The sequence below is a fragment of the Tachyglossus aculeatus genome, unplaced genomic scaffold, assembly GCF_015852505.1.
Source record: "Tachyglossus aculeatus isolate mTacAcu1 unplaced genomic scaffold, mTacAcu1.pri scaffold_67_arrow_ctg2, whole genome shotgun sequence".
Lineage (NCBI taxonomy): Eukaryota > Metazoa > Chordata > Mammalia > Monotremata > Tachyglossidae > Tachyglossus > Tachyglossus aculeatus.
Genome location: NW_024045090.1, coordinates 1,541,872 through 1,613,960, shown reverse-complemented (window position 1 = coordinate 1,613,960; position 72,089 = coordinate 1,541,872). Strand labels below are relative to the sequence as shown.

The following is a 72,089-nucleotide window of genomic DNA, read 5'->3' as shown; positions in this document are numbered from 1 at the left end:
CCGGGGGCCGACGGCGGGACAGGCGAGAACGAGAAACGGTGAGGGGATTAGCGGCAGAGGAGCGGAGGGTGCGGGGTGGGCTGTAGAGGGAGAGAAGGGAGGTGAGGTAGGAGGGGGCGAGGTGATGGAGAACCTTGAAGCCGAGGGTAAGGAGTTTCTGCCTGATGCGTAGGTTGACTGGTAGCCACTGGAGATTTTTGAGGAGGGGAGTAACATGTCCAGAGCATTTCTGGACAAAGACAATCCGGGCAGCGGCGTGAAGTATGGATTGAAGTGGGGAGAGACAAGAGGACGGGAGATCAGAGAGGAGGCTGATGCTGTAGTCCAGACGGGAAAGGATGAGAGCTTGAACGAGCAGGGTAGCGGTTTGGATGGAGAGGAAAGGGCGGATCTTGGCATTGTTGCGGAGCTGAGACTGGCAGCTTTTGGTGACGGCTTGGATGTGAGGGGTGAACGAGAGAGCGGAGTCGAGGATGACACCAAGTTTGCGGGCCTGTGAGACGGGAAGGATGATAGTGCCGTCAACAGTGTTGGGAAAGTCTGGGAGAGGGCAGAGTTTGGGAGGGAAGACAAGGAGTTCAGTCTTTGACATATTGACATATTGAGTTTTAGGTGGCGGGCAGACATCCAGATGGAGATGTCCTGAAGGCAGGAGGAGATGCGAGCCTGAAGGGACGGGGAGAGAGCAGGGGCAGAGATGTAGATTTGGGTGTCTTCAGCGTAGAGATGATAGTTGAAGCCGTGGGAGTGAGTGAGGTCACCAAGTGAGTGAGTGTAGAGCGAGAACAGAAGGGGACCAAGAACTGACCCTTGAGGAACTCCCACAGTAATGGGATGGGAGGGGGAGGAGGAGCCTGCAAAAGGGACTGAGAATGAACGACCGGAGAGATAAGAGGAGAACCAGGAGAGGATGGAGTCTGTGAAGCCAAGATTGGATAGCGTGTTGAGGAGAAGGGGGTGGTCCACAGTGTCGAAGGCAGTTGAGAGGTCGAGGAGGATTAGGATAGAGTAGGAGCCGTTGGATCTGGCAAGCAGAAGGTCATTGGTGACCTTTGAGAGGGCAGTTTCCCTGGAATGTAGGGGACAGAAGCCAGACTGGAGGGGGTCGAGGAGAGAGTTGGTGTTGAGGAATTCGAGGCAGCAGGTGTAGACGACTCGTTCAAGGAGTCCATCTTTTCCAGGAATTTTCCACTCTTGCTCCATGGAATCAAGTGCTCCTAGAATATAATTATAATTGTAGTATTTGTTTAACATTGTACTAAACACTGGGTTAAATGCAAGATAATCAGGTCCCATATGGGGCTCACATTCTAAGTAGGAAGGAGAGCAGATTTTGACTCTCCATTTTGCAGATTCCCATTTTGTAGATGAAGTGACTGAGGAACAGAGAATTGAAGTGACCTGCCCAAGGTCACTCAGTAGGCAAGAGCTGGAGGTGGGATTAGAACCCACGTTCCCTAACTCCCAAACCTGTGCTCTTCCCACTAAGATGTTCTAGGTCATGTGGATTTAATCTTGTGGTCGGTCCCTACGTCACTATTACATAGGCTACCTTCATTATGTATGTAACTGAACATATGTCTGTTGGCAACATCACCTTTAAGTTAACTGGACAATATTGAAGTGCAAGACTTTCATTTAAGTACAAGTCTTGCAATGAAGAAGTAATGAAGGAGGCATATGCAATGGTGACATAGGGACTCATTTAAGTGCGCTGGTGACTTAAAAAAACAATTCAAAACTTCACTAAAACTAAGTAACAACAAAACAACAATAAAAAGATGCAGTTGTACTCCAACATATATACCTATATACCTATACCATATATACCTAAAACTCAACTGGAAATTTTAAAGTAATTACCCCTGAGCAAGAAGGCTTTATGACCTTCCATATAAATTTAACAACAAAGAATTTTTAATTGTCTATTTGAGAAACAATTGAGAATTAGATTGCTAACATGTGATTTCTGCCTTGTGTCTCAAATAAGCATTGATTGGAAATGTCAAATAATCAAAATCTTGTAAAAATGAATTTGTTCAGTATTGACCAGGCTCTCTGTTTAGCTGGCAAAATTGATACACCATGGGAGAGTTTAAAGAGGAGAAAGCGACCATGTTCTATGGCCTGTGATTAAGCAGGGAGATTACCATATTACCTTTGAAAGAACCAGTTTTTTGCTGCCTCAGCTCATCTGACTGACATATGATCATTTTATTACTGAAAATGCTACTATCCAGACATCATTTTCTACTACTTTATTACTTTATTCCCCCTTCTAGACTGTAAGCCCAATGTTGGGTAGGGACTTTCTCTATATGTTGCCGACTTGTACTTCCCAAGCGCTTAGTACAGGGCTCTGCACACAGTAAACAATAAATACGACTGAAGGAATTACCTGGAACATGATTTATGTCTCATATCAACCAGAACGATTGCAGATAGAGAGTGGGGCGTTGTGGGAGGGTCCATGGTGTCACTATGGGTCAAAAACAACTCTACGGAATGAGACAAGACAAAATATGTCTGAGAATTACTATGACCTAGTAGAAAGAGCCCAGGAACTGGGAGTCAGTCGATCTGATTTCTAATCCCAGCTCTGCCACTTGTCTGGAGTGCCACTTTGGCAAATTCTTTAATTTATCTGAACTTCCGTATCACGCTTTTGAAAACCTACAACACATAGGTGTGATGTATTCACTGCTCATAAGGAGCTTACAATTTAACTGGGGGAACAAATAGAGAAATATCAACCATCAATGCAAATACACACACACACACAATCATGCTTAGAAGAATAATGATTGTATCTACCCCAGCGCTTAGAACAGTGTTCGACACATAGTAAGTGCTTAACAAATGCTATTATTATTATTATTATTATTATTGCTATTATTATTGTTATTATTATTATTCATCCAGTACAGTCTTAAGTGCTGGGGTGGATACAAATTAATTGGGTTGGACACAGTCCCCGTCCCAAGTGGGGCTGATAGTGGGCTCCAACATACACATTTTCTCTGCTCTACCCCCACCTACGTCCACACATAGGTGTGATGTATTCACTGCTCATAAGGAGCTTACAATTTAACTGGGGGAACAAATAGAGAAATATCAACCATCAATGCAAATACACACACACACACAATCATGCTTAGAAGAATAATGATTGGTGTCTTTGCTAAGTGCTTACTCTGTGCCGAGTACCAAGCTAAGCACTGAGGGCAAGCAGAACACTGAAATAAGTATATGGGAGAGTCTGATAATAGACACAATCCCTACCCTCAAGGAACCAACAGCCTACTGTATGCAGAGCACTATACTAAGCACTTAGGAGAGTCTAACAGAGCTAGTAGGCATAATCCCCTCCCTCTTCCCCTATATGGATGGGCAGATATGCACCCCTGGAGTTTGATTGGCATTTTTGTCATTACTTTTATGCATATATTAAGCACTCACTATGCATCGGGCACAGTCGCAAATGCAGCAGCATGGCTTAGTGGATAAGAGCATGAGCCTGGGAGTCAGAAGGAGCTGGGTTCTAAACATGGCTCTGCCACATATCTGCTGTGTGACCTTGGGTAAGTCACTTCAATTCTCTGTGCCTCAGTTAACTCATCTGTAAAATGGGGATTAAGAATGTGAGCCCCTTGTGGGATAGGGACTGTGTCAAACCTGATTAACTTGTATCTACCCCAGTGCTTAGAACAATGCTTGGCAAATAGTGAGCACTTACCAAGTACCCCAATTACAATTATTGTTATTATTAGATTGAGATTTACCCCTGGAGTTTGATTGGTACTAATATCATTATTTCAATGGTATTGGTTAAGTGCTCACTATCAGCTGTGTGACTTAGGACAAGTCAATTCACTTCTCTGTGCCTCAGTTACCTCATCTGTAAAATGGGGATTAACCAAGTGGGACAACCTAATAGCCTTGTATCTACCCCAGCGCTTAGAACAGTGTTCGACACATAGTAAGTGCTTAACAAATGCTATTATTATTATTATTATTATTATTGCTATTATTATTGTTATTATTATTATTCATCCAGTACAGTCTTAAGTGCTGGGGTGGATACAAATTAATTGGGTTGGACACAGTCCCCGTCCCAAGTGGGGCTGATAGTGGGCTCCAACATACACATTTTCTCTGCTCTACCCCCACCTACGTCCAGGACTTAAACCCAGGAGCCTCCAGAGAAGGGAAAACTTACTGTTGGTTGCCGGTTCCCTAGCTCTCCGGATGATGCGAGGGTGATGGTCACCCCTAACAGCAGTACCTGGGCTCCTCTGACCAGCCCTGGCTCAAGAGAGTCTTCTTCGTTGTCATCCTGGTGGCTTATGTCCTGACCCTGATGGGCAATACGGCCATTATCCTGGTGTCCTGGATGGATCTCCTGCTCAACCCCACCATGGACTTCTTCCTGACCAACCTTTCCTTCCTGGACCTCTGCTTCACCACCAGTTCCACTCCTCAGCTGCTCTTCAACCTGCGGGATCCAGACAAGACCATCAGCTACTCGGGCTGTGCCCTACAGGTCTTCCTTGTCCTGATTAATGGCGGGGTGGACTGATTCCTCTTGGCCATCATAGCATACGATTGCTTTGCCACAGTGTGCCACCTCTTGTACTACCCGACCATCATGTACCCGTGCCTTTGCCTGGGCCTAGTGTCCATGGCGTGGGTGGGTGGATTGACCAACTCCTAGCGGGTGCCACAAGGTTTGGGAGCCACGAAGTGGACCACTTCCTATGTGAGCTGTCCCCGCTGAATCGTCTGGCCTTCATGGACACCTCCACTGTTGAGGGGATCATCTTCCTCCTAGCCGTAGGCAAGGTGCTCACTCTCTTTGTCTTCATCCTCAACTCCTATAGCACAATCGCCCACCACTGTGTGGGCATCTGATCGATCACCGAGCAGTGAAGGGAAGCCCACACCTGTGAGTCCCACCTGATAATGGTGTCCCTCTTTTATGGAAAGTCATCTACATCCACATGCAGCCCAGCCGTGGCGGGTTTCAGGAGCAGAACAAGTTCCTGACGGTCTTGTACAACATCGTGACTCTTCTTCTCAACTCCCTCATCTGCACCCTGAAATACAAAGAGGAACCACCTCAGCTTGGAATGAGGCTCGAGCAAGAACTGATCCCAGCTTGGGAACGCTCTAGATATTAATGAATAATAATGATCGTATTTGTTAAGCACTTACTATGTGCCAGGCACTGTTCTATGCGCTGGGGTAGATACAAGGTGGTTGGATTGGACACAGACCCTGTCCCACATAGGGCTCACAGTTTTAATCCCATTTTCCAGATGAGGGTACTAAAGTAAAGAGAAGTGAAGTGACTTGGTCAATGTCACCCAGAAGATAAGTGGTGGAGTCAGGATTAGAACCCAGGTCCTTCTGACTCCCAGGCCCAGGCTCTGTCCACTAGGCCACTCTGTTTCTGGAACGTGAACTCCTTGTGGGCAGCAAAGGTGTCAGCCCTCTCTGGTGTGTTGGTTCTCCTAAGCACTTAGTACAGTGCTCTGCATGCAGGCTCTAGTGTTCTGACAGTCTAGACTGTCTATACTGCACACAATACCTAGACTGTAAGCTTGGTGTGAACAGGGAATGTCTGTTTAATGTTATATGTACTCTCTCTAGCACTTAGTACAGTGCTTTGTAAACAGTAAATGCTCAATAAATATGATTGAATGAACTACGATTGAACAAATGACTAGCACTCAATTCAGACCATGGATTGATTAATTCCTCTAGACTGTAAGTTCTCTATGGGCAGGGAATGTGTCTACCAATTTTATTGCTTCATTCATTCAATCATACTTGGGAAAGTAAAAAAACAGACCCAGCTTTATTGTACTGTTCTCTCCCAAGCACTTAATAAAGTGCTCTGTACACAGTAAGCACTCAATAAATGCCAGCACTCAATAAATGCCACTGATTCATTGTTTAATTGTTAGCAGAGTAGCCTCAATTGCCTGAGTGCTGAGAAACCTCTGAGGAGAAGACACCCATTTCACGAATTCATTAATTCATTCAATCATATTTAATAAGTGCTTACTGTGTGCAGAGCACTGTACTAAGCACTTGAAAATTACAATTCAGCAACAAAGAGAGACAATCCCTGCCCACAATGGGCTCACAGTCTAGAAGGAGGGAGACAGCAACTTCATCTCTATCTTGGTACCCCCAATACCAACATCTCTCTTAAATGATAATCATGGTACTTGTTAAATACTATGTGCCAAGAACTGTTCTAGGCACTTGGGTAGATACAAGGTAATCAAGTAAGACAAGGTCCCTGTCCTACATGGTGTTCACAGTCTTAATCCCCATTTTACAGATGAGGTCACTGAGGCACAGAGAAGTGAAGGGACTTGCCCAAGGTCACAAAGCAGACCTGTGGCAGAGATGGGATTGGAATGGGCAGTTTTTAATGATGTTGTGAAGGTGTGACTGACAGGACTTAGTGATGGATTGAATATGTGGGTCGAATGAGTGAGTCAAGGATATTGCCAAGGTTATGGACTCGTGAGACAGGAAGGATGGTGGTGCCATCTACAGTGATGGGAAAATAATGGAGAGGACAGGATTTGGGTGGGAAGATAAGTTCTGTTTTGGACACTATAAGTTTAAGGTGATGGGAGGACAACCAAGTAGAGATGTTTTGAAGGCAAGAGGAAATACGAGGCTGCAAAGAGGGAGGGAGATCAGGCCTAAAGATGTAGATTTGAGTATCATCTATATTAGAGGGGATAGTTGAAGCCATGGGAGTGAATGAGTTCTCCAAGGGGAGTGGCAGTAGATGGAGAACAGAGGGGACCCAGAACTGAACCTCGAGGCACCCCCACTATTAGGGGGTGGGAGGCAGAGGAGGAGGCTGCAGAGGAGACTGAGAATGAACGGCCAGAGGGATGAGGAGAACCAGAAGAGGACAGTGTCAGTGAAGCAGGTTTCGATGACGTTTCCAGGAGAAGGGGGTTGTCCTCAGTGTCAAGACAGTTGAGAGGTCGAGGAGGATTAGGATAGAGTAGAGGCCATTATATTTGGCAAGAAGGAGATCATCAGTGACCTATGAGAGGGCGGGTTCTGTGGAGTTAAGGGGACGGAAGCCAGATTTGAGGGGGTAAAGGAGAGAGCTGGAGAAGTGGGTGTAGACAATTGGCTCAAGGAGTGTTGGAAGGAATGGTAGAAGGAATTTGGGGTGACATCATCAGTGACATCATCAGTCAACCAATGGTATTTATTGATCACCTTGGATGTTCATCTAATCCAGGTGGTTTCTTCCAGGTAGTGTCCACAATCCATCTAGTAATACCCCCAACCCCACAGCACTTATGCACATAGATTTAAATTTTATTTCATAAATTACTTATTTATTCCTATCAATGTCGATTTCCCCCTCTTGTGTAGGGCAGGGAATGTTTCTGCTAATTTTGTTGTATTGTGCTCTCTTAAACACGTAGTACAGTGCTCTGCACATAGTAAGCATCCAATAAATTTGATGGATTGACTGATCGTATGAGGCCACCGATGGATAGACCACATTTCCTATCAGCAAATTCTAAGCTTAAGTTTTCACTTTTCAATCATTTCCTCATTACTGAGAGGCAGCAGTGCTGATCATCCTCAATCACCCCCTTCTTATCCAAGACTTTTAATTTACACGGGAAGCAGAAGAATACTAATAATAATGACATTTGGTAATGCTCACTCTGTGCCAAGCACTGTATTAGGAACTGGAGTAGATACAAAATTATCAGGTCTCACAGGGAGTTCACATTCTAAGTATGCGGGAGAACAGGTATTGCATCCCATATTTCAGATAAGGGAACTGGGTCACAGAGAAGTGACGTGACTTGCATAAGATTACTCAGCAGACAAGTGGTAGAGCCAGGAATGGAACCAAGGTCCTCTGACTCCCAGGTCCATTCTCTTTCCACTAGGCCACACCGGTTCTGCTGATCGCAATTGAAATTCGCTCTGGAGATTGATAGTTTTTGGGTCAGCTGGATTCATTCATTCATTCAGTCGCATTTATTAAGCACTTACTTTGTACAGAGGTACTGTACAAAGCACTTGGGAGAGTACAATATAACAATAAACAGACACATTGCCTGGGTGTGAAGAGTTTATAGAGACAGGTCTGAGGATGGACATGGAGGTTGAGAAGAAGACCGGAGAAATAAAAGAGCACAAATCAGTACGTTTTCAGCGTTTGTTAGAGCAATCTTGTTTGTACAGCCTGTTTTCAATGGAAGAGATCTGGAAAACTAGATAGATAAGTTTCAGTCTAAATCCATCCCTAAACTGTTAGGTATTGTCCATATTCTCCAACCTATTAAGCAACTGTGTGACCCTCCATTAAACCACATAATAATAACACTCCCCTCCTCCCCCTGCTCCCAACCACCATGGGCACACTCCTGGCTGGGATCTCTCTCCCGCCAGGAAGAGCACGCAACACAGCTCAAGTCTGTGGCTCCCTTCATCCTCGAGATCACGCAGGCAGGAACAATGTGCTGGGGTAACACTATGGACCAAATGGGTTTTGTTGTTGTTGTTGTTTGAGTTTTTTTCTTTGTTGTTTTAAAGAAAAATGATCCACACAGCCAAGTGGAGTAAGGGTCGGAGTTGGGAGAGACAGGAAGCAGGGAAGTCAGCGAGAAGGCCGAGGCAATAGTCAAGGCGATATAGGATGAGCGCTTGGATCAACAGAATGACAGTTTGGATGGAGAGGAGGGGGCAGATTGGAGCGATGTTGTGAAGGTACAACTGACAGGATTTTATGACAGATCGACTGTGTGGGATGAATGAGAAAGCTGAGCCGAGGATAATGCCAGTTCATTTCCAAGATCACTGTGGTGTGTGTACAGTTGCCCCATGCAGCCCATTTATGTGTTTTACTGTGCCTCTCGGCCAAGCCCAATTGCAGTGTGGTGGGCAAATTGGGCTTGCGCCCAGCCCCATTCCATCCCCGGACTAAGTGAAGCCCAGATATAATAATAATGGCATTTATTAAGCGCTTAATATGTGCAAAGCACTTTCTAAGCACTGGGGAGGTTACAGGGTGATCAGGTTGTCCCACGTGGGGCTCACAGTCTTAATCCCCATTTTACAGATGAGGTAACTGAGGCACAGAGAAGTTAAGTGACTAGCCCAAAGTCACACAGCTGACAAGTGGCGGCCCACTGTTGGGTAGAGACCGTCTCTATATGTTGCCAACTTGTACTTCCCAAGCGCTTAGTACAGTGCTCTGCCCACAGTAAGCGCTCAATAAATACGATTGAATGAATGAATGAACAATAGCTGTGGTCGTCATTAAGTGCCTACTATGAGCCTAGCACTGTATCAATTGCTGGGGTAGATACAGGATAATCAGGCCAATCAATCAATGGTATCCATTGAGCACTTATTATGTGTATAGGGCTGTACTAAGTTCTTGTCAGACCCATTCCAGGATTCTAGATGGTCTCAGGATGGAGGGAGAGAGAGGGTAAATCTTGATTTAAATGTGTTTGACTCCATATAAGGCTGCATGTAAGACTCCCTCTAGACTGTAAACTCATTATGGGCAGGGAATGTGTCTTCTAATGTGTCCCCATTCCCTCTCATCTTATGAAATCTCTCGCTCCATCCCTTCTCCCCTCCTTAACTTCCATTTTCAACCACTCACTCTCCACTGGTTCCTTCCCCTCTGCCTTCAAACATGCCCACGTCTCTCCCATCCTAAAAAAAAACCCTCTCTTGACCCCACCTCACCTTCTAGTTACTGTCCCATATCCCTCCTACCATTCCTTTCCAAACTCCTTGAATGAGTTGTCTACACGCGCTGCCTAGAATTCCTCAACAACAACTCTCTCCTCGACCCCCTCCAGTCTGGCTTCCGTCCCCTTCATTCCACGGAAACTGCCCTCTCAAAGGTCACCAATGACCTCCTGCTTGCCAAATCCAACGGCTCCTACTCTGTCCTAATCCTCCTCGACCTCTCGGCTGCCTTTGACACTGTGGACCACCCCCTTCTCCTCAACACGCTATCTGACCTTGGCTTCACAGACTCCGTCCTCTCCTGGTTCTCCTCTTATCTCTCCGGTCGTTCTTTCTCAGTCTCTTTTGCAGGCTCCTCCTCCCCCTCCCATCCTCTTACTGTGGGGGTTCCCCAAGGTTCAGTGCTTGGTCCCCTTCTGTTCTCAATCTACACGCACTCCCTTGGTGACCTCATTCGCTCCCACGGCTTCAACTATCATCTCTACACTGATGACACCCAGATCTACATCTCTGCCCCTGCTCTCTCCCCCTTCCTCCAGGCTCGCATCTCCTCCTGCCTTCAGGACATCTCCATCTGGATGTCCGCCCGCCACCTAAAGCTCAACATGTCGAAGACTGAGCTCCTTGTCTTCCCTCCCAAACCTTGTCCTCTCCCTGACTTTCCCATCTCTGTTGACGGCACTACCATCCTTCCCGTCTCACAAGCCCGCAACCTTGGTGTCATCCTCGACTCCGCTCTCTCATTCACCCCTCACATCCAAGCCGTCACCAAAACCTGCCGGTCTCAGCTCCGCAACATTGCCAAGATCCGCCCTTTCCTCTCCATCCAAACTGCTACCCTGCTCATTCAAGCTCTCATCCTATTCCGTCTGGACTACTGCACCAGCCTTCTCTCTGATCTCCCATCCTCGTGTCTCTCTGCACTTCAATCCATACTTCATGCTGCTGCCCGGATTATCTTTGTCCAGAAACGCTCAGGGCATATTACTCCCCTCCTCAAAAATCTCCAGTGGCTTCCAATCAATCTGCGCATCAGGCAGAAACTCCTCACCCTGGGCTTCAAGGCTCTCCATCACCTCGCCCCCTCCTACCTCACCTCCCTTTTCTCCTTCTACTGCCCAGCCCGCAACCTCCGCTCCTCCACCGCTAATCTCCTCACTGTACCTCGTTCTTGCCTGTCCCGCCGTCGACCCCTGGCCCACGTCATCCCCCGGGCCTGGAATGCCCTCCCTCTGCCCCTCCGCCAAGCTAGCTCTCTTCCTCCCTTCAAGGCCCTGCTGAGAGCTCCCCTCCTCCAGGAGGCCTTCCCAGACTGAGCCCCTTCCTTCCTCTCCCCCTCGTCCCCCTCTCCATCCCCCCACCTTACCTCCTTCCCTTCCCCACAGCACCTGTATATATGTATATATGGTTGTACATATTTATTACTCTATTTATTTATTTATTTATTTTACTTGTACATTTCTATCCTATTTATTTTATTTTGTTGGTATGTTTGGTTCTGTTCTCTGTCTCCCCCTTTTAGACTGTGAGCCCACTGTTGGGTAGGGACTGTCTCTATGTGTTGCCAATTTGTACTTCCCAAGCGCTTAGTACAGTGCTCTGCACATAGTAAGCGCTCAATAAATACGATTGATTGATTGATTGATTCTAATTCTGTTCTAGTGTAGTTTCCCAAGCGCTTAGTACAGTGCTCTGAACACAGTCAGTGCTCAATAAATGTCATTGATTGATTGATTGATCTGGACTAATAATAATGTAAAATTCCTTTACTTGCTATAGATTGCAAACAACAACACTGTAACCTATCGTTAGAGTATCGCATGGCAGGGAATGTGTCTGTTATATTGTTATATTGCACTCTCCCATGTGCTTTTTGCAGTGCTCTGCCCACAGTAAGCACTCAATAAATACGATTGACAGACTGACTGCTCATTCCACTAGGACACACTGCCTGCTAGCTTTGTTGCTATAATATTGTGTGAATTTGCACCAGTGCCTCAGTCTCAGTTTTCCTCTCTCTCCTGTTGGTAAAACGGGGATCATATTGATTCATCCATCTAAAGAGTGAGCATAGGCTACGATAAATGTGCTCAATTATCTCCTATTTGGGGGCATGAATACTTTCCATTTTCTAGGGTGATATGCTCCCAAACTCCATGCTACCCATTCCATGGGGAGCCCTTTTTGATACATTGCCGGGCTCCTGATGCAGGTTAATAATTCCCAAGTAAAGCATTTTTTGTAGTATTTGTTCAGCACTTACTTGGTGCCAGTCACTATACTAAGTGCTGGGGTAGGTATAAGATAATCAGGTTGGACACAGACTGTGTCCCACATCGGGCTCACAGTCTTAATCCCCATTGTACAAATGAGGAAACTGAGGTCCAGAGAAGTGAAGTAACTTGCCCAGGGTCACACAGCAGACAAATGATAGAGCCGGGATTAGAACCCAGTTCCTCTGACTCCCTGGCCTGGGCTTTGTCCACTAGGCAGGGCTGAATCCCATGGCATTATCACATTAATGATTCCTTGGGTGAGAAGCAAGGAACCATTGCTTCTGAGTCCATTCCATTGCTTCTATCCACTCTGGTAAGGCTCTGTCCTATACATACAGAGCTCTGAGATTCCACAGCCCAGATGAATTCTTCCAAATCTCCAGTCATGAGAATACTTTGGATCTTATCCAAATGCAAAATTCTGTATGATGTTTCCATGGTGGAGATACAGAATAGTGTACATTCTATGGTTATTGCAGTGCTTAACACTTTGATTGCCCATTAATGTCTTCACCTCTAATTTGTAAAGCTCACCGTGGGCAGGGAATGCATCTAGCAACTCTACTGAATTGTACTCTCCTAATGCTCAGTGCAGTGCTCTGCACATAGAAAATGCTCAATAAATACTATTGATTGATTGATGATATTGCCCTGAAAGCACTCAATTAGCTCTCTTCCCCTATTTATCCTCGATATTATCCCACTACACCCCAGCTCACATGCATCAGTCCTCTACCACGTTCTCTTCTCTATTATCACTGACCTCTTGCTCGCATCCACTGCCCTGCCTGGAATTCCCACCCGCTTCACAACTGGATGGCTACTGTTGTCCCACTTCAAAACCCCGCTAAAGTCATATCTCTTCCAGGAAGCCTTTCCTGATTAATGTATACCTCCTCACCCTGTTTTCTCCCTACTGCCACTTTAACCATTCTGTGTCACCTAAGCGCCGTTGATTATATTCATTCCCTTCCACCCAGGATCTCTTTATATATTTATATAAGAGAGGCAGCATGGCTCAGTGGAAAGAGCACGGGCTTTGGAGTCCGTGGTCGGGGTTCAAATCCCGGCTCTGCCAATTGCCAGCTGTGTGACTTTGGGCAAGTCACTTCACTTCTCTGGGCCTCAGTTCCCTCACCTGTAAAATGGGGATGAAGACTGTGAGCCCCCGTGGGACAACCTGATCACCTTGTAACGTCCCCAGCGCTTAGAACAGTGCTTTGCACACGGTAAGCGCTTAATAAATGCTATTATTATTATTTATAGATATATACTCTATTGCGTCTCCCTCCCTGCAATCCATTTTCACGTCTCCCTCCAATCAGTCAGTCAGTGGTATTTACTGAAGGCTTACTGTGTGCAGAGCAGTGTACGAAGTTCTTGGGAGATTAAAATATAACAGAGTTGGTAGATATTTTCCTGGCCCATAATGAGTCCAGAGGCTCACTAGGTTGTAAACTTTTGGCGGGAAGGTATCATACCTGCCAATATTACTAGACTCTCCCAAGCTCTAAGTAACGTGTTCTGCCAAGAATAAACAATAAATTGTATGGATTGATTGATTACACGATCGTTGCCTTCCAATCTCCAGCCTGTCCTGTTACAATAATAACACATTATTTTTATTCTGTCATTATGCAATAAGTTGAGGAATGCACTTCGAGGTCTGACCCATCTAATTCCTACTGCATTTTAAGTCCTTTCTTTAACATTCCACCCTTCCATCCAAAGCCTCTACCTGTTTTCGAGGTCCTACCTCCTTATTCCCCCTTACCGGTAGGTGGTAACCTTAAAGTATAGATGCCAGAAGATTCGGTAAGAAGCATTCTAGTTGGGCCCCACAGTTTCACTTCTCCAGAAATATGAGGCTCCATGCTGAAATGGAAGTCAGTATTCCCCAAAACAAGCTTGGTTCAAGGGTGACAAAGCACATACCTTGGACAGCAATTAAACTGGACTTGGATCTGGACAGAGACAGACTCTGCTTGGGGATTGGAAATGTTCCACTGAAGGGCTATAAATTCTCTCTGTTCCACTCTTCTGGGACTCCAGCCACTGAATAGCAATTAAAGCAAAGAGGAGATTATGACAATGTTCTTCACACAATCAATTTCTCCCTTATTCACCTGAATGGCTGAGTTTGTTCTTAGCACTATATGGTCTACTGGGGAGAGTTTAGATAATTAGCCCAAAATAGTAAAGCGACTTAAAGTCTTGTTTGGACGTTAAAGATGATCATGGATAAATTCCCCACTTCCGTTATTCTATTTTTTCCTCCCCTTCAGGGAACTATGATATTCACTGTTTCCTGAAGACAGAATTCTCCCCAAGAGAAGCAAGCGGTACTTTCACACAACGGCTCTAAATTTCACATTCCCAATGAGTCAGATAGACACATCTCATAAATTCAGAGGGTTTTGTACTCATAAATTTTTTTTGAGGAGTGCTTTAATTTTTTTCTTGCTTTTTAAGTACTCCCATAGTCTGGACCCTGCCTAGAATCTACTAATCTTCTTTTGATTCCTCATCTACATATCAATTGTACTGATTGAGCACTTACTGTGTGCAGAGCACTCTACACAGCCTTTGGGAGAGTACATGTAACAGAGTTGGTAGACACAATCGCTGCCCACAGGGTTATAGTCCATCAATCAGTAGTTTTGGAGAGGATTTACTCTGTGCAGTGCAAAGTATGAAGCACCTAAGAAAGCACGATCATGTTAGTTAACCAAGTACCTGACTTAAAAGAGTTTATAATCTAGTAAGTAAAACAGAAACAGCAGAGTTGCCTGTGGATCCCTTTTGGTACACAGCCTGGTTCAACAGTTCCATTTATTGTTTTCACACCAGCACTTTTTACAAGATTCTGCACAAAGTAAGTGCTCAATAAATGCCCTAACAGACAGACTTCAACTTGAGGTTTTGTTTTAGTTTGTTTGCTTGTTTTATTTGTATTTGCTAAGCACTTACTATGTGCCAGGAACTGTACTAAGTGTTGGCATAAATACGGAACAATCACGTCAGACCCATTTTTCTACAAAAATGGTCACTTTTTGTACACCCCTCTACTGGAGAACCTCTAGTGCTTGCCCAAAATAGGGAACCTTACCTTGATTCAGGAACCAGTTCCCCTTCCATAACATTGGTCCTATGGCTGCTCCCGGAAGGATCCTCTCCTCAGAGCGCCGCCATAGACGCCCGGGACTCCGTTCCCGAGAGACCCACCCACCATCACACCGCGCAGCCTTGCTGCTCCCGGAAGGATCCTCTCCTCAGAGCGCCGCCATAGACGCCCGGGTCTCCGTTGCCGAGAGGCCCGCCCGCCCACCCGCCATCACGCCGCGCGGCCTTGCTGTTCCCAGAAGGATCCTCTCCTCAGAGCGCCGCCATAGACGCCCGGGACTCCGTTCCCCAGAGGCCCGCCCGCCCGCCATCACGCCGCGCGGCCACCGCTGCTCCCGGAAGGCTCCCCTCCTCAGAGCGCCCCCATAGACGCCCCCTGCTTCCACCCCCCCCCCGCCCCAATTAAGCGACCTTCCTTACAGTGCCCCCCATCCCCCACCTTCCCGGTCCGGTCCTGACTGAATCTCTCCCCCCCGCCCCCCACCCTGGGAAAAAGGCCCTTGTTAGCACCATGTTACATTAACGACAACCTCATTCGCACCTACTCAGCCCTCCCATGCTAGTTGACTGTTCGCTCCTCTCCACAGGTATCTCTGCTCCCTGACCCCCCTTAACAGGCCCACCATACTCCAGCACTTAATAGTTTGTATCTGCTCTCTGTGACATCATTATCTGCCAATTTTATTATGGCCATAGCATATTGATTGTTTAACTGCACCCTGTGATGCCATCGCCTACTTATATCATTGCTACTGTTTTATTGCTTCTGCATCTCAATTGTTAACCTCCCGCTGTACAGTCACTCGCCCTGCTGACCTCACCATGAACTTTCAATTCCCTTGCTCCCAACTGCCATTCCCAGTCCTCACCTTCCCCTTCCCCTCTCCCACCCAGCTTTTTCCCTCCCTTTCCCCCACCAAGACCACTCCCCCTCACCCCCTACCAAGGATCCCTCTGTACCAGCGCCAGTCCTCCATTCCTTCCTCCCCTTCTCCCCGCCCCCACCCCATCCCAGTTCTCCTTTCCCATCGCCACCCCTCTTCCCACTCTCCCCGCCCAGGCCCCCGCCAACTCATCCCAATCCAAACCTTCCCCACTCCTCGCACCCTTCCCCCTCCCTCCCATCCCTCGACAGCTGCTGCCAAGTGTGGCCTCTGGAACCCCCGCTCCGTTTTAAGTAAGATCCCTTTCATCCTGGACCTGTTCCTTTCCAGCTCTCTACTCCTCCTTGCCCTAACTGAAAAATGGCTGTATCCAGACGACACGGTCTCTTCTTCTGCTCTCTCCAGTGCAGGCCTCTTCTTCTCCCACTCCCCCAGACTCACCGGAAAAGGAGGAGGTGTCGGTTTCCTTCTCGCCCCCCCAATGTCTCTTCCGCACTATCCCTCCTCCCCCTTCCCTTTCCTTCTCTTCCTTTGAAGCCCACATTATTCGCCTCTACCACCCCCTCCAGATTCTTGTAGCCGTCTTCTACCACCCTCCCGGCCCCACTTCCCACTTCTTTAAAGACTTTGACCCCTTCCTCACCTTCCTTCTCTCCTTCTCCATGCCCACTCTGATCCTCGGAGACTTCAATATCCACATGGATATCCCTAACGACTCCTCTGCCTCCCGTCTTCTATCTCTCCTTGACGCTGCCAACCTCTTCCTCCACCCCACCTCACCCACTCACCAACTTGTTCACACCCTCGACCTCATCATCTCCTATCGCTGCACTGTGTCCACCCTCACCAACTCTGAAATCCCTCTCTCTTATCATAATCTTCTCACCTGCCTCCTCACTCACACTCCTTTCCCCTGTAAATCCGTATTACTCCCTCCCAGAGATCTCCGCTCTCTGGACCCTACCCATCTTTCGGAGCGCCTCACACCCCACCTCGCCGCCCTCTCCTCTCTACCCTGTCTTGATGATCAGAATACTGCTTTCAACTCTACCCTTTCTACTCAGCTAGACTCACTCCCTTCTCTTTCCCTTCGCCGCTCTCGTACCACTAACCCACAGCCCTGTATCACTGCCACTGTCCGCCTCCTTCGCTCTTATGCTCGAGCTGCCGAACGCTGCTGGCGAAAGTCTAAACACCATGCCACCCTCATTCACTTCAAGTTTATCCTTTCCTGCCTTAACTCAGCCCTCTCCTCTGCAGGACAAAACTATTTCTCCTCCCTTATTGGTACCCATGCCCATCATCCCCGTCAGCTCTTCCGTACATTCAACTCCCTTCTCAGGCCCCCGGTTCCTCCCCCCGCCTTCCCTCACCCCCAACGATCTGGCCTCCTACTTCATTAACAAAATTAAATCCATCGGGTCTGACCTCTCCAAAGTCACTCCCCCTATTCTCCAACCCCCGGGCTCTCAACACTCTCCGTTACTCTCCCATCCTTCCCAGCAGTATCCTCAGAGGAGCTCTCCTCCCTCCTCTGAAGTGCTACTCCGGCCACCTGTGCTTCCGACCCCATTCCCTCTCATCTCATGAAATCTCTTTCTCCATCCCTTCTCTCCTCCTTAACTTCCATCTTCAACCGCTCACTCTCCACTGGTTCCTTCCCCTGTGCCTTCAAACATGCCCATGTCTCTCCCATCCTAAAAAAAATCCTCTCTTGACCCCACCTCACCTTCTAGTTATCGCCCCATAGCCCTCCTACCATTCCTTTCCAAACTCCTTGAACGAGTTGTCTACACGCGCTGCCTAGAATTCCTCAACAACAACGCTCTCCTCGACCCCCTCCAGTCTGACATCCGTCCCCTACATTCCACGGAAACTGCCCTCTCAAAAGTCACCAATGACCTCCTGCTTGCCAAATCCAACGGCTCATACTCTGTCCTAATCCTCCTCGACCTCTCAGCTGCCTTCGACACTGTGGACCACCCCCTTCTCCTCAACACGCTATCCGAACTTGGCTTCACAGACTCCGTCCTCTCCTGGTTCTCCTCTTGTCTCTCCGGTCGTTCATTCTCAGTCTCTTTTGCAGGCTCTTCCTTCCCCTCCCATCCTCTTACTGTGGGGGTTCCCCAAGGTTCAGTGCTTGGTCTACTTCTGTTCTCGATCTACACGCACTCCCTTGGTGACCTCATTCGCTCCCACGGCTCCAACTATCATCTCTACGCTGATGACACCCAGATCTACATCTCTGTCCCTGCTCTCTCCCCCTCTCTCCAGGCTCGCATCTCCTCCTGCCTTCAGGACAACTCCATCTGGATGTCTGCCCGCCACCTAAAACTCAGCATGTCGAAGACTGAACTCCTTGTCTTCCCTCCCAAGCCCTGCCCTCTCCCTGACTTTCCCATCTCTGTTGATGGCACTACCATCCTTCCCGTCTCACAAGCCCGCAACCTTGGTGTCATCCTCGACTCCGCTCTCTCATTCACCCCTCACATCCAAGCTGTCACCAAAACCTGCCGGTCTCAGCTCCACAGCATTGCCAAGATCCGCCCTTTCCTCTCCATCCATACCGCTACCCTGCTCGTTCAAGCTGTCATCCCATCCCGTCTGGACTACTACTACTACTCCTCACCCTGGGCTTCAAGGCTCTCCATCACCTCGCCCCCTCCTACCTCACCTCCCTTCTCTCCTTCTACAGCCCAGTCCGCACCCTCCGCTCCTCCACCGCTGATCTCCTCACCGTACCTCGCTCTCGCCTGTCCCGCCATCGACCCCCGGCACACGTCATCCCCCGGGCCTGGAATGCCCTCCCTCTGCCCATCCGCCAAGCTAGCTCTCTTCCTCCCTTCAAGGCCCTGCTGAGAGCTCACCTCCTTCGGGAGGCCTTCCCAGACTGAGCCCCTTCCTTCCTCTCCCCCTCGTTCCCCTCTCCATCCCCCCACATACCCCCTTCCCTTCCCCACAGCACCTGTATATATGTATATATGTTTGTACATATTTTTTACTCTATTTATTTATTTATTTTATTTGTACATATCTATTCTATTTATTTTATTTTGTTAGTATGTTTGGTTATGTTCTCTGTCTCCCCCTTTTAGACTGTGAGCCCACTGTTGGGTAGGGACTGTCTCTATATGTTGCCAATTTGTACTTCCCAAGCGCTTAGTACAGTGCTCTGCACATAGTAAGCGCTCAATAAATACGATTGATGATGATGATAAGCCTTCTCTCTCATCTCCCATCCTCGTGTCTCTCCCCACTTCAATCCATACTTCATGTTGCTGCCCGGATTGTCTTTGTCCAGAAATGCTCTGGGCATGTTACTCCCCTTCTCAAAAATCTCCAGTGGCTACCAGTCAATCTACGCATCAGGCAGAAAGTCCTCACCCTCGGCTTCAAGGCTCTCCATCACCTCGCCCCCTCCTACCTCACCTCCCTTCTCTCCTTCTACAGCCCACCCCGCACCCTCCACTCCTCTGCCGCTAATCCCCTCACCGTACCTCGTTCTCGCCTGTCCCGCCATCGACCCCCGGCCCACGTCATCTCCTGGTCCTGGAATGCCCTCCCTCTGCCCATCCGCCAAGCTAGCTCTCTTCCTCCCTTCAAGGCCCTACTGAGAGCTCATCTCCTCCAGGAGGCCTTCCCAGACTGAGCCCCTTCCTTCCTCTCCCCATCGTCCCCCTCTCCATCTCCCCATTTTATCTCCTTCCCTTACCCACAGCACCTGTATATATGTATATATGTTTGTACATATTTATTACTCTATTAATTTACTTATTCATTTATTTATTTTACTTGTACGTATCTATTCTATTTATTTTAGTTTATTTGTATGTTTGGTTTTGTTCTCTGTCTCCCCCTTTTAGACTGTGAGCCCACTGTTGGGTAGGGACTGTCTCTATATGTTGCCAACCTGTACTTCCCAAGTGCTTAGTACAGTGCTCTGCACACAGTAAGCGCTCAATAAATATGATTGATTGATCTGCCACCCTTTGCGCTACAAAGTCGTTATCAACAAAGAGGCTTATGGGAAGATGGCGACCCCCTCCTGGCTCAGCGGGGGCCTCTCCGCCCTCATGCACATGGCCGACACCTTCTCTGAGTCCTTCTGTGGATCCAACGTGATCCAACATTTCTTCTAGAATGCTCCCCACCTCCTGGCCCTCACTGATTCCACTGTGATCCTTAGAGAAGCCAAAGTCACAACCTTTACCACAGGCCTCCCCCTGCTCTGCTTCGTTTCCATCATTGTCTCTTACATCCGTATCTTCTGCGTCGTGCTGAAGATACCGACTGTGGAGGGCAGGTCCAAAGCCTTCTCCACCTGCCTGCCCCACCTGGTCGTCGTCACTCTTTTCCTCCCCGCGGGGGCCTTTGCCTTTCTAAATCCGAAGTCAAATGGTCCTTCAGGGATGGATCTGTTTTTCCACGTTCTATTCCATAGTGCCTCCAGCCACCAACTCCATCATCTACGGCCTCAGTAACAGAGAGTTGAAGGCCAGTTTGGGAAGGACGTTAGGTGGGACAGGGTCCAACAAGAAGGAAATGTTTGCTGGTCCATTAGTCCTTTAGACTGTAAACTCATTGTGGGCAGGGAACGTGTCTAACAACTCTGTTGTATTGGACTGTTCCAAGAAGCACCATTGCCTTGTGGAAAGAACATGGGCCAGCGAATCAGAGGATGTGTGGTCTAATCCTGGCTCTGCCTCCTTTTTCTATGTAAATGTGGGCAAGTCACTTAACTTCTCTGTGCCTCAGTTACCTCATCTGTAAAATGGGGATTGAGACTGTGAGCCTCATGTGGGATAGGGACTGTGTCCGACCCGATTAGCTTGTATCTACTCCAGTGCTTAGAACAGTACATGGCGCATAGTAAACACTTAAGAAATATCATAATTATGATTATAATTGCTTTTGGATTGTCTTTTGCTATTACAAGTATTTGTGGTATTTTTTAAGTGTTTCTTATGAGTGGAGCTCTGTACTAAATGCTGTAATAGATGCAAGATTAACAGGTCCCACATGGGGCTCACAGTCTAAGTAGGAGGGAGAACAGGAATTGAAACTCCATTTTGCAGATGAGAGAACTGAGGCACAGAGAAGTGAAGTGACTTGCCCAAGATCACACAGCAGACAAGTGGGGTGTCAGGCTTAGACTTCAGATCTTCTGACTCCCAGGACCAGGTTATTTACACTAAAACATGCTGCTTCTCTAAGAAGAGGCAACTGAGAACTTGAAAGTGGTCGGACACAAGAAAGCTCTCTGTGTCTCTCAACAGCTACCTGGGAGATATTTTTTCCCCTTTTAAGCCTTGTCTTTCAGCCCAGCCTCCCATTCTCTAACCAAGACGAATCATAAATCTCCATGAAGCAAGGCCCTCACTGAAGCCTTAATCACTTTCAAGATCCACTAGAAGTTGGCCAGTGCATAACAATTAGTCCACCTGACTGACCCCTCAGTCAGTAAACTGATCCATCGTTGTGGAATCAGTCATATTCCATTATTGTTCTGCACGCCCCCAATATTCTTCCCCAGACCTTTGACACTGTTGAGGGAAATCTCTCTTTCCTTCTTCTGACTGGCTCTGATTGGATCATGGCACAGATGGGTGTTTTGGCCCTCATTCCATGTCTTACCCTCGTCTGTTTGGTTTCCATGATCGACTTTTACATCTGCATCTTCTCAGATGTGCTGAGGATGTGGTCATTAGAGAGCCAGTCTAAAGCCTTCTCCACTTTTCTGCCCCACCTCATCGTCATGACCTTCTTCCTCACACTGGCTCCTTTGATTATCTGGAACCACCTTCCGACTATCCCTCGTTTCAAGACAGCTGGCATCCATGTTCTACACAGCAGTGCCCCCCACACTGCCCCCCTAATCTACAGCCTGAGGAACAGTGACATGAAGGCTGCCCTGGAGAAGATACTGGGAAGGGAAATGCTCACCTAGAATGGAATGTGGTTTTGCTTTCAATAGCTGTTTTCTGATTTATTAGAGGGTTTCTCATTGCTCTGCAAATGCGGATGAGAGGAGAATGTAGGAATATAATCAAAGTAAAACTATAATGGCCTTACATATATATATATATATATATATATATATATATATATATCTAGATAGATAGATAGATAGATAGATAGATAGATAGATATAGAAAAGCAGAAGCAGAAATGGTGTGGCCTATTGGATAGAACACAGGGCTGGGAGTCAGAGGACCTGAGTTCTAGTCCTGGCTCTGCCACGTGTATGCTGTGTGACCTTAGGCATGTCACTGAACATCTGTGGTACTCAGTTACTTCATCTGGAAAATGAAGATTAAGACATGAGCCCCATGTGGGACATGGAATGTGCCCAACCTGATTATTTTGTATCTACCCAAAAATTTAGTACGGTTCTCTGTACACAGTAAGCAACACTAAATACAATTGAATGACTAATTGATTGATTGATTAGTACATGTATGTGCTATGGGCCTGGTATTGGGTGAATAACAAGTTGTTAAAGTTTCAGATGCAAGCACATTCGGCTTGGGTCTTTTGACCATCTATCCTATCCTTGTGATTTTCTGCAGGTTGCAAGGAAGGATTGTCAATGACATTTATACATTCAAAAGTATTTACTGAGCGCTTACTTTGTGCCGGAAGGATCCTCTCCTCAGAGCGAGCCGCCATAGACGCCCGGGACTCCGTTCCTGAGAGGCCCGCCATCACACCGCGTGGCCCCCGCTGCTCCAGAAATGATCCTCTCCTCAGAGCGCCGCCACAGACGCCCGGGACTCCGTTCCCGAGAGGCCCGACAGCCCGCCATCACACCGCATGGACCCCGCTGCTCCCGGAAGGATCCTCTCCTCAGAGAGCCAGAGAGGCCCGCCATAGACACCCGGGACTCCGTTCCCGAGAGGCCCGCCTGCCATCACACCGCGTGGCCCCCGCTTCTCCGGGAAGGCTTCTCTCCTCCGAGCGCCGCCATAGACTCCCCCTGCTTCCACCCCCACCCACTTAAGCGACCTTCCTTATAGTGCCCCCCAACCCCCCTTCCCGGTCCGGTCCTGATTGACTCCCCCCCCGCCCCCGCACCCCGGGAAAAAGGCCCTTGTTATCACCAAGTTACATTAACGACAACCTCATTCGCACCTACTCAGCCCTCCTGTCCCGTCATCGACCCCCGGCCCACGTCCTCCCCCGGGCCTGGAATGCCCTCCCTCTCAACATCCGCCAAGCTAGCTCTCTTCCTCCCTTCAAGGCCCTACTGAGAGCTCATCTCTTCCAGGAGGCCTTCCCAGACTGAGCCCCTTCCTTCCTCTCACCCTCGTCCCCCTCTCCATCCCCCCATCTTACCTCCTTCCCTTCCCCACAGCACCTGTATATCTGTATATATGTTTGTACATATTTATTACTCTATTTATTTATTTATTTATTTATTTTACTTGTAGCTATCTATTCTATTTATTTTATTTTGTTAGTATGTTTGGTTTTGTTCTCTGTCTCCCCCTTCTAGACTGTGAGCCCACTGTTGGGTAGGGACTGTCTCTATATGTTGCCAGCTTGTACTTCCCAAGCGCTTAGTACAGTGATCTGCACACAGTAAGCGCTCAATAAATACGATTGATTGATTGATTGATTGTGCAGAGTACTGTACTAAGACCCTACAGTCTATCTTTCCCATCTCTGTTTCCTCATCTCTTTGTCTTCCCATCCTCTGCCTCATGTTTGTCTCCCCTGCCTCCCCCTCCTTCCCCTATCTTTCACTCTATTTCCTCCTGCCTCCCACATCCTTCTACCATTTTCTTTTTCTGTCTGTGCCTTTTCCTGTCTCTCCCTCACATGAAGGCTGCATTGGGGAAGATTTTCTCTGGCAACTTTATTGTCGGGATGAATCAACACTTTCTCTTGCCGGGGTAGTGGAATATGGAGGGATCCACTTGAGGGAATTAGTATGGCCTGGTGAAGAGCCTGAGCCTGAGAGGTAGAGGACCTGAAGTCTAATTCTGCCTCTGCTACTTGTCTGCTGTGTGTCCTTGGGCAACTCAGCTCCCTCATCTGCAAAATGGGGATGCAATACCTGTCCTCCCTCCTACTTAGACTGTGAGCCCAGTGTCAGACAGGGACTGTGTTCACTCTGATGATCTTATATCTACTCCGTGCTTCGTAAAGAGCTTGGCACATAGTAATGTCTTAGGTAATACTACTATTTTTACAGTCACACTGGTCTGCAGATCAGAGCTTTCTTATGGGCCTTCCTCCCTCAACCCTATCCAACCCTTCATTCCCTCTCACTATTTTTTTAATGGTATTTCTTGAACACTTCCTATGTACCGGGCACTGTAATAAGTGCTGGGGTAGACACGAGCTAATCGGGTTGGACACAATCCATGTACCACATGGCTTCACAGTCAAAATCTCCTTTTCACAGATGAGATAACTGAGGTCCAGAGAAGTAAAGTGACTTGCCCAAGGTCACACAGAAGATAGGTGGAAGAACCCAGGACCTCTGACTCCCAGGCCCGTGCTCTTTCCACAAAGTCGTGCTGCGTCTCAATAATGGTACTCATAATGTGAGCTAGTTTAACAAAGATTAAACAATAGTTTAATTACATGTCTTACCCTCGTCTGTTTGGTTTCCGTGATCGGCTTTTACATCTGCATCTTCTCAGATGTGCTGAGGATGCGGTCATTAGAGAGCCAGTCTAAAGCCTTCTCCACCTTTCTGCCCCACCTCATCGTCATGACCTTCTTCCTCACACCGGCTCCTTTGATTATCTGAAACAACCTTCCGACTCTCCCTCGTTTCAAGACAGCTGGCATCCATGTTCTACACAGCAGTGCCCCTCGCACTGCCCCCCTAATCTACAATAGTTTAGTGTCATTCATTATTAGAGAACATAGCACAGAATGGAATTTCATATTCTTTCTCCATGTGTTCTGGAACAAATGCTAATTTATAACGTGGAAATATAAGAGGAAAGCTACTCATTTTAATAGTCATACCAGCCCCACAACAATTATGTACATATTCCAATTTCTGTCTCCCGCTGAATGCTGTAAACTCCCTGTGAGCAGATATTGCATCTACCAACTGCGTTATACTGTACTTTTCTAACCACTTAGTACAGTGGTCTGCACATAATAAGCATTCAATAAATACCAGTGAATGATTGTTCTAATAATTTAATTTGGCACATTCCTTTGGTGAGAGAGACAAAGATGTGTCATGAAACAGGAAACGTAATGTTTACAAGCAGCTAGAGAAGCAGCGTGGCTCAGTGCCAAGAGGCTGGGCTTGGGGGTCAGAGGTCGTGGGTTCTAATCCTGGCTCCGCCAATTATCAGCTGTGTGATTTTGGGCAAGTTACTTAACTTCTCTGTGTCTCAGTTCCCTCATCTGTAAAATGGGGTTGAAGACTGTGAGCCCCAGGTGGAATAACCTATTCACCTTGTATCCCCCCCCCCCAGCGCATAGAAGAGTGTTTTACACTTAGTAAGCACTTAACACTACTATTATTATTATTATTGTTACAACTAATGGCTAATGGAAGGCCCAATGAACTAACACAAGACAGTGAGAGTGGAATTTCATAGCTGCAATTTATTGGTTTAAATTAATGTCTGTCTCCCCGTCTAGTCTAAACTCGTTGCTGGAAAGGAATGTGCCTGCTATAATGCTATATCATACTCTCCCAGGTCCTTGGTACAGTGCTGTACACACCATAAGTTCTCAATAAATACTATTGATTGACTGATTGATTAGATGAGGGAGGTGGAAAGTGGGCAGAGGTGTAAGTGACAGGATCAGAGGCCAGAGTGGGGACTGACTCAGGATTGATATTCCCCCTCCCACCCAGCTAGGGCTCTGCCAGAGATCCAGGGCAGACCTTTAGGGATAGGCCTCTTTCTCCCTCCACCTGCGGGAGGCACTGACCTTGTCCTCCTCCTGGGGAAGGAGATTGGTGCTTCTCTCAAATGAGCTCAGGCCCTCAGGATTGACCACAGAAAGGAGGTTGGAGGACGAGGGAACGGAAGGAACATGGACGATTTGGGAGCTGATGCGAGAAATCACCTCATACAAAACTGCCTTCTGGGGGATGCACCTGGCGTCGTGTGTTGGTGCAGAGGGGCTACACCCAAACTGTCGCCCTAGCATGGCAAAAACCCCGAGTTTGGCTCCAGGGACATTGCCTAATGGTGCCCCATTTAAGGTTTCTTCTGCCAACCCAGAACCTGCCCTCTCGTGTTCCTGTCCGTTCTCAGCAGGATCATGTAGACCTTGGGCCCGAAGATGCATCCGAGGAGCCCAGTACCGGAGGCCAGGATGGAGAAGACCTCTACAGCCACAGCCACCATGGTCTTGCCCCTGGAGCTCAGAAAGGTGGGTAGGATGGTGGCCTAGACGCTGCAGAACATACGCATGCTGAATGTGATGAAATTGGCCTCGTTGATGCTGTCCGGCAGCTTCCTGGCAAGGAAAGCCACCGTGAGGCTGACCAGGTCCAGGAGCCCCAGGTAACACAGGATGCGGCAGAAGGTGGTTGCACTGGACGAAGATGACCCTGGCCTCGGATACCATGTCTAAGTCAGGATTCGAGGGGAGGTCCACAGCCAGACCATGTGGATGCCCATTTGAATGAGGAAGCAGGCCCAGACGATGGAGAAAGGCGCCCTGGGCTCCAGCCACGTCCTCATTCTGCTCACCAGCCCGGTGTCCCTGAAGGCCAGGATCATGGTAACCGTCTTGGCCAACATGACTGAAATTGCCACGGAGAAGGTGATTTCAAAGGCCATCCATTGCAAGAGGCAGATGGCCGGGCCATGGTAGCTGATGAAGGTCAAGGAGGACAGGCAGCAGAGCTGAAGGGCCATGAGGAGAGTGCAACTGAGACCACAGTTGTTAGCTTTCACGATGGGGGTGTCTCAGTGGTGGACAAAGACCCCCAAAACCAGGGCGGTGAGGACAGAGAAACAGAGGACTAAAAACACCAGAACCATTCCTAAAGGCTCCTTGTAGGAAAGGAAAACCACCACTTTCAGCACACGCTGATCTCTTTGGCGATTTGGAAATTGATTCTTTGGGCACCTGATGAATTGATCCAAATCTGAAAGGAATAAATGGGATTCCCCACCCCACCTGGGACAAGGCATGAAGTTCCGGTCCCTGAGGAGACAATAGGGCAATGAGGAGGCTGGGGTCCATCCTACCTCCAGCCTGGCCTAGCGGATGCATCCGCGACATGGGAGTCAGAAGGACGTGGGTTCTAATATCAGCTCCACCACTTGTCTTCTGGATAAATTTGGGCAAGTCACTTCACTTCTCTTTGTCTCCGTTACCTCATCTGTAAAGTGGAGATGAAGCCTTTGAGCCTCATTTGGGGATAGAGCTCGGGCCTGGGAGTCCGAAGGCCATGACTTCTAATCCTGGCTCCACCACATGTCTGCTATATAACCTTGGGCAATTCCCTTCAATTTTATGTGACTCAGGTACCTCAACTGAAAATGGGGATGGAGACTGTGAGCCCCAAGTGGGACAGGGACTATGTCCATCCAATTTTCTTGTAACCACACCAGAGCTTAGAACAGTGCCTGGCACAGAGTAAACGATTAACATATACCACATTTATTATTATTATTATATGGACTATGTCCAAACTAATTAGCTTGTATATACCTTGGCGCTTAGCACAGTGCCTCACATATAGTAACCACTCAACAGAAACCATAAAAAAGCCTTCCAAGCATCTTGGCACCTCTGCCAGAGAATGAGTCTCAGATAATAATTGTGGTATTTGTTAAGCACATACTATGTGCCAAGCACTGCACTAAGCGCTGGAGTAGATACAAGTTCATCAAGTCCCAAATGAGGCTCACAGCCTAAGCAGGAAGGAGAACAGGTATTGAACCCCCATTTTGCAGATGAAGGAACTGAAACACAGAGAACTGAAGTGACTTGTCCAAGTTCACACAGTGGACAAGAAGTGGGTCTGGGATTTGAACCCAAGGCCTTCTGGTGCCCAGGCCAGGGCTCTATCCACCAGGTTATGTTGATTCTCTAGACACCTAGGAAACGCTTAACAAACATAATAGTCATTGTTGTTATTACCATTATTATTTCTCGCTCTCAGAAAGCCCTCCCAGAATGCCTTGCCCAGCCCACCGCTGTGTGACCGGGAAGCATGATTCTCAGCAGCCACCTAACGATCTGATTGTTGAACTCTCCCTTGGCACAGGGCAAGCAGTTGTAGCAACAGGAGGCTTTCCCTTCCCGAGTTTTTTCCTGAATCCTGGCCGGCAGCTCTTGCTGCCATGGAGTGGGGGGGTCTGTGCAAATAGGGAAAGAGGAAAATGGGCAGGACATTGAAGCTTTCCTCCCTGGGACTCAGGATCATGAGGGAGGATAGAAAAAGATATAGAAATCCCAAGCCAGTGGTCTTCTGCAGAGAGGCAGAAGATCGTGAGTTCAATCAGAGCTCAGAACAGTCTTCATCGTTAACGGGATCTATTGAGTGGTTAACGTGTGCAGAGTACTGCATTGAGCACTTGAGAGAAAAATCAATCAAAGATTCAATCCACCAGTGGCATGTAATAATAATTATGGTATTTGTTAACTGATTACTATGTTCCAAGCAGTATATTCAGCATTTGCTGTGTAATGAGCACACCCTGCTCATTCAAGCTCTCATCCTATCCCGTCTGGACTACTGCATCAGCCTTCTCTCTGATCTCCCATCCTCGTGTCTCTCCCCACTTCAATCCATACTTCATGCTGCTGCCCGGATTATCTTTGTCCAGAGACGCTCTGTTGGTGTTACTCCCCTCCTCAAAAATCTCCAGTGGCTACCAATCAATCTGCACATCAGGCAGAAACTCCTCACCCTGGGCTTCAAGGCTCTCCGTCACCTCGCCCCCTCCTACCTCACCTCCCTTCTCTCCTTCTACAGCCCACCCCGCACCCTCCGCTCCTCTGCCGCTAATCTCCTCACCGTACCTCCTTCTCGCCTGTCCCGCCATCGACCCCCGGCCCACGTCATCCCCCGGGCCTGGAATGCCCTCCCTCTGCCCATCCGCCAAGCTAGCTCTCTTCCTCCCTTCAAGGCCCTACTGAGAGCTCACCTCCTTCAGGAGGTCTTCCCAGACTGAGCCCCTTCCTTTCTCTCCCCCTCGTCCCCCTCTCCATCCCCCCATCGTACCTCCTTCCCTTCCCCACAGCACCTGTATATATGTATATATGTTTGTACATATCTATTACTCTATTCATTTATTTATTTATTTTCCTTGTACATATCTATTCTATTTATTTTATTTTGTTAGTATGTTTGGTTTTGTTCTCTGACTCCCCCTTTTAGACTGTGAGCCCACTGTTGGGTAGGGACTGTCTCTATATGTTGCAAACTTGTACTTCCCAAGCGCTTAGTACAGTGCTCTGCACACAGTAAGCGCTCAATAAATACTATTGATGATGATGATGATATGGCAAAAATCGGTTTCAACTTATGTTTCAAATTAAGGTGCAGTTTTCAGTGATATTATAATTCCAAGAACTGCCTCTACTACTATTGCTACTACTAATGATGGTATTTGTCAAATGTTTACTGTGCACCAAACACTGTTCTAAGAGCTGGAGTAGATAAAAACTAATCAGGTGGTCCCTCATGGGCCTCACAGTCTTAATCCCCATTTTACAGATGAAGCAACTGAGGCACAGAAAATTTAAGTGACTTGCTCAAAGTCACACAGCTGATAAGTAGTGGAGCTGGTATTAGAACTACTACTACTACTTTTACTACTATTATGACTATTTTGGCTATTATGACTGCCAGTACTATTACTGATATTACTACCACTAGTATTATACCTTCTCAGGGTCGCACCTGGGGAGTTTCCAGTACTCTACCAATCTAGGCTAAAGGAGGGAGAGTCATGAAGAGGCCTACCCATTCCATTCCTAGCTTGGGCAGTGGCTAGAGAGTTGTAGGTTTGGGCAGGGGCTAGCGAGTGGAAGGCAATCTGCTACAAGTCAAAACTCACCTGTGCTGGGCAGCAGTGGCATGGGAGAGAGTTGAGGGTGGAGACTCAGGTTTACTTCGTGGAAGGAGGCAATGGTAAGCCACGTCTGTATTTTTACCAAGAAAACTATGTGGATACATTACCAGAACGATTGTAGATGGAAGCAGGGCATTCTGGTAGAGATGTGTCCATGGTGCTGCAATGGGTAGGACACAACTTGACAGCATAAAACAACAACAACAACAACTATTACTATGGCCACTACTCTTACTGCCTCTACTACTTCTATTACTACCACTATTATCATTACATTGGCCACTCTACTACTACAACTACTACTATTTGTTAAGCGCTTACTATGTGAAAAGCAATGTTCCATTATTTCTATTATCACTATGGTCATTACTACTAGCTCTACTACTACTGCTATCATTATGGACACTAATCATTCAATCAATCAATGGTATTTATTGATAGCTTACTATGTGCAGAGCACTGTACTAAGCACTTGGGAGGTACAACATAACAGAGTTAGCAGACACATTTCCTCACCACAATGAGCTTTAAGTCCAGAGGGGAAGACAGACATTAATTGAAATATATAATTTACAATGTATAACTTAAAATATGTACATAAATGCTGTGGGGTTGAGGGCTGGATGAATATCAAAGGCCCTAAGTAATAATGATAATGGCATCTGTTAATCACTTACTATGTGCCAAACATTGTACTAAGCACTGGGATAGAAACAAGATAATCAGGTTTCACATGGGGCTTACATTCTTCATACAAGGTAGAATGGGTACTGAATCCCCATTTTGCCAATGAGGGAACTGAGACACAGAGAGGTAAAGTTAACTGCGTATGCTTACTCAACATGTAAGTGGCAGAGTCAGAATTAAAACACAGGCCCTCTGACACCCAAGTCTGTGCATACTTTTATTTAGTGGTATATTTGTTTTGATCATTCTATATGTAGGGAAGCGGAGTGGCCTAGTAGAAAGACAACAGTCCTGGGAGTCAGAGGACCTAGAGTCTAATCCTGGCTATGCCACTTGTCTGCTGTGTGACCTTGGGCACATACTAAGCAATTAACAGACACCATGAAAAAACAAAGCAACTATTTTTATGCCTGTATTCCCCATTAAAGTGTAAGCTCCTTTGGGGCAGGGGACATGCATCTACTTTTCTGTGTACATCCCACGTGCTTGGTACTTTGCATTGCACTCAGTGGGTGATTAGTAAGTGCTCTTTCGACTACTAAATCACGAACGTTCCTCTGGCATTCTTCCTTTCAGGACTAATTTACTGAAACATCTCTTATAGATCTTGTGCGAAATCCCGCAGTTTTTCAGGAGCCCAGAAAGTCATATACCTAAAGTGAAGAGTCAGATTTGGAGAGTGATATGGGATCTCAATATGATCGAAAATCATTTAACTCTGAAGTTCTTCCTCATGTCTCATCTAAAGCCTTCTTGCTACAACCAAGGAGGGTGGTCTAGTTGATAGAGTATAGGCCTGGGAGTCCGAAAGACTTGGGTTCTAATTCCAGCTCTGCCACTTTTCTGCTGTGTGACCATGGGCAAGTCACTTAACTTCTATGAGCCTCAGTTACTGTATATGTAAAATGGGTATTAAGACTGTGAGCCCCAGGTGGGGCATGGGCTGTGTACAACTCAATTATCTTATATCTACCCCAGTGCTTAGTAAAGTGCCTGTCACATAGTAAGAACTTAACAAACAGCATTAAAATAAAATGGAGTCTCAAACAACCAAAAAATCCATCTGTATTTGTCTTTGCCTCCATGAACTAAGAGATCCCCATTGGAAATCCTCATCTCCCCAGAACTTTCTTGAGGACTCTGACAACCTCTCAGTTTCAGAGGCTGAAGATCCGGGGGTTGAGCTTGAGAGAGGGTTTGGTTTAGAGCATGACATTACCTGGCCCTGAGACGGAATGTGGTAGGATTTTGGAAGACGGTAGCAGCTCCATAGAAGAGATAGGCCACTATTACGCATGAGGAGCAGGTAGTCAGGGCTTTTTGTGATATTGGCTTGACCCCTTCCCCAGGATGGCTTGAAGAATCTGCCTATAGGGGGCCATTATGATGGAGATTGCGGGGAGGAGGAACAGAACACCACTAAGAAAGAGACCGTTCTCATAGATGGCGGTGTCATGACAAACTAGGTCCAGGAGGCAGGAATCTCAGAGAAGAAGTGGTGAATTTCCCAGGAGGCAAAGAAGAGGAGATTCAGAGTGCAGACACAGTGAATCAAGACATTCAGCAGGGCTGTCAGCCAGGACCCGGCTACCATCAGCCCACAGACCTTAGGACGCATGAGGACTGGATACTGCTGAGGGTGACAGGTGGTCAGGAGGAGAAACGCAACGACCACCAGCATCATGAAGAGAAAGAGCTGGATTCCACAGCCAACGAAGGAAATGGAGTTGTCCCCTGACAGGAAGTTAGCTGCCATCTTGCAAACAAAGATGGAAGGTACAGCAGGTCCATGAGGAAGAGCTGGCTGAGGAGGAAGTACATGAGGGTGTGGCGTCTGGGGTCCAGCCCGATGAGAAGGATCACAGTGGCATTGCCAAGTAGAGCCAACAGGAACGCCAGCATGATGATGGTGAAGAGGAGTCCAGGGACAGATGTGTGGTGGAAGAGTCCTGCCAGATCCAGTCATTTCCTGACATCTTGTTATCCTTTCTGCCTGTTGCTCTTTGCATCTCCTCCTCAATCTTGCAAATAGTTTTCCAAGAGTTTTATTCCTGAAAACACAATGTCTTGCTGGCCCCATTTGGTTGGGCCTTGCATGCTTTGCCTCAGAAGGTCCACTTCTGCTGCCACCCCGCCACCCACCCACCTTCCAACGTTATGCTTCTTGGCCTCAACACCAATGAGCTTCCTGTTACTGAATGGTCCTCTTCTCCCATGGCATCTCAGCTCCTGCACTGTGCTCTTGTCCAATAATCTTATTATAATGAGTGTAGCTTTTGTGAGGCACTTACTATGTGCTAACCGCTGAGGTAGATTCAAGATAATCAGATCAGCCACGATCTCTGCCACACATGGGACTCACAACCAGAACAGTAGGGGAAAATAGATAATTAATCCTCATTTGTCAGGTGGGAAATGTGAAACAGAGAAAATAATAATAATAATAATGAAAATTGTGGCATTCATTAGCACTTACTATGGTCAAGTACTGTACTAAGCACTGGGGAAGACACAACATAATCTGGTCCCACATGGGGCTCACAGTCTAAGTAGGCGAGAGAACAGTTATTGAATCCCCAGTTTGCAGATAAGAAAAATGAAGTGACTTGCCCAAGATCATAAAGCAGGAAAGTGGTGGAACAGAGATTAAGATCCAGGTTTTCTGTTTCTCAGTCTTCTGCTTCTCCCACTCAGCCGAACTAACTGTTTTACCCTCTCTTACCCCTCTTTCTTCTTCTAGCTATTAACATTTTCATCTCTTTAGCAAACCACAGCCTTGAAGTACAAACCTCTATGTTCTCCCATTCCCCTACTGGTAATTTATCTTAATGTCTATCTCTCCTGTAGACTGAGAGCTCCTTAATGGCAGCGAAAGTGTTTTCCTCCTCTCTTGTATTGTTCCTTCCCGAACTCGTAGTTCAGTGCTTAGCACACAGTAAGTATTTAATACCATTGATCGATAGTTTGCTTGACTGAGGGTGAGCCCTTAAAATTAAACACTGGACGTAAGGATGGCTGGGCCACCTCTGTGCCGAACAGTGGACAAATACCATCTATATGAGAAGCAGCAACGACCTAGAGGAAAGAACACTGGCTTGGGAGTCAGAGACCCTGGGTTCTAATCCTGACTCTGTCAATTGCTTGCTGTGTAACCTTGGACAAGTCACTTAATTTTTCTGGGTCTCAGTTTCCTCAACTATAAAATGGGGATTAAATAACTGTTCTCTCACCTACCTATGTGAGCCACAAGTGGGACAGGAACTGTGTCCAACCTGATTATCTTCTATCAACTCCAACACTTAGAATGATGTTTGACACAGTGTAAGCACTTAACAAAAACCAGTCAATCAATCAAGAGTGTTTATTGAGCCCTTACTGTGCATTTACCGTGAGATTACTGTTCATTGACAGCTTGAGAGAATACAATATAACAGAATTGGTAGACACATTCCTTGCTCACAACGAGTTTACATTCTAGAGGGGAAACAGACTTATTATAAATAAATAAATAAATTATGGTTAGGGACATAAGTGCAGTGGGGTTCAGTGAAAGTTAAATAAAGGGTCCAAATCCTAATGCAAGGGCAATGAAGAAGGGAATGGGAGAGGAGAAAATGAGGGCTTAATCAAAGAAGGCCTCTTGTAAGAGATATAATATATCACTGTCCACTCAAAGTTTGCTCTCCCCTGGTGTTTTCCGTCACCTCCACACCTCTCAATCGGGATCAACTTCAAGAAGGTCCTCTTTATAAAGCAAAGCCATTTCAAAACGCCATCTACCTGAGAACATTTATCCAAGGTAACCAACTGGGGTAAATACATTCAGATCAACCGCTGTCCTTACCCCACAATCTAAGACAGAGGAAGAGCACATATCTAAATCCCATTTTAGAAATAAGGAAACTGAGGCACCGAACAGTTAAGTGATTACCCCTTCTATTCTCCAACTCTGCCAACTCTCTTGAAGACCTCATTTACTCCCATGGCTTCAACTTTCATCTCTATTCAGAGGATTCCCAAATACTTCTCCAACTCTGACCTCACTCCTTTTCATTCTTGTGTTTCTTTCTGCCTTCATGACATTTCTGCTTATAAGCCCCACCAACAACTCAAACTTATCCCCAACGGAACTTCTAATTTTCCCATGCAAACTCTGTCCTCTCCCTGAATTTCCAATCCCTGTAGACAATGCCAACGACCTCCCTGTCTCACGAACCCATAGCTTTCGTTCAATCGTATTTATTAAGCACTTATCTTAGCATTATCCTCTACTCACTTCTCTCATTCAGCCCACACATTCACTCTGTCACCAATCTGTTCTTTCCTCTCCACCCAAAACTGTTACCATCCTGATCCAAGCACTTATCATTTCTGACCTTGACCACTGCATCAGTCTCCTTGCTGATGTGCCTGCCTCCTTTCTCTTCCCTCTCCAGTCCACACTTTGCTCTGCTGCCTGGATCATTTTTCCGAAAAGTCTATTCAATCCATATCCCCCAACTCTTCAAAAAATCACCAGTGGACGTCCATCCACCTCCGCATCACATGAAAACTCCTCAACATTGGCTTTCAGGCACTCAATCAGCTCTCTTCCTTCTAATAACAATAATGATGGCATTTGTTAAGTTCTTGCATGCGCCAAGCACTGTTCTAAGCGCTGGGGGGATACAAGATAATCAAGTTGCCCCACATTGGGCTCACAATCTTCATCCCCATTTTACAGATGAGGTAACTGAGGCACATAGAAGTTAAATGACGTGCCCAAAGTCACACAGCAGACTAGTGGCAGAGCCGGAATTGGAACCCATGACCTCTGACTCCCAAGTCCGTGCTCTTTCCACTGAGCCACGCTGCTTCTGCTTCTACCTATTCTTTCTGATCTCCTACTACAACCCAGCCGGCATACTTTGCTCCTCTAATGCCAACCTAATTCCTGTACTTTGAGCTCACCTCTCTTGCTTTCAAACCCCTTGCCCACATCCTCCCTCTGCCCTGGAATTCACTCCCCTGTCAAATCCAACAGCCAAAAGACAGACCTACCTTCAAAGCCCTACTAAAATTGCATTTCTTTCAAGAAGTCTTCCATGATTAATGTCGCATTTCCCCACCTTGTTCGCCCTCCCTTTTGTGTCACTTATGAACTTAGTCTGTACCCCTTAAATATTTTGTTACTCACCCCATCCCGAGTCCCATAAACACTTATCTAAGTATTTTCACACTCTGATGTTTCCCCTATCGCTTATGTATTTCAATGTTTGCCTCCCCCTCTAGATTGTAAGCTCCTTAAGGGCAGAGATTGCATCTGAAAACTATTTTATTGTACTGTCCCAAGTGTTTAGTAGCTAGGGTGCTATTGGAGTAGCAACAGACCTGGGAGTTGGAAGGACCTGAGTTCTAATTCCAGCTCTGCCACTTGTCTGCTCTGTGACCTTGGTCAAGTCACTTCACTTCTCAGTGTTTTAGTCACCTCATCTGTAAAATGGGCATTATGACTGTGAGCCCCATCTGGAACAGGGAGTGTGTCCAACCTGATTAGCTTGTATCTATCCCAGCACTTAGAACAGTGACCAGCACATAGTATGTGCTTATCAAATACAAAAAAATGAAACACAACAACAAAAAACCAACCAGCCGAACACAGAACAGTAAGCAGTCAATACGTTCCAATGATTTATTTCATTATTTATTCTGATATTTTATCCTGCGATGTTTCTCTACTACCTTTTCCTGCGGTTCCTACTATTAGAAAATAACCCTGCATGTCTGCCTCCCCAAGGAGAGTGTGAGTTCTGTTTGGGCACGTTTTGCATTTTTTTTCTTTTGTACATTCCCAAGCACTTAGTACAGTGCTTTGCACTCAATAGGTGCTCAATATCTACCACTGCTATTCCTCCTGCTATTGCCAGGTAATTCCCTCATTGACCTGTTCTAATGCCGAACAACCTGTAACTTCAGGGCCTCCTTCCTGGACTCTTTCCCAAATCCTGCCTGCTGCTTTTAAACACATTTCCTCCCGTTCTGTGTGCACTGGAGATGGAGAGAATAGCTGGTGAGTTCCTCAGAGGAATAGCTCTTCAAAGATCCAAATGCCACTTCTAAATCAATCTCTTCTCCAGGCTTCTTGAAAAATCCAGTTCCCAAAATTCACCCAAACCAGATACTTTTCTCTTTCTTGTATCCTGAGACCCAACACTGAACAAATAAGAGGAAAACCTCAGCTGAGATCTGAGCTGACTGACTTGGCATCTAGTTCCTTCACAGAGTCTTCAGGGATAAATGTCCCCAGTGTATAATTAACTCTCTCTCTCTTAAGTTTAGTTGAGCTCTGCTCTCTTCCCCATCTCCCACATAATAATAACTGCGGTTTTTGTTAAGCGTTTACTCTATGCCAAGCACTATACTAAGCACTGGGGTAGATACAGGATAATGAAGTCCCACATGGAGCTCGTAGTCTAAGTAGGAGGGAAGACAGGTATTCAATCCCCATTTTTCAGATGAGGTAAATGAGGCACAGAGATGTTAAGTGACTTGCCCAAGGTCAGCTAACAGACATGTGGTGGAAGGGGAATTAGAATCCAAGTGATGATGATGTTGATCATGGTGATGACGATAAAGGGGACATTTGTTATTTTTTATATTTACTGAGCATTTAAGTGTGTGCAGAGTACTCTACTAAGTGCTAAGTACACTATTACATTATAACGGACACATTCCCTGTCCGCAACAAGCTTACAATCTTTGTGATTCACTTACTAGGCTGTAAGCTCGACGTAGGCGGGGAACGTGCCTGCTACTTCTTTTGTTTTGTACTCTCCAAGAGTTTAGTACAGTGTTCCGCACATAGTCAGTGCTCAATAAATGCAATTGATTGATTAATGAGGCGCCCAGCACTGTACTAAGAGCTGGGTTAGATACAAGATAATCAGGTCAAGGTTGAACATTGACCCTGTCCCTCTTCAGGCTCTCAGTTGAAGTAGGAAGAAAGATAGGTATTTAATCCCCATTTTACAGAAGAGGAAACTGATGAACCCTGGTCCCATCATTAAGATTTCAGGACCAGAAACCTGCATAAAATCTCCAGTGGCTACCAATCAATCTGCGCATCAGGCAGAAACTCCTCACCCTGGGCTTCAAGGCTCTCCATCACCTCGCCCCCTCCTACCTCACCTCCCTTCTCTCCTTCTACAGCCCAGCCCGCACCCTCCGCTCTTCTGCCGCTAATCTCCTCACCGTACCTCGGTCTCGCCTGTCCCGCCATCGACCCCCGGCCCACGTCATCCCCCGGGCCTGGAATGCCCTCCCTCTGCCCATCCGCCAAGCTAGCTCTCTTCCTCCCTTCAAGGCCCTACTGAGAGCTCACCTCCTCCAGGAGGCCTTCTCAGACTGAGCCCCTTCCTTCCTCTCCCCGTCGTCCCCCTCTCCATCTCCCCATCTTACCTCCTTCCCTTCCCCACAACACCTGTATATATGTATATATGTTTGTACATATTTGTTACTCTATATATTTATTTATTTTCCTTGTACATATCTATTCTATTTATTTTATTTTGTTAGTATGTTTGGTTTTGTTCTCTGTCTCCCCCCTTTAGACTGTGAGCCCACTGTTGGGTAGGGACTGTCTCTATATGTTGCCAACTTGTACTTCCCAAGCCCTTAGTACAGTGCTCTGCACACAGTAAGCGCTCAATAAATACGATTGATGATGATGATGATGCACAACAGTGGAAAAAGAGAAGCACAATGAGACACTGGACCATCAGCATCTAAGCGTATAAATCCCCTTAGGCTTTCTCCAAGGGTGAGACTTATCAAGAAATCAATATGCTACCAGTCGTCTTTCAACTAGGCTACAAACAGTAATAATAATATAATTATAATATTGGTTAATACTTGCTATGGGTCAGGCATTTCAGAGTTGGGGGTAGATACAAGATATTCAGGTGGAATACAGTCCCTCTCCCGCACGGGGCTCTCAGGCTCAGTCTAAAGGAGAACAAGGATTGAATCCCCATTTTGCAGATGAAGAAATTAAGGTGCAGAGAATTTAAGTGATTTTTCCCAAGGTCACCCCGCAGGCAGAACTGGAATTAGCACACAGGTCTTCTGACTCCAAGACCTGGGCTCTTTCCAATAGGCCAAACTGCTTCTAATATAACCAACACAAGAGGAAGAGGAAGAGGCAGAAGTTTTTATTAGTGATCCATTAATTCGGGGTGATCTGATAAGGGAAACATCATTGTAGGCTTGTCCAGACCACGATTAAAGTTTGCCAAGAGATTCTTCAATCAATAGATTTATTGAGAGGTCACTAGGTGCAGCACACTGTACTAAGCACTTGGGAAAATACAATACCACAGAGTTGGGAGACATGTTACTTACGCGGCTCAGTGGAAAGAGCATGGGCTTTGGAGTCAGAGGTCATGGGTTCAAATCCCGGCTCCGCCACTTGTCAGCTGTGTGACTTCGGACAAGTCACTTAACTTCTCTGGGCCTCAGTTACCGCATCTGGAAAATGGGGATTAAGACTGTGAGCCCCCCGTGGGACAACCTGATCACCTTGTAACCTCCCCAGTGCTTAGAACAGTGCTTTGCACATAGTAAGCGCTTAATAAATGTCATTACTATTATTATTATTACCCACAGTGAGATGGAATTACAGTATTGTAAATTACCTTGAAGTAAATTGTTTTATCCACAGTTGGTGAGCACAGGGGTGGCCATTCAGTCACTTAAATCATAGTCATTTAATCTTGAGAGACAGCATCATCTCTTCTTCAGCTTAATATGGTACTTGTTAAGCTCTTACTCTGTGCCAGGCACTGTACTAAGCGCTGGAGCAGCTACAAGATAATTGGGTTGGACTCAGTCCCTGCCCCACATGGGGCTCACAATCTAAATTGGAATGAGGAGGATTAAATCTCCATTTTACAGATGAGGTAACTGAGGCAAAGAGAAGAAAAGTGACTTGCCCAAAGTACACAGCAGACATGTGGTGGAGCCAGAATTTGAATCCAGAACCTCTGACTCCCAGGCCTCTACTCTTCCACTAGGCTATACTGCTTCCTAATCACAATGCCTGGTATCTGCCTAACTTTAGCTTTGACCCCCACCATAATACTAATGGTCGTAGTTATTAAGAACTTACTATTTTCCAAGCACTGTTCTAAGCACTGGAGTAGAAAGAAAAAGATCAGATCAAACTCTATCTCACATGGGGCTCAGATTCTAAGAGGGAGGGTGAACAGGTATATAATGCCCATTTTCATCATCATCAAATGCCTTTAAGTCGTTTCTGATCCAAAGTGACTCTATGCACATATCTTCTCCAGAATATCCTATCTTTGGCCAAATCTGTAGACATCTTGGTATATATATCTATATCTATATATCTATATATCTATATATCTATCTATATATATATATATAGATAGATATATATATAGTTTTCTTTGTAAAAATAATACGGAAGTGGTTTACCATTCCCTGCTTCCATGCAGTAAAACTTTAGTCTCTGCCATTGTTTTGATCAACATTTCAATTACTTGATCACCTGCCTTTGACTGTTTCCCATGCCGATGCTGAACAACACATCTGAATCGACTTTGTCTGAAACCTCGGCATAGACCTTACCATTATGGGTAACCCTGATGAGAAAATCCTCTCAGGATTGCACCCGGAGAGTTTCTACTACTCTGCCAGTCTTGACTACAGGAGGAAGAGTCAAGCAGAAGCATACCCATTCCATTCCTAACTTCAGCAGTGGCTAGCGACTGGAAGGCAATCGGCTACAAGTCACAACTCACCTGTGCTGGGCAGCAGCGGCATGGGAAAGAGTTGAGCGTGGAGACTCAAGTTTGCGGCGTGGAAGAAGGCAATGCAAACCACTTCCATATCTTTACCAAGAAAACTCTATGGATACCCTAACAGAATGATTGCAGGTAGAGGTGGGGCAGCGTGGCTCAATGGAAAGAGCCAGGGCTTTGGAGTCAGAGGTCATGGGTTCGAATCCCGCCTCCACCACATGTCTGCTGTGTGATCTTGGGCAAGTCACTTAACTTTTCTGGGCCTCAGTTACCTCATCTGTAAAATGGGGATTAAGACTGTGAACCCCACGTGGGACAACCTAATAACCCTGTATCCTCCCCAGCACTTAGAACAGTGCTTTGCACATAGTAAGCAATTAACAAATGCCAATTATTATTATTATTATTATTATCATTATTATTATTATTCTGGGAGAGACGTGTCCCTTCAAGGCCCTACTGCGAGCTCACCTCCTCCAGGAGGCCTTCCCAGACTGAGCCCCCTCCTTCCTGTCCCCCTCCTCCCCCTCTCCATCCCCCCGCGTTACCTCCTTCCCTTCCCCACGGCATCTGCATATATGTATATATGTTTGTACGTATTTATTTATTTGTTTTACTTGTACATATTTATTCTATTGATTTTATTCTTTTAATATGTTTTGTTTTGTTCTCTATCTCCCCCTTCTAGACTGTGAGCCCACTGTTGGGTAGGGACCGTCTCTATATGTTGCCAACTTGTACTTCCCAAGCGCTTAGTACAGTGTTCTGCACACAGTAAGCGCTCAATAAATACGATTGAATGAATGAAAGAATGAAAGTGTCCATGGGTCCATGTCCATCCTTGTGAATGAGATGGAGAAAAGTCTCTAGACTGTAAGCTCCTTGTGGTCAAGGAACAAATCTACCAAATCTATTATATTGTACACTCCGAAGTGCTTAGTACAGTTCTGTGCACACAGTAAGTGTTCAATAAGTACAGTTGACTGATTCATTCATTCAATCGTATTTTTTGAGTGCTTTCTGTATGCAGAGCACTGTACTAAGCGATTGGGAAGTACAAGTTGGCAACGTATAGAGACGGTCCCGATCCAACAACGGGTTCACAGTCTAGAAGGGGGAAACAGACAACAGTACAAAACACTTAGACATGTGTCAAAATCGTCAGAGCAAATAGAATTATAGCTATAATGCATATCATTAACAAAATAAATAGAATAGTAAATATGTACAAGCAAAATCTGTACAAATGTATATAGGTTTTGTGGGGAGGGGAAGGAGGTAGGGCAGGGGGGTGATGTGGAGGAGAGGAAAAAGGGGGCTCAGTTTCCGAAGTCCTCCTGGAGGAGGTGAGCTCTCAGTAGGGCTTTGAAGGGAGGAAGAGAGCTAGCTTGGCAGATATGTGGAGGGAGGACATTCCAGGCCAGGCCAGAGGGCGATGGCGGGACAGGCGAGACCGAGACAGTGAGGCGGTTAGCGACAGAGGAGCGGAGGGTGCGGGCTGGGATGTAGAACGAGAGAAGGGAGGTGAGGTAGGAGGGGGAAAGGTGATGGAGAGCATTAAAGTCAAGAGTGAGGAGTTTTTGCTTGGTCTGTAGGTTGACAGGCAGCCACTGGAGATTTTTGAGGAGGGGAGTAACATGCCCAGAGCGTTTCTGTACAAAGATAATTCGGGCAGCAAAGTATAGACTGAAACGGGGAGAGACAGGAGGATGTGAGATCAGAGGGGAGGCTGATGCAGTAATCCAGTCGGGATAGGATGAGAGATTGAACCAGCAAGATAGCGGTTTAGATGGAGAGGAAAGGGCGGATCTTGGCGATGCTGTGGAGGTGAGACCGACAGCATTTGGTGACGGATTGGATTTGTGGGGTGAACGAGAGAGCGTAGTCGAGGATGACACCAAGGTTGTGGGCTTGTGAAACGGGAAGTGACGGGAAAGTCAGGGAGAGGACAGGGTTTGGAAGGGAAGATAAGGAGTTCAGTCTCGGACACACTGATGTCTAGCAGACATCCAGATGGAGATAACCTGAAGACAGGAGGAGATACGAGCCTGGAGGGAGGGAGAGAGAGCAGGGGCAGAGATATAGATTCGGGTGTCATCAGCGTAGAGATGATACTTGAAGCCATGGGAGCGATTGAGTTCGCTAAAGGAGTGAGTGTAGATAGAGAACAGATGGGGACCAAGGACTGACCCTTGAGGAACCCCTTACAGTAAGGGGATGGGAAGGGGAGGAGGAGCCCGCAAGGGAGGCTGAGAATGAATGGTCGGAGAGATAAGAGGAGAACCATGAGAGGACAGAGTCTGTGAAGCCAGGTTTGGCTAGCGTGTTGAGGAGAAGGGGGTGATCCACAGTGTCTAAGGCAGCTGAGAGGTCGAGGAGGATTAGGATAGAGTAGGAGGCATTAGATTTGGCAAGATGGAGGTCATTGATGATCTTTGACAGGACTGTTTCAGTGGAGCTTAGGGGACAGAAGCCGGATTGGAGGGGGTCAAGGAGAGAGTTGGCATTGGGGAATTCGAGGCAGCAAGTGTAGATGACTCGTTCTTGGAGTTTGGAAAGGAAGGATAGGAGTGGGATAGGGTGACAACTAGAAGGGGAGGTAGGGTCAAGAGAGGGTTTTTTTAGGATGGGGAGACGTGAACATGTTTAAAGACAGAGGGGAAGGAACCAGTGGTGAGTGAGCGGTTGAAGATGGACGTTAGAGTAGGGGGAGAGAAGGAATATTGCTTAAGGGTGAATATCACTTCTTGTGAGCCTATTTCCAGTCCGGTCAAGCAGTATTCATTATCAGGGTATTTGTTAAGCACTTACTACGTGTCAAACACTGTTCTAAGCACTGGGGTAGATACAAGATAAACAATCTTAGTCATTTGTATTTATTGAGCATTTATTGAGTGCAGAGCACTATAATAAATGCTGGGGAGAGTACAATATAACAGACACATTCCCTGCCCACAACGAGCTTACAGCCTAGAGAGGCACTTACAATCTAGAGCTCTCCCATTTAGTCCCAGGGAGCAGTGCTGTCTAGTGGAAGGATCCCCTGCTCTACCACTTGTCTTGACCTTGGGCATGCCACTTAACATCTGTGTGCCTCAGTTTGCTCATCTATAAAATAGGGATGCAATGCATGTTCTCCCTCCTACTTAGATTGTGAGTCTGATGATTGTGAATCCACCCTAGTGCTTAGTGTGATATTTGGCACATAGATTAAAAATATTATGTTGATGATGATGATAATGATTATCAAGAGCAAAGAAGGGATTCAGAGTATCACTGAAGACATGCACTTTGACACTCAACCCATTCCCACAGCACATATAGCCATATCCTTAAAATCTACTGTTTCCCCTTTCAGTAAATGATTTTAATTCCTGTCTCCCCCGTAGACTGAAAATAATAATAATAATAATAATAATAATGATATTTGTTAGGCGCTATGTGCCAGGCACTGTATTGAGTGCTGGGGTGGACACGAGCAAATTGTGTTGGACACAGTCCCTGTCCCATATGGGTCTCACAGTCTCAATCCCCATTTTACAGATGAGGTAATTGAGGCACAGAGAAGTGAAGTAACTTGCCCAAGGTCGCACAGCAGATCAGTGGCAGATCAGGGATTAGAACTCATGGCCTTCTGACTCCCAGGCCCATGTTCTATCTAATACTTCATGCTGCTTCCTGTAATGGTCTTTGTCAAGTGCTTACTATATGTCAGACACTGAACTAAGCACTGGGGCAGATGCAAGCATATTGGGTTGGACACAGTCACTGTCCCACATGGGGCTCACACTCTTAATCCCCATTTTACAAGTGAGGTAACTGAGGCACAGAGAAGTTAAGTAACTTGCCCAAGCCCACAGAGCAGACAAGTTGCAGAGCCAGGATTAGCAGCCATGATGTTCTGATTTCCAACTCTGTGCTCTAGCCACTTTGCCATACTGCTTATATGATTGAATAATTGAATAAAGAACTGGAGGCGGGGAGAAGTGATCTGTCTGAAATGATTTGATTTCAGCCAGCCCTGGTGGAAGGAAATTGGGAAAGAAGACCTCTAGAGGATTTTAAGAATTCTGAGGTGCTGTGATTCTTGGAGCTTCTCTCTCTGGAGGCTCCATTTGCCATAAGGCCACTCCCCTTCTACCAGAATTAGCTGTTCAGATGACATAGGGTCAGATGTATAAGAAGCGTCCTGCTCACTGAGCCCATGGCACAGTGGATGTGGATGATCGTGTGCAGGTAAGGTTGGAGAGGGCTTGGGGCTATCACTTCTTCCTGACTTTGTTTCCCACTCCCAAATAATATTGGTCAGATTCCAGCAGAGACAGAGTTGGACAAACAGAGTTGGGACTAGCAGTTGCTGGGGAAAGAACCAGGGAAAGAGAAAATTAAATGGTGAAGGCTAACTAGAGGAGATGGGAATTCAGAAAAAACTTTTGAAATGGGAAGAGGTGCATTCCGGTGGATTTGAAGAGGCCAGGACTGTCTCTGATCTGATTGTATTGTATCTACCCCATCTATCTATGAACTTGTCCGACAGCAAAGCTAACAAATGTCCTAGTTATACATATTATTGAGAGAGCACTACGGATGATGAATGACGTAGACAAGAGAGAGGAGGCAGGGGTGTCGAGCTCAAGACACTGTGATAAATAATCAAGCCATTCTCATTTCAGTCTTGGGTGAATTGGAAACTTTTTCTAAAACTTTTAATGCTTGGGGCATTGCTCTCAGTAGCAGGTTGTTTTCTTTTAAGAAGGATGCCGTAATTCTATCAAGAATGTCAAGAGGATCAGCCAAAATCAGTAGACAGATGGAAGATGGAGAGGATCTGTGAAGAAAGTTTCAGAATCTGGGATTAGGTAGCGACATGACTGCTGACTGATGTCATATCTGTCTTTTCCCCCCATGCAAAGTGTATTGCTTCACACATATTTGGTGCTTAATAAGTGCTATTCCTCCTCCTCTTATTACACTGAAAAAGAACCATCAAGAAGACAGCCTGGACTATCCAAAATAAAAACAAAACAAAATAGAATGTCTCCTCTGTTGTATCTAGAAGAATTTGGGGGTGATACTAGAAAGAACTTCCTGACTGTGGCTCCAGGTTAGGAGGGGGTTTTATATAGTCCCTGACCTAGATTACATTTAAAAACAGGATTAGGTTCTGCCTGGTTTAGAAGACTGAACCACCTGAGTCCCTAGAGCCCTTACCACCTCTCAGAATTAATGGATCGATCAATTAATCAATCGATGGTGCTTACTGAACACTTAGGGTGTGTACAGCACTTGGAAGCATGCAATACAGCAGAGTTAGAAGACATATTCCATGCCCATAACGAGCTTGCATTCTAGAGCGGGAGACAGACATTAATATAAATAAATAATTTATGATATATATTTTAAAGATATTTACAAAATTGTTGTGGGGTAGACGATGGGTGAATATCAGATGCTCAAAGGTCACAATGCATAAGAGATGCTACAGGGAGAGCAAGCTGAGGAAAAGAGGGATTAATCTGTGAAGGCCTCTTGAAGGAGATGTGATCTAATTGTGTTATCAAGTGCTTACTATGTGCCAAGCACTATGTTAACTTCTGGGATAGACAGACTTGTCAGCTCAGACACATTTTCTATTTCACATAGCCCACAGTCTAAATGGGAGGGAGTACTTAGACATTGAGCTCTGTAAGGAACAGGAACTTTCCAATTTGGTTGTCCCCGTGCTTAGTACAGGGCCTGGCACATTCTAAGCCCTGAATAAATTGCATTAATAAAACAACAATAAAAAAATCAGGCATTTAATCTCCGTTTTACAAAGGACGAAACTGAGGCACAGAGAAGTGAAGTGATTTGACCAAGGTCACACAGCAGGGAAGTGGCAGAACCAGGATTAGAACCCAGGTTTTCTAACACCCATTCCTGTGTGCTTTCCACTAGGCCACACCGTTTCTATGAATTAGAACCACGGAGGGAAAGAGGTGGTATTGAGGTGGCATAGTGAATTGGCAGTGAGATATAAAGTTCCATCCCTAAATGCCTGTCTCCCTGCCTAGTGTTTATGAGAGAACAATGAAACAGGAAGTGGACCTGGGTTTTAATTCTGGCTCCACAACTTGTCTGTGGGTGTACCTGGGCAAGTAATTTAACTTCTCTCTCCCTGGAGTCTAATTCCGGTTCCAACGCTTGCTTCTGTGTGACCTTAGGCTAGTCACTTAATTTCTCTGTGTCTGTTACCTCATCTGTAAAATAGGGATTGAGACAGTGAGTCCCATGTGAGACAGAGACTTTTTTCAACCACATTAGTTTGCATCTACCCATTGCTTAGTACAGTGTCTGACACATAATAAGCACTTAACAAATACGATTAAAGGAAGTGAAGCAAACCATTGAGCAGGCTCAATGATTTGTTGGAAATTAAGTTGGTCTATTTCTCTCTGTGCAAAGAGATAGAAACTGTGCAGTCATGTCCCTGGGGGGAAGTAACTGGGTGGGTAACCTGGCCTAGTGAAAAGAGCAGAGCACTGGGAGTCAGGATTCCTGGGTTTTCATTCTAACACTGTCTCCAACACTTTGCCTGCTGTGTATTCTTGGGCAACTTCTTTAGCTCCTCTATGCCTCAGTTTCATCATCTATAAAACTAAGAATAAGATACGTGTTCTCAATGGATCAGTCAATGATATTTATTGAGTACTTACTGTGTACAGAGAACTGTACTAATCCCTTTGAAGAGTACAATATAACAGGGTTGGTAGATATGTTCCCTGCCCACAACGAGTTTACAGTCTAGAGGCAAACATTAATATAAATAAATTATGGAAATGCACATAAGTGCTGTGGGGCTTATGGAGGGGTGAATAAAGTGTGTAAATCCAAGTGCAGAGCTGATGCAGAAGAGAGTGGGAGAAGAGGAGATGAGGGCTTAGTCAGGGAAGGCCTCTTGGAGGAGCTGTAATCTTAATAAGGCTTTGAAGGTGGGGAAATTGATTGTCTGTCAGATATGAAATGGGAGGGTGTTCCAGGTCGAAGGCAGGATGTGGGTGAGAAGTTGGAAGTGAGATAGATGAGATCGAGGTGCAGTGAGTAGGTTGGAATTAGAAGAGTGAAATGTGTGGGAAAGTAGTGAGGTAAGGGAGGAGGGGCCAGGATGATTGAAAGATTTAAATTCAATGGTGAGGAGTTTCTCTTTGATGCAGAGGTGGATGGGCAATCAATGGAGGTTCTTGAGGACTGAGGAAACATTGACTGAACGTTTTTGTAGAAATGTTATCTGGGCAGCAGAGCAAAGTTTGGACTGGAGTGGGGAGAGACAGGAGGCAGGGAAGTCAGCAAGAAAACCCTTTAGATTGTAAGGTCCTTGTGGGCAAGGAATGTATCTACCATCTAGGCACTTAGTACAATGCTCTGCACACAGTAAGCTCTCAAGGAATACCACTGATTGACTGACTGATTGATTATGAAGTACTTAGACTGTGATCCTCATGTGTAACTTGATTATCTTATATCCACTCGGATGCTTTGTACTGTGCTTGGCATATAGAGAAGCAGCCTGGCCTAGTGGATAGAGCATGGGCCTGGGAGTCAGAAGGACCTGGGTTCTAATCCCAGTTTTGCCACTTTTTTAATGGTATTTGTTAAACATTTATTCTGTGCCAGGCACTGTACTAAGCAGTAGGATAGATACAAACTAACTAGGTTGGACACAGTCCATGTCTCATATGGAGCTCCCAATCAATCCCCATTTTCTAGATGAGGTAACCGAGGCACAGAAGAGTTTAGTGACTTGCCCAAGATCGCATAGCAGACAGGTGATGTAGCCTGGATTAGAACCCAGGTTTTTCTGACTCCCAGGCCTGTGCTTTAACCATTAGATCACACCTGTTCTCTCTCCAACTTTGTCTCTGAGCCAGCCCCATCTGGGACAGAGAATGTATCTGAAGTGATTAACCTTAGTACAGCGCTTGGAGCATAATAGGATAGGCAAATGCCACATATCATTCTTCATCTTATTATACCATTTTCTTGTGTACCTTAGCAAGCGATTACTACAGTGCAGTGTGCAGAGTAAGCATTCAATCAGTACCACTGATTAATTGGTTGATTCCCATTAGATTTTGAGCCCAGGTTGAAATATAGACTACTCTCGCACTACTAAAATCATCTAATAATTATTACTTTAAAAATTATAATAGTGATATTAGTGGGGTCTCTCCTCCATTAAGCATTCCGTGACTGATTTCTCATTCATTCATTCATTCATTCAATCGTATTTATTGAGCGCTTACTGTGTGCAGAGCACTGTACTAAGCGCTTGGGAAGTCCAAGTTGGCAACATCTAAAGACGGTCCCTACCCAACAGTTTGCTCACAGTCTAGAAGGGGGAGACAGACAACAAAACAACTCATATTAACAGAATAAATGGAATATGTAAATATGTTCAAGTAAAATAAATAGGGTAATAAATCTGTACCAATGTCTATACAGGCGCTGTGGGGAGGGGAAGGAGGGAGGGCAGGGGGTAGGGGGAGAGGAAGGAGGGGGCTGAGTGTGGGAAGGCCTCCTAGAGGAGGTGAGCTCTCAGTAGGGCTTTGAAGGGAGGGAGAGATGGCGGCTGTGGGGAGGGAGGGCATTCCGGGGCAGGCGAGAAATGGCATGATTATAAGGGAGGGGAAGCGGTACTTCGCATCCTATTCTCCCTCCCTTCTGCATTTCATCCCACCCCAAAGCCCTTATGTACATATCTATATTCCATGTACTATATTATTTTTATGGTATTTGTTAATCAATCAATCAATGGTATTTTTGAGTGCTAACCATTTGCAGAGCACTGTACTAAGCAAGTGCCTAGTCTCAACAATACTAATCAGGTTGGATACAGTCCATGTCCCATGTGAGGCACACAGTCTTGATTCCCATTTCACAGATGTGGTAATTGAAGCCCAGAGAAGACAAGTGACTTGCCCAAAGTCACATAGACAAGAGGCAGAGCTGGGATTAGAACCCAGGTCCCTCTGACTCCCAGGCCTGTGATCTATCCATTAGGCCACACTGCTTCTCATCCTTATCCTCTGTAATTTCCTTTACTGCTTGTCTCCCCTACTCGATTGTAAGCTCCATGAAGGCCGGGATTATGTCTACTAACTCTATTGCAATTTCTCGAGCACTTAGTAGAGTGCTCTGCCCATAATAAGCGCTCACTGAATACCATTGATTGACTGACCGATTTAGGAATTATGCCCATTTTGAGAATCGTAAAGTTACCATGCTTTGCACATAGTAAGTGCTTAATAAATGCCATTATTATTATTGTTGTTGTTATTATTATTACTATAGCATTTAGCCCAGTGCCTGACCCATAAAGAACTCTTTAATAAATACGATGATAATGATCATAACTAACTGTGATAATGATCATCCTGACCATATTACTGCCATGAGGGTCAATGGCATCTCTCTCATTCTTACTGTTATTGCCCATTGGAGTATCCTGAGTAAACTCTGTGACTCAGTGGCCAGACCACAAGCCTGGGAATCAGGGGACCTGTGTTCTAACCCAGGCTCTGCCACTTGTCTACTGTTTGAACCCGGACAAGTCACTTAAATTCCCTGTGATGATGATGCTTGAGGTATGTATTAGGTGCTTACTATGTGTCAGGCACTGTACTAAATGTTGGAGTAGAAACAAGAAAATTGGTTTGGACGCTGTCCATGTCCTATGTGGGGCTCATGGTTTTAATCCCCATTTTTCATATGAGGGAACTGAGGTACAGAGATGTTAAGTGACTTGCCCAAGGTCACACAGCAGACAAATGACAGAGACAGGATTAGAGCCCAGGTCCTACTGACTCCCAGGCCTGTGCTCTATTCACTAGGCCACACAGCTTCTCAGTCTCCTACGATCGGTTTGTGGCCATTTGCTGCCCTTTACGCTATCCCGTTCTCATGAGCCCCAGGCTTTGTCTCCTCCTGGTGGTGGTCTCCTGGTTGCTCGGAGCGACAGATGGCTTGGTGCAGGCGGGGGTCACCATGAGCTATCGCTTCTGCCGTTCCCGAGAAGTCAACCATTTTTTCTGTGAAGCCCCTGCTCTGGTGCGCTTGGCCTGCGATGACACTACGGTCTTTGAGTCTGTCATGTACGTCTGCTGCATCGTGATGCTGCTGATCCCTTTCTCTGTCCTCATGGGCTCTTACGGCCTCATTCTGGGGACGATACTCCGTATGAGGTCGATAGAAGCCAAGAAGAAGACCTTCACCACCTGCTCCTCTCATCTCAGCGTTGTCGGCCTCTTCTACGGGACCACCATCTATATCTACATGAGGCCCAGTTCTTATGACTCAACTGACTATGACAAGGTGGTTTCAGCTTTCTACACTATTCTCACCCCTGTGCTGAACGCCCTCATCTACAGCCTGAAGAACAGGGAGGTACTGCGGGCCTTAAAGAGGGGCCTCATTGATTGCAGGTTCAGAAATTAACACTGAGTGTCGAAAGGGAATCAGCGTGGCCTAGGGGATAGGGGCTGGGCCTGGGAGTCAGGGAGATGTGGGTTCTAATCCCTACTCCCGAACACTCTGCTGTGTGACTTGATCAAGTCACTTAACTTCTCTGTATCTCAGTTCCCTCAACTGCAAAACGGAGATCAAGACTGTGAGCCCCATAAGGGACAGGGACTGTGTCCAAACTGATTACCTCCTATCTACCCCAACTTTTAATACAGGGATTGGCACATAGTAAGAGCTTAACAAATTCCACTATTATTATTATTGTTATTATTATTACTGGGGTCCTATGGAGCTTCCTGCTTTTGCTCCTTGGGAATCAATAGAAGGATCATGGCCTTGGGAGTCAGAAGACGTGGGTTTTAATTCTGGCTCTGCTACTTATCTGCTAAGTGGCCTTGGGCACGTCACTTCACTTTTCTGTGCCTCTGTTACATCATCTGTAAAATGGCGATTCAACACCTGTTTTCCTTCCTACTTAGACTGTGAATCCTGTGTGGGACAGCGATCTGATTATCTTGTATCTTCTCCGATGCTTAGAACAGTGCTTGACATGTAGTAAGCACTTTACAAATATTATTATTATTCTTATTATTATCATTGACCTTAATTGATATTTCAATGGTAAATAAACAGTTTCCTTTTTATAGCATGTTATGGAGTCTGTTTTTTAAAAATAGTATTTGTTGAACATTTACAATGTGCCAGGCCCTCTACTAAGTGTTGGGGTTAATAATAATGATGATGATGATGATGATGATGATGATGATAACAATAGTATTTCTTAAGCACTTACTATGTGCTAGGTACTTAATAAGCTAGGTACTTAATAAAGTGCTGGGGTGGATACAACCAAATCAGGTAGGATATAGTACCTGACTCGTATTTATTTATTCATTCACTCAATTGAACTTATTCCATGCTTACTGCATATAATGAACTGTACTAAGCACTTGGGAGAGTAAAATACAACAAATAGACAGATTCCCTGCCCACAGCGAGATTATATGGGTCTCACACTCTTAGCCCCTATTTTACAGATGAGGTAACTGAGGTACAGAGAAGTGAAATGACTCGTCCATGGTCTCACAGCAGACAAGTGGGATAGTGTTTAAGCAGAATGGAAATGCACACGGGAATCTCCCTCTCCCTTTCGTTCCCCCTCTCTCCCTTTCTCTCTCTCTCTCGCTCACTCTCTCTTTCTCTCTCTCATTCTCCCTATGGATAACTCTGTTATATTGTACTCCCCCAAGTGTTTAGTTCAGTGTTTTGCACACAGTAAGAGCTCAATAAATATCACGGATGATGGTGATGACTAATGTTAGAGATATCACTGTGGCATAACAGGACTTTAGCAAATTCAGTAGACACTATGTACAGTGCAGGGATTTCTATTTTTTATAGTATTTGTTAAGCGCTTACTATATGTCAAACACTCTTCTAAGCGTTGGTGCAGGTACAAGTTAATTAAGTAAGTCATACAAAGTCGCTTTCTCACACGGGAATCCCAATCTAATTCAGGAGAGAGAACAGGCTTTTAATCCCCGTTTTGCAGGTGAGATTATGGAGGCACAGAGAAGTTAAATGACTTGCCCAAGGTCACATAGCAAGCAGTCGGCAGAGCCAGATTATTAAAACCTAGGTCCTTCGACTCCAGGCCCATGCTCTTTCCACTAGTCTGCTTCTCCTAGGCCACGCTGCTTATCTTGATGAATGAGTAATAATGAAGATAGATGGAAGAGTAACCATGCCGTAGAACTTCCTATTAATAACACGAAAATATCTTGTTAGGGATGTTACAATGAAAGGAAATCACTAAATCCAGTTTCATTCATTTATTCATCCATTTATGTAATCATTTGATCATCTGAATCAGTGTAGGTCCTGGGCAGCTTATAAAATCAGTCAGTTTTCTTTTGGGCTTTTGGCTACACTGTTCTGGGGTAAGTGAAGAGAATAGACAGGAAGCCCACTGATGGGTACTTTATTTAAAAATTTTTGATTCCTCTTTCAGGTAGAAGTTCATGAAAGCTACATGGAGAACTGGAATCAAACATGGACCACTGATTTTTTTTTCTTATGACTCTTTTCTTCAAAACAAAGTGGTCTGTTCCTCTTCTCCCTCATCTTCTTCATCTTCAAAATAAGCCTCGTTCACCTTGACCCCGCCTTCACAATCCCATGTACGTTTGACTCAACAAGATCTCCCACATGTTTCTGACATACATCCCCACAGTCGTGCCAATGAAAGCTGCCAATTTCCTCTGTAACAGGAAGTTCAAGTCCTTCTTTGGCTGTGGGGTCCAGAGCCTCTTTTTCTTGACCACTGCAGGGGCTGAAGGGCTTCTCCTGGCCTCCATGAGGTACGACCCCTACGTGGCTATCAGTAGCCCCCTGACCTACCCAGCTTTCATGAGACGGAGGAGGCATGGGCTGATGGCTGTAGAATCACCAACTCCGAAATCCCTCTCTCTGATCATAATTTTCTCACCTGCCTCCTCGCTCACACTCCTTTCCCCTGTAAATCCAGATTACTCCCTCACAGAGATCTCCACTCTCTTGACCCCATCCATCTATCTAAGCGCCTCACACCCCACCTCGCCTCCCTCTCCTCTCTACCCAGTCTTGATCAGATTACTGCTTTCAACTACCCTTTCTACTCAGCTAGACTCACCCGCTCCCCTTTCCCTTTGCTGCTCTCGTACCACTAACCCACAGCCCTGTATCACTGCCACTGTCCGCCTCCTTCGCTCTTATGCTCGAGCTGCCGAACGCTGCTGGCGAAAGTCTAAACACCATGCCAACCTCGTTCACTTCAAGTTTATCCTTTCCTGCCTTAACTCAGCCCTCTCCTCTGCCGAACAAAACAATTTCTCCTCCCTTATTAGTACCCATGCCCATCATCCCCGTCAGCTCTTCCGTACATTCAACTCCCTTCTCAGGCCCCCGGTTCCTCCCCACTCCTTCCCTCACCCCCAACGATCTGGCCTCCTACTTCATTAATAAAATTAAATCCATCGGGTCTGATCTCTCCAAAGTCACTCCCCCTATTCTCCAAACCCCCGGCTCTCAACACTCTCCGTTACTCTCCCATCCTTCCCAGCAGTATCCTCAGAGGAGCTCTCCTCCCTCCTCTGAAGTGCTACTCCGGCCACCTGTGCTTCCGACCCCATTCCCTCTCATCGCATGAAATCTCACGCTCTGTCCCTTCTCTCCTCCTTAACTTCCATCTTCAACCGCTCACTCTCCACTGGATCCTTCCCCTCTGCCTTCAAACATGTCCATGTCTCTCCCATCCTAAAAAACCCTCTCTTGACCCCACCTCACCTTCTACTTATCGCCCCATCTCCCTCCTACCATTCCTTTCCAAACTCCTTGAACGAGTTGTCTACACGCGCTGCCTCGAATTCCTCAACACCAACTCTCTCCTCGACCCCCTCCAGTCTGACATCCGTCCCCTACATCCCCCTACAAATAAATAGAATAGATACGTACAAGTAAAATAAATAAATAAATAAGTAAATTAATGGAGTAATAAATATGTACAAACATATATACATATATACAGGTGCTGTGGGGAAGGGAAGGAGGTAAGACGGGGAGATGGAGAGGGGGACGAGGGGGAGAGGAAGGAGGGGGCTCAGTCTGAGAAGGTCTCCTGGAGGAGGTGAACTGTCAGTAGGGCCTTGAAGGGAGGAAGAGAGCTAGCTTGGCGGATGGGCAGAGGGAGGGCATTCCAGGCCAGGGGGATGACGTGGGCAGGGGTTGACGGCGGGACAGGCAAGAACGAGGCACGGTGAGGAGATTAGCGTCAGAGGAGTGGAGGGTGCGGGCTGGGCAGTAGAAGGAGAGAAGGCAGGTGTGGTAGGAGGGGGCTAGCTGATGGAGAGCCTTGAAGCCGAGGGTGAGGACTTTCTGCCTGATGCGCAGATTGATTGGTAGCCACTGGATATTTTTGAGGAGGGGAGTAATATGCCCAGAGCGTTTCCGCACAAAGACGATCCGGGCAGCGGCGTGAAGTATGGATTGAAGTGGGGAGAGACACTAGGACGGGAGATCGGAAAGGAGGCTGATACAGTAGTCCAGACGGGATAGGATGAGAGCTTGAATGAGCAGGGTAGCGGTTTGGATGGAAAGGAAAGGGTGGATCTTCGCAATGTTGCGGAACTGAGACCGGCAGGTTTTGGTGACGCCTTGGATGTGAGGGGTGAACGAGAGAGCGAAGTCGAGGATGACACCAAGGTTGCGGGACTGTGAGACGGGAAGGATGGTAGTCCCTTCAACAGTGATGGAAAAGTCAGGGAGAGGGCAGGGTTTAGGAGGGAAGACAAGGAGTTCAGTCTTGGACATGTTGAGTTTTAGGTGGCGGGCAGACATCCAGATGGAGATGTTCTGAAGGCAGGAGGAGATGCGAGCCTGGAGGAAGGGGGAGAGAGCAGGGGCAGAGATGTAGATTTGGGTGTCATCAGCGTAGAGATGATAGTTGATGCCGTGGGAGCGAATGAGTTTACCAAGCGTGTGATTGTAGATCGAGAACAGAAGGGGACCGAGAACTGAACCTTGGGGAGCCCCCACAGTAAGGGGATCGGAGGGGGAGGAGAAGCCTGCAAAAGAGACTGAGAATGAACGACCGGAGAGATAAGAGGAGAACCAGGAGAGGACGGAATATGTGAAGCCAAGGTTGGATAGCATGTTGAGGAGAAGGGAGTGGTCCACAGTGTCGAAGGCAGCTGAGAGGTCGAGGAGGATTAGGATAGAGTATGAGCCGTCGAATTTGGCAAGCAGGACGTGATTGGTGACCTTTGACAGGGCAGTTTCCGTGGAATGTAGGGTATGGAAGCCAGACTGGAGGGGGTCGAGGAAAGAGTTGGTGTTGAGGAATTCGAGGCAGCGCGTGTAGACGACTCGTTCAAGGAGTTTGGAAAGGAATGATAGGAGGGAAATGGGGCTATAACTAGAAGGTGAGGTGGGGTTAAGAGAGCGTTTTTTTTAGGATGGGAGAGACATGGGCATGTTTGAAGGCAGAGGGGAAAGAACCAGTGCAGAGTGAGCGATTGAAGATGGAAGTTAACGAGAGGAGGGGGGGATTAAGTGCTTGGAAGAGTAAAATGCAACAGTGGAAACGTTCCCTGTGTACAACGAGCTTACAACCTAGAGGGGGAGACAGGTATTAATATAAAAAAATTTGGTGTATAAAGCATAGATATGTACACAGGTGCTGTAAGACGAATATCAAATGTCCAAAGGGCACACATTCATTGCATAGATGACACAGAAGGAAGACAGTGCTGGGGAGAAGAGAGCCTAATCAGGGAAGGCTTTAAATGTAGGGAGAGTGGTGGTCTTGTATATACATATATATGATGATAATAATTATGGTATTTGTTAAGCACTTACTATGTACCAAGCACTTTTCTAAGATCTGGGGTAGATATAAGATAAACAGATTGTCCCACGTGTGGCTCACAGTCTTAATCTCCATTTAACAGGTGAGGTAATTGAGGCTCAGAGCAGTTAAGTGATATGCTCAAGGTCATACAACAGACAAGTGGCAGAGCCGGGATTAGAATCCACATCCTCTGGCTACCAAGCCCGTGCTCTTTCCACTAAGCCACGCTGCTTCTCTGGAATGGAATACGGAATGGGAGGGAGTTCCAGGCTAGAGGGAGGTCATGGGGTAGGGATAGTCTGTGAGATTGGCGAGGCCGAGGTACAGTGCATAAACTGATGTTAGAGCAGCAGAGTGTGCAGGTTGGACTGGAGGAGGAGATCAGTCAGATGAGGTAGGAGGGGGCGAGCTGATTGAGACCTTTAAAGCCAAAGGGGAAGAATCTCATAATTTCATTTCATCCATTTCTGCAGCCCGACCAGGTTCTGATCCAAGATGACAATCTAGGATCTCATCCATTGACACCTTTTCAATCAACCAGTCAATCAGTGGCGTTTACTGAGTGCTTATTGTGTACAAAGCACTGTGCTAAATGCTTTGGCAGAGTGCAATAAAACAGAGTTGGAAGACCCATCCCTGTCCACAAGGAGCTTCCAGGCCAGAGGAGGAGACAAACATTAAAATAAATTATGGATATTGACGTTGTGGGCCAGTAATGCGCCTGTCATACTGTTATATTGTACTCTCTCAAACGTTTAGTACAGTGCTCTGTACACAGTAAGTACTCAGTAAATATGATTGACTGACTGACAGAAGGGCTGAAGGATTAAGGGTGGAGTGGACACCAGCACAAACTGGCCTCGTTGAGGTTGTCTGGTGGCTTTCTGGACTGGAGGCCACCTTGAGGCTGACCTAGGCCAGGAGCCCCATGTAGCCCAAAATGTAATAGAAGGCAATGGCAAAGCTCTCGTTGCACTGGACGACAACGGCCCAGACCTCTGATGCCACATTCATTCATTCATTCAGTCGCATTTATTGAGTGCTTACTGTGTGCAGAGCACTGTACTAAGCGCTTGGGAAGTACAAATCGGCAACATATAGAGATGGTCCCTACCCAACAACTGTACTGTGCTTGGGAAGTACAAGTTGGTAAAATATAGAGAAGGGTCCTTACCTGACAACGGGCTCACAGTCTAGAAGGGGGAGGCAGACAACAAAACAAAATCTGTAGACAGGTGTCAAAATAGTCAGAACAAATAGAATTATAGGTATATGCATATCATTAAAAAATTAATAGAATAGTAAATATGCACAAATAAAATAAATAGAGTAACAAATCTGTACAAATATATACAAGTGCTGTGGGGAGGGGAAGGAGGTAGTGCTGGGGGGGATGGGGAGGAGGAGAGGAGAAAGGGGGCTCAGTCTCGGAAGGCCTCCACATCCACATCAGGGAACAGGGGTATGAGGGGAAATCCCCAGCCAGACCGTGCATATGCCCACTTGGACGAGGGAGCAGACACAGGCGTTGGAGGAAGGTGTCTGGGTCACAACCATGGCCTCATTCCGCCCCCCAACTCGGTGGCCCTGAAGACCAGGACCACAATGCTGTCCCAGCCAATATGGCAGAAATGGCCACAGAAAAGACGAATCCAAAGACCATTTGTCAGAAGATGCAGGTCATCTCCCCCTCCTCCTCCCCCCCACTTCCACTTCCTGCTCCTGGAACCCCACTTTCTTTACCTGAGAAAATGGCCCATCCTACATTCTCCCCTCCTCACTGATTATGAAATATTGGTCAGCTGGGGCTTGGGGCATGAACTCTACCACTTTGACCCAGACTTTGCTGTCATTCTGTTAAATCTAATAGGTCAGCATGTCCTATTAGATAGGTCAGGGAAGGAGGTAAGATGGGGGGATGGAGAGGGGGACGAGGGGGAGAGGAAGGAAGGGGCTCAGTCTGGGAAGGCCTCCTGGAGGAGGTGAGCTCTCAGTAGGGCTTTGAAGGGAGGAAGAGAGCGCACCTCCTCCAGGAGGTGACAAGAAGCCTAGGGAAAAGGTGCTATTTCTGAAAATGGTATTGGTTATCAAATCCCAATCGGATGTGGTGACCTAGACTTTGCCGAGAACGGGGCTTTTGTCCACACAATATACAATTGTCAGTAAATAGAATGCATCCCCAAAGACAGGGACCACATTCGACGATGATGTATTAATTTGACTGTGGTCACGCAGTCTGGAGTGTACTTTCAGTAAATAATTCGTCGACTCTTTTAACTTGAGCCACACAGATGTCATTCTTGGTCATCTCCTCTGTTAGGACCATAGCGAACGTCTTCCCTTGAATGTCATTGGCGACCAGTAGACTGATCCAGACACAGTGAAAATGTTTTATAAGATGGATAATCTCCATGGGCAGATCGGAGGAACACGCAGAGATCGGATAAAGAGATGAGAACCAGGCATTTTCTCTGAGAGCTGGGTCCTTTGGGCCATAAGAAATCTACAGGAGAGACAGAGCCAGAGAGGGGGGACTCTGGGGTGAAGATATGCACAGGCAGACAACACCATTCCTTGTTCCCGAATCGATCAATCAATCCATGGTATTTAATGAGCGCTCACTAGGTGTAGAGCCCTATACAACCCTCTTGGGGGGTACAAGAGAGCTGGGAGACAGGTTCCCGCTCATAAGGGGCTTACAGTCTACAGGGGGTCTGCCTACACCATTCTGAGCAAAGACACCAATCCATTTCATTGATTTTGACTCCTTAAGGGAATTTTATGGCCTCGGAATGTCCATGAGATAGAGCTTAGTGAAGTGGTTGGCACGTGGTAAGTGTTTAAGAAATAAACTAAAGCAACAACAGTGAGAATAACAGCAGACGAATGCTTGTCTTCCCCTTGTGGTCGGGATTCCTCACCTGGGGGAGCTTATAGAGTCCCAGAAACGAAGAACACTGTCGTGGACACTGTTGATGACAGCCCTCCCATGACAGCCTGCTCCTGCCCACAGCTGTAGTTGGAAACCATCCCGGATCTCCTCGAGAGCAGAGCCATAGAGCTTTAGGCTTTCATAGGCCACAGGAAGTTGAAATTGGAGAGATGGAAGCCTAGAGATGTATTGGGTAACAGGCTGGGGTCCTTGTTGATCTCCTCCACAGCAAACACCAGGGCCATGAGATGCTGGTAGTGTTTTGTGAAGTATCTGTAAATGGGAAGGACGAGAGACGGCAGTGAAGTGTCGGGGTATAGTGGAAAGAGCTCAGGCTTCGTGGGTGAGGAACTCCGGGCCTCAGTTATTCCATCTGTGAAATGGGGATGGAGGCTGTGAGCCTCATGTGGGACAGGGATTATGTCCAACCAGATAAGCTCCTATGTACCCCTGGGCTTTCTACAGTGCCTGACACCTAGGAAGTGCTTAACAAATACCATTGGGATAAAAAAAATAACACGGGTGTTGAACTGTCGAGCAGCAGTGGGACAGGGATGGGAAGGGAAAAGCCCCCTGACGCTACAGACGATGTGGGAAGTGAGTTCAAACCTTCCCTGTATCTCTCTCAGGGAAGGCCACAAGGAGACCTGCTAGTTGAGTGAGTCAATCAATCAATCAGAAATTTTGATTTAGCACTTTCTGTGTGCAGAGCACTGTACTAAGCACTTGGGAGAAGGCAATATATACCAATCCAAATGTAACAGGTTGTGGGTGTGGACTCGTGTCTGCTTGATGCAAAAATTGACCTTGGGAGGAAATACAGTCAGGGAAAGCAGCAGGAGGAAGATCGACATAACATCACAACATCTCCAAGATCCGCCCTTTCCTCTCCATCCAAACCACTACCTTGCTGGTTCAATCTCTCAGCCTATCCTGACTGGATTACTGCATCAGCCTCCTTTCTGATCTCCCATCCTCCTGTCTCTCCCCGCTTCAGCCTACACTTCACTCTGCTGCCAGGATTATTTTGTAAAGAAACGCTCTGCGCATGTCACTCCCCTCCTCAAAAATATTCCAGTGGTTGCCTGTCAACCTACGAATGAAGCAAAAGCTCCTCATTCTCGGCTTCAAGGGTCACCTCGTCCCCTCCTACCTCACCTCCCTTCTCTCCTTCTACAGCCCAGCCCACACCTTCTGCTCTTCTGCCACTAACCTCCTCACTGTGCCTCGTTCTCATCTGTCCCGCCATCTTCCCCTGGCCCACGTCCTTCCCCTGGCCTGGAATGCCCTCCCTCCACACATTCGGCAAACTAGCTCTCCTCCTCCTTTCAAAGCCCTACTGAGAGCTCACCTCCTCCAGGAGACCTTCGCAGACTGAGCCCCCTTTTTCCACTCCTTCTCCCCTCCCCATCACTCCCCACCCTACCTCCTTCCCCTCCCCACAGTACTTGTACATATTTACTACTCTATTTTATTAATGATGTCAAATGATGCTTCGTTGTCTGTCTCCCCTTTCTAGACTGTGAGCCCGTTGTTGGGTAGGGACCATCTCTTTATGGTCCGACTTGTACTTCTCAGGGCTTAGCACAGTGCTCTGCACACAGTAAGTTGTTCAATAAATACGATTGAATGAACGAATGATTGAATGGATGAAAGCAAAGGTGGGAATTCCTAGTTCTGAAATCGTACTGACTCCAGCAAATTCTCTGGACTCGTTAAGTCCTCTGGGCTATGAGCTCCTTGTGAGCACAGAATGTTTTTCCAAACTCTGATATATTGTATTCTCCCATCACGTACACGTGGCAATCAATAAATCGATCAATCAGTGGTATTTATTGAGGGCTTACTGTGTGCAGATCACTAAACTAAGCACTTAGTACTAAGTACGTAGGGTAGGGAAAGTATCCACCACTTTGATTATTATTTGATTATCATTTCAGTGCCCTGCCACACAGTAAGTCCTCAATAAACACCACTGACTGACTGGAGTTCTCTGAATAGCTATATCTGGGATCTGCCCCTTGGCCCTTGCCTATAGACGTTAATGCCATCCGTGCTCCAGAACTCATGCTCACTGCCCTTCCTTTCTCCCCCATCCAGTGGTGCCACCTCCCCCTCTGCTCCTTTCCATCCTACATCCTGGGTAACACAAACACTTACTCTGTGGACTCGAGAAAGAACAGTAGCCATTCTATGAAGTTCTCAAAGGAACCAAAGTGACTCATAATCACATCCAGAGAGAGGAGTCCTCCAATCACCACATCTTCATCCTGGTAGAAGCCGCTAAAATGATTTCTCTCCAAGGTACAGGAAGGGTTGACCATCCCACATGGGACACCACTGAGCTGAGAGAATAGGATAGTCCACAGAAGACTAACCCTCTTGGCCACAGCCCTAAAACACACAAAAAAAACTTCTCACTGGAGGGACAGGTTGATCCAGAGGCTGACAGGTTGAGATTAGAGAGCTGTTCAGCGTTTCGGGCTCCCCTGAGGATTCATTCCACACACTGGTGCAACGCCTGGATGGAGATGGTCCTCATTCCAGGACTGCAGTGGGAGTGGATCAGGGAGGATATTTATAGGGATGCTTTTACCTTATGGAAGAGTCACTGGTTCCACCTGATGATCTTTGTTTTCGGTGGCTTAAGTGACCTAAGGATCCTCTTCCTCCCTGCTCTCCTGGCCCCTGCCTCCCTCCCAGAGAAGCCATGATCAAAATCACTGAGAAATACCAGCCTTGTTTGCTGCAGCCGCATGCTCATAAGTGGACAAACGAGAGCTGGAAACGTGTCGCCCAGATCTGTTGCATTGTACTGTCCCAAGCACTTAGTATAGAGTAAACGTTCGATAAATACCATTGATTAATTCCTCTAGAAAGTAAACTCCTTGTGGTCAGGAAACATGTCTACCAACTCTGTTGTATAGGTCTTACCTAGGTGCTTAATGCAGTGCTCTTAACACAGTGAGAGCTCAATACCATGGATTGATCGTGGACAGGGAACCGGCCTACTAACTCTATTATATTGTACTCTCCCCCGCGCTTATTACAGTGTTCTGCACACTGTAAGTACTCCATAATCACCATGGATTGAATGTGGACAGAGAACGTATCTACCTAGTCTATTGTATTGGACTCTCCCACATGCCTAGTACAGTGCTCTCCACAGATTTAGCTCTCAATAAATACCACTGATTGAATGATGTGTAGAACAACGAGAAGGAGCCTAGGACTCTGGGACTTCAGTGGAAGCAGGTCTCTAAAATGAGCCAGACACTTTCTCAAACACAAAACAACAAAGTGTCTTCAGGCTGCATGTCCCTTTGCCAATAAGCTCTTGTGCTTTCTGGAGAATTTCCAGTGTCAGAGACAGAGAAGAATGGCCCAGTGGAAAGAGCATGAGCCTGTTCATCAGAGAAACTAATAGTAATAATTAACTTGTAACTATTCCAGCCCTCAGAACGATGTTCAACGCATTTTAAGCGCTTAACCAATAGCATTAAAAAGAGGGATTTAAGGAAGGCTATGAGCAGATTAGTGTGGGGAGGGAGTTCAAGGCAGGTGAAATAGGAAACAGGAGCTTTGAGAAGGAGGTGTAGAGGGTGAGCTTCTGATGAATGAAGAGCACAAGCTGTAGACTTCGAAATTTTCTTATTTTTAGATTGTGTATCCCACCTGTGTACCCAGTGTTAGCATAGTTTTCTGCACGGGATGCACTTAATAAACATTACAGCTACTACTACTACTGGAAGCAGTGCGGTCTAATGGCGACAGCACGATCTTGGGAGTCAGAGGATGTGGGTTCTAATCCACCTGTCTGCCATGTGACCATGGGCAAGTCACTTCACTTCACTTCACTTCACCTAGCTGTACCGCAGTTACCTTATCTGTAAAATTGGGGATTAAGACTGTGAGCCCTACGTGGGACAGGGTCTTTGTCCATCTACTTTACATTAACCCCAGTGCTTAGAACAGTGCTTGGCATATTAGCACTTAGCAAATATCACATTACTACTACTACTACTACTACTACTACTACTACTACTACTACTACTACTACTGCAATGACTACTACCACCACTACTAATAACACTACTATTCAATCATATTTATTCAGCGCTTACTGTGTGCAGAGCACTGTACTAAGCGTTTGGGAGAATATAAGACAGCAATGAGCATACATATTCCCTGCCCACAACGATTTTACAGTCTAAGACTAGCTTACAATCTAGAGGATGAGCTTACTCCATTACCAGTACTACTATTCCTACTACTACCACTACACTGACCATTCTACTTTCTGTTCAGTCATTCAAACAGGGAACTCCCTATCTGCCCTTCCTCCTATCCCATTTTATATCTTGAGTAGGACTTATTAACTGAAGGACAATTGTTACAGTCTTTGCCCCACCAACACATTGGAGACTGTAGTGTCTATGGTGCCAAGAAGCCTATCTGATTTGACTGTGTAATTTTTTGAAAGCTTGGAAGAATACCTTGGTATTATTATCTTTTAATTCTTCAGAAGAGGTCTCGAGTGTTCTCACTTTTCCCGTCACCACCCTCTACCTGGTACCTCCACACCTCCATGTATTTCTTCCTCAGGTCCCTGTCTGTCTGCAACCTCTGCCTCATCTCTGTCACCATTCCCAAATCCATCCTTAATGCCCTGAACAATTGTCAATCCATCTCCTTCCTGGGCTGCATTTCCCAAATGCTTTCCTTTGTGATATGTGGTGCTGTGGACCTGGCCTTCCTGATGGTGATGTCCTATAACCATTAGATGGACTTCTGCCGCCCCCTGCTCTACGACATCATCACGGACCGAGGGGCCTGTGGGAAGATGGCAGCCACCTCCTGGCTCACCGGTGGCCTTTACATCCTGATGCACATAGCCACCACTTTCTCCTCCCACTTCTGCGGTCCTCGTGTCATCCACCAGTTCTTCTGTGCGATCCCCCAGTTACTGAAACTCATGTTCCTGGAAGAGGCCCGGACAGAGGTCAATGTTCTGGCAGTAAGTGTCACTTTAGTTCCGGGTTGCGTCGTATTCCTCCTTGTGTCTTATGTCCACATCTTTTGGGTCAGGCTGAGGATGCGATCCACCGAGGGTTGTGCGAAAACCTTCTCCACCTGCCCGCCCCACTTCACCATCATGACTTTATTCGGAGCAAACAGTGTTTTGCCTACCTCAATGTCGTTTCTGACTTCCCCTCGGCCCTGGATCTGCTGGTGTCCGTTATCTACAGGTTGAGGAACCGAGACATGAAGTTCACCCAGAGGAGAATGATTGCGGGAAAATGTCTCTAGAATGGGGATAGAACCTTCTTCTCCATGAGCTCATGGGTTCTTCTAGCTCAGGGAATGCTGGGATCCTCCCCTTGGGATCATTCACTTAGGAGTCACTGGTGACAATGGATTCTCCCACATAGAAATATGGACGGCATAGTTGTGGAGTCTTCAGGTTCAAGGGCCACCATGCCCAAATTGAGTAGGACCTCAGCCTCTGCTACGTGCACACCTGCCCTCTTTGTCCCTTTCTGTCTTATTCCCACAGTGCTCAGCACACAGTTAGCACTCAATAAATACAGTTGATTAATTCATTTAGCAACTGATGGACAATGAAACAAGATAGGGAACTAGACTAGGATGGGAGTATGTGTGGAGGGGTGAAGATAGGCTAAGGTAGAAATGAATAGCTAACAGAAGCGTACTAAGGGGTTGTTATGAGAGTTAGAGCAAATGCAGTAGAGAAAATAGGACAAAAGTCTATCATAGCTCCATCATCAAAAAGTGACTTCTGACTAGACACATAAAGCAAGGACTGTAACCTATAGCTCTGTGCTCAAGAGTTTACCTCAACTGGACATATAACATGGCCCAGTATACAAACCAGAAAAGGGAAGACTTGTCCATAGCTCCATCCTTAAGAGGTGACTTTGACTGTACATGGAATAATAATAATTATGGTATTTGTAAAGTGCCAAGCACTGTTCTAAGCACTGGGGTAGGTACAAGGTAATCAGGTTGTCCCACGTGGAGCTTACAGTCTTAATACCCATTTTACAGATGAGGTAACTGAGGCACAGAGAAGTTGAGTGACTTGCCCAAAGTCACACAGCTAAGTGATATAGCTGGGATTAAAACCGACAACCTCTGACTTCCAAATCCTTTATCTTTCCACTAAACCACGATGCTTCTTAGCATGTCCGTAGCTTAACATACAAACTACAAGAGGGATGGCCATTGTCTATAGTGCAGCATGGCTTAGTGGATAGAGCACAGGCCTAGGAGTCAGGAGTACCTGGGCTCTAATCTCAGCTCCACCTCTTTCTGCTTTGTGACTATGGGCAAATCATTTAACTTCTCCGTGCACCAATTCCCTCATCTGTAAAATGGGGATTAAGACTGTGAACCCCCTGTGGGACAGGGACTTTGTCCAGTTGGATTAGCTTCTATGTTCTTCAGCATTTAGTATAGTTCCTGGCATCTAGTAAGTACTTAACAAACACCATGAAAGAGAGTGTGTGTCAAACATGCATTAAAGGCATAGGTTTGCGTCCTGACAGAGTTAGACATTGGAACGGAGTTGGAATCCCCCTAAAACCTGCATGACACGGCGTTGACATGGGTAGATCTCTCCAGGGCCGTCTTGGAGGGGTCAATTAGAAAGAGATAATGAAGGGGAGACTAGGCTCATTCTAGTCCCAGGATTTGGAAATCAGGGAAGAAAGCCAGAGATTCCCAAGTATAGCGTCAGAGTGAATAAATGTTAAGTGATCCACTCAGCTACACACATCCTAATCACCCCCTGAAGGAGGGGAGAAAGTAGGGAGGAAAGTTGTCTCAGCCTTGTTTTCCCGGAGAGTGGTTGCGGGCAAGCTAGCTTTTCATCACCTGGAACGTCAGAAATGGGTATTATTATTATTATTATTATTATTATTATTATTATTATGGTATTTGCTAAGCGCTTACTAAGTGCCAGGCACTGTACTAAGCACTAGGGTGGAAACAAGAAAATTGGGGTGAACACAGCCCACGTGGGGCTCACAGTCTCAATCCCGGTTTTACGGATGAGGTAGCTGAGACATAGAAAATGAAGTGATGTGCCCAAGGTCACCCAGCAGACAAGTGCTTGGAACACAGTAGGCACTTAACAAATGCCATTATTATTATTATAACACTGATCAAGATCGTCTGCCATCCATAGAGGAGGATGTGGACAAGATGAGAAGCAGCGTGGCTCAGTGGAAAGAGCACGGGCTTTGGAGTCAGAGATCATGGGATAATTGTCAGCTGTGTGACTTTGGGCAAGTCATTTAAATTCTCTGTGCCTCAGTTACTTCATCTGTAAAATGGGGATTAAAACTGTGAGCCCCTCGTGGAACAACCTGATCACCCTGTAACCTTCCCAGCACTTAGAACAGTGCTTTGCACATAGTAAGTAGCTTAACAAATACCATTATTATTATTATTATTATTATTATTATTATTATTATTATTAAGTGGTGGAGCTGGGATTAGAACCCAGATCCTTCTTACTACCAGGCTGGTGTTCTTTCGACCCCATCCATCTTTCTGAGCGCCTCACACTTCACCTCGCCTCCCTTTCCTCTCTAACCAATCTTGATGCTCAGATTACTGCTCTCAACGCTACCCTCTCTACCTCTCTACTCAGCTTAACTCGCTCGCTCCCCTTTCCCTTCGCCGCTCTCGTACCACTCACCCACAGCCCTGGATCACTCCCACTGTCTACCTACTTTGGTCTTATGCTCGAGCTGTTGAACGCTGCTGGCGAAATTCTAAACACCAAGCCAAACACGTTCCCTTTAAGTTTATCCTTTCCTACCTTAACTCTGCCCTCTCCTCTGCCGGACAAAACTATTTCTCCTCATTATTGACACCCATGCCCATCATCCCCGTCAGCTCTTCCGTACATTTAACTCCGGTCTCAGGCCCCCTGTTCCTCCCCCTCCTCCATCCCTCACCCCCAACGATCTGGCCTCCTACTTCATTAGTAAAATTAACTCCGTCAGGTCTGAGCTCCCCAAAGTCACTCCTCCCCCGTCTCAACCCTCTCAACCCTCTCCGTTACTCTCCCATCATTCCCAAAAGTATCCTCAGATGAGATCTCCTCCCTGCTCTCAAGTGCTACTCCATCGACCTCTGTTTCAAACCCCATTCCCTCTCATCTTATGAAATCTCTAGCCCCTTCCCTTCTCCCCCCCTAACTTCCATCTTCAACCGCTTACCCACCTGTGTTTCAGAACCCATTCCCTCTCATCATATGAAATCTCTCTCCTCTTCCCTCCTCCCCCCCTTAAACTCCATCTTCAACCGCTCACTCTCCACTGGTTCCTTCCCCTCTGCCTTCAAACATGTCCATGTCTCCCCCATCCTAATAAAACCCTCTCTTGACCCTACCTCCCCTTCTAGTTATCGCCCTATCTCCCTCCTACCATTCCTTTCAAAACTCCTTGAACGAGTCGTCTACACTCGCTGCCTAGAATTCCTCAACGCCAACTCTCTCCTCGACTCTCCTCCAATCTGGCTTCCGTCCCCTAGAATCCATCGAAACAGCCCTCTCAAAAGTCACCAATGACCTTCTTCTTGCCAAATCCAATAGCCCCTACTCTATCCTAATCCTCCTCGACCTCTCAGCTGCCTTCGACACTGTGGACCACCCCCTTCTCCTCAAGACGCTATACAAACTTGGCGTCACAGACTCCGTCTTCTCCTGGTTCTCCTCTTATCTCTCCGGCCGTACATTCTGTCTCCTTTGCGGGCTCCTCCTCCCCATCCAATCCCCTTATTGTAGGGGTTCCTCAAGGGTCAGTTCTTGGTCCCCTTCCGTTCTCTATCTACACTCACTCCTTTGGTGAACTCATTCGCTCCCATGGCTTCAAATATCATCTCTAAGCTGATGATACCCAAATATGCATTTCTCCCCCTGCTCTTTCTCCCTCACTTCAGGCTCAGGTCCCCTTCTGCCTCCAGGACATCTCCATCTGGATGTCTGCCCGCCATCTAAAACTCCATATGTCGAAGAGTGAACTCCTTATTTTCCCTCTCAAACCCTGCCCGCGCCCTCTCATTCCCTTCATTGTTGACGGCACTACCATCCTTCCCGTCTTACAAGCCCGCAACCTTGGTGTCATCCTTGACTCTGCACTCTGTTTCACCCCTATCCAATCAGTCACCAAAACCTGCCGACCGCACCTCCGCAACATCGCCAAGATCCGCCCTTTTCTCTCCATCCAAACCGCTACTTTGCTGGTTCAATCTCTGAACCTATCCCGACTGGATTACTGCATCAGCCTCCTCTCTGATCTCCCATCCTCCTGTCTCTCCCCACTTCAGTCTACACTTCACGTTGCTTCCCGGATCATCTTTGTGCAGAAACGCTCTGGGCATGTTACTCCCCTCCGCAAAATTCTCCAGTGGCTACCGGAGAACCTACGCATCAAGCAAAAATTCCTCATTCTCGGCTTCAAGACTCTCCATCACCTCGCCACCTCCTACCTCACCTCCTTTCTCTCCTTCTACAGCCCAGCCCGCACCCTCTGCTCCTCTGACGCTAACCTCCTCACTGTGTCCCGTTCTCGCCTGTCCCGCCGTAGACCCCCGGCCCACATCCTCCCCCTGGCCTGGAATGCCCTCCCTCCGCACATCCGCCAAGCTAGCTCTCTTCCTCCTTTCAAATCCCTACTGAGAGCTCACCTCCTCCAGGAGGCCTTCCCAAAATGAGTCCCCTTTTTTCTCTCCCGCTCCCCATCCCTCCAGCCATACCCCCTTCCCCTTCCCACAAAACCTGTATAACAGTTTGTACAGATTTCTTACTTTATTTATTTTACTTGTTCATATTTACTATTCTATTTATTTTGTTAATGATGTGCATCTATCTTTACTTCTATTTATTCTGATGACTTGACACCTGTCCACATGTTTTGTTTTGTTGTCTGTCTCCCCCTTCTGGACTGTGAGCCTGTAGTTGGGTAGGGACTGTTTCTATATGTTGCCAACTTGTACTTCCCAAGCGCTTATTAAAGTGCTCTGCACACAGTAAGCGCTCAATAAATACGATAGAATGAATGGATGAATGTACCACTGGAGATTTTTGAGGAGGGGAGTGACATGCCCAGAGCATTTCTGTACAAAGATAATCTGGACAGCAGAGTGAAGTGTAGACTGAAGCAGGGAGGAACAGGAGGATGGGAGATCAGAGAGGAGGCTGATGCAGCAATCCAGTCCAGGTCTCCCACTAACACATAATTAGGAACCTTGAAGCAGTAAGATAAAAACGTTAAACTATCTCCAGAAGTAGGATTTTCATTACAAGAAAACAAAACCTTAAAACATCAAGACATGCAGTAGTGTTCGGAGTGTGTTGTAAAAGTCACCCCATGTAGTGTATATTTAATGATTGGTATCTTTTCCATTCAACTTTGACTCGCTAATTGACTCACACATGTGCTTAGCCTGCTTTCTGGTTTATATATTTGACTGTTCATTTAAACCTCGAACAGAAAAAGTTAATTGGGTCAGAGACATTCCAGATCCCGCTTGGGGAATCACATTCTAACTGAGAGGGAGAAAAGGCACTGAATCTCCATTTTACAATTGAGGAAATTGAGGCACAGAAGTGATTTGCACAAGCTCACACAACAGACATGGCAGAGCCTGAATTAGAACCTAGGTCCTCAGACTCCCAGGACTGTGCTCTAGCCATCAGACCACATTGCTCTCTCCATTTGGGCCTAGGGTGATAGCTATCTGAGACAGGGTTGAGAAAGTTCCGATTTCTTTAACTTATTGCTCTCCTGAATTTTCCTCAGCATGCCTCGTCTATGAATTCATGTTTTCAGTTCCAATCCCATTCTTACTGTTCCATTTCTGTCTGAGAGTTTGATATCACAGTGATTTTTAAAGGTATTTGTTAAACTCTTACAATGTTTCAGACTCTTCATTAAGTGCTGAGTCAGACAAGGCAATCAAGTTGGACAGGGTCCATATACCACATGGGGCTCACAGTCTAAGACGGGAGGAACAGCAGATATTGAATGCCCATTTTACAGATGAGGTAATTTAGGCACAGAGCAGTGGAGTAACTCACCCGAGGTCAAAACTGTCAGAACAAGTATTAGATTAGGGATTGATGTAGAGACCAGTCCCACACCTCAGTATGTCTGCTATTCCCCAGAAATTATCATCTTGAACTTGTTATCAGTGTAGAGACTAGTCCTACACTCTGCTACGTCCTCTGAGTACTCAAAATTATCAGTTCAGACACTCTTGTTATGGGTGTATAGACCAATCTTACACTTTGAGCATTTGATATTCTCTCATCACCGCTCCCCGACAGCATTTACATGAATCCGTATCTTTAAATTACGTATTAGAAATGTATTCACATTAACATTTATCCCTCCTCTGGGCTGTAGGACCGTTATGGGGAGGGAATGTATCTCTTAACCCTATTGTATTGCACTTTCCCAAGAGGTCAATAAAGGACTCTGCACATGGTAACTACTCAGTAAATACCAGTGATGGATACATCCTCTGAACGTAGGACATTTCTGGCTTAAATATTTCAAGGATGCAATTAATAGCGTTTATCAAGCACTGTACTAAGCATTTGGGGGAATACGGTAGAGTAGGTAGACATTATCCTTACCAAAATTGCCCAATATTACTGTATTACACTTTCCTAAGTGCTTAGTTCCATGCTCTGGACATGGTTAGCACTCATTAAATACCACTGGATCTGATCTGATCTGATCGCCCTGATGATGACCAGAATGGCCTGGTCGAAGGAGCCCCTTGCTTGCTCAGAGATTTTGGGCAAGTCACTTCGCTTCCTCATTTGTAAAATGGGGATCCAAATACCTGCTCTCCTTCCCTTTTATACTGGGAGCCTGAATAGGGACAGGGACTGCATCTGACCTGATCATCTTGCATATTTCCCAAGCGCTTGAACACTGCTTGGCACATAGTAAGTGCTAAACAAGTACCATTATTTTAATGAAAGTGGTACATTCCATGCTCTTATGCTGTAACAGAAAGTGAACTGAAGAAGGAATTCACAACTCACGTGGTCCAAATTAATAATTCAACACATCTCTATCCATGGGTTGAAGTAGCGTTGCCTAGTGGATAGAGCAAGGGCCTGTGAAGAGGCTTGTTGGATGAGGTGGGATTTTAGGAGGGAATTGAATTTGAGAAGAGCTGTAGTTGGATGTGGTTAGGGAGGAGTTCCCAGCTCAGGGGAACAGCGTGGTGTTGAGGCAACCACACAGGCCTGGAAGTCAGAGGCCCTAGGTTCTGATCCCAGGTCTACCACTCTTCTGCTATGTGACCTCAGGCAAGTGATTTCAATTCTCTATGCTCCAGTTCCCTCATCTGCAAATTGGTGGTCAAGACAGTGAGCCCCATGTGGGACATGGACTGTGTCCAACCTGATTAGTTTGCATCTTGGGAACTGCATGCATGATTTGTATCTGGGAGAGTACGAAATGAGCTGGTAGACAGGCTCCCTTCCCAAAGGTGGCTCATATTCTACAGGGGGTCTGCCTTTTTCCTTCCAAAGACGTTATGTCTAATTCATTGACTTTAGCTCCTTTGAAGTCCATGGGACATGGGACAGGACGTAATACAGTAGCTGGCACATGGTAAAGGTTTAATGGATACCTAAAAT

At 46.4% G+C, this 72,089-nt stretch overlaps 1 protein-coding gene across 1 annotated transcript; it reads left to right on the top strand.

Moving 5' to 3' along the window:
- Positions 1 to 32,563: 32,563 nt before the first annotated feature.
- On the top strand, positions 32,564 to 51,050 carry LOC119923921 (olfactory receptor 2T12-like). The gene is made up of 5 exons (XM_038743091.1): positions 32,564 to 32,683; positions 32,884 to 33,010; positions 33,515 to 33,589; positions 34,451 to 34,586; positions 50,447 to 51,050. The coding sequence occupies exons 1-5, from the start codon at positions 32,564 to 32,566 to the stop codon at positions 51,048 to 51,050; spliced, it is 1,062 nt and encodes a 353-aa protein (XP_038599019.1).
- The last annotated feature ends 21,039 nt before the right edge of the window (positions 51,051 to 72,089 follow it).

Bases quoted from the DNA above. Each gene is read 5' to 3' on its own strand.
- LOC119923921 (XM_038743091.1), top strand. From the start codon at position 32,564: ATGAGGAAGAGCTGGCTGAGGAGGAAGTACATGAGGGTGTGGCGTCTG. The intron at 32,684-32,883 runs GTGAAGAGGAGT...GCTTTGCCTCAG, and splicing joins GGAACGCCAGCATGATGATG to AAGGTCCACTTCTGCTGCCA. The intron at 33,011-33,514 runs GTGCTCTTGTCC...TTCTTCTTCTAG, and splicing joins GGCATCTCAGCTCCTGCACT to CTATTAACATTTTCATCTCT.